At 36.3% G+C, this 72,089-nt stretch overlaps 1 protein-coding gene across 1 annotated transcript; it reads right to left on the reverse strand.

Moving 5' to 3' along the window:
- Positions 1-27,337: 27,337 nt before the first annotated feature.
- Positions 27,338-50,916, reverse strand: LOC131157172 (cytochrome c oxidase subunit 6b-2). Its single transcript, XM_058111129.1, has 4 exons — positions 50,787-50,916; positions 48,683-48,771; positions 48,495-48,576; positions 27,338-27,639 (listed from the first exon to the last, which is right to left on the reverse strand). The coding sequence occupies exons 1-4, from the start codon at positions 50,793-50,795 to the stop codon at positions 27,586-27,588; spliced, it is 234 nt and encodes a 77-aa protein (XP_057967112.1). The 5' UTR covers positions 50,796-50,916; the 3' UTR covers positions 27,338-27,585.
- Between the last annotated feature and the right edge of the window lie 21,173 nt (positions 50,917-72,089).

The raw sequence follows: 72,089 nt of genomic DNA on the forward strand, positions 1-72,089 counted from the left end.
TACACAACCTACGGTCTTTCTAAAATAGACTCAATTTCCCAAGCAAGTATGTATGAAAATATTTAAAGTAATTAAAACATTCACAGCAGTTCAAGTATAACATACATGTGTGGAATTGAAAGTGCGAAAAATAAACAGAGAGTTGACATAAAATATGTTATCAGGATTCGGCCAATACTGCCTACGTCCCTACCTTGGCTCACAAGTACAAGGATTCCACTACTGCTCACTTAATGGGTGGAGTGGCACCGATTACAACACCTTACCAGGATGGTGCACCTAACTTTCCTAATCAACACAAAGTCAATCCGAGAGTTTTCACAGAGCAAGTCTCTCTCTTCAAGTCCACACTTGGAATACAACCAAATTACAATACAAGATGTGTACAAAATATATGCTTCTCAACCAAGCATATTTGTACCAGTATTAATCAATGCATACTAATAATGTAAGAACTATAAGTTCAATGGTGTATGTGTGCAATCAATACTCAAGAAATGTTTATCTCAAATTTAACCATAAGAGTGTATCTACAAGCTATTCTTTGAAACTATGTATAGATAAAAATCTCAATCACAGTTTAGGGTTTCAAAGATTTGTACCAAGAGTAGTAAGAATATCTCAAAAATATTTTCCCAATATCAAAGCACAAAGAGATATTCAAATATGACCTTGAAAAAGGATTTTTGCATACACAAAAATATGAGCTAAGGTGTCTTGCAATATGAATGCTAAGACCCACAAGCTCTAAGTTTTCCCACACAAAAGATTTATTAAATTAAATCTGGGGGGAAAACTAAGCCCAACTCTCAATCAAAAAATGTTTTAGTGACAACCAACAATGAATAAAACACTCACAAAGCTTGATTTCTCAAAGGAATGGTAGTATATAAGTGTATAGCATTTGTATGAGAAAATAGGGCTTAAGAAATTTCAGAGAGTTTTTGCTTAATCAATTTGCTAGTTCTTATCTTGCCTAATTTTTATAACCGTTGGGGATACATAGGGTTTTATTAAATTTGTTTTAAAAATATTTAGGAACATTAACCTTGTTTAACCCCTCTTAACCACAGTAAAAAATTTGGGCAACCCGAGAGGTTCGGTCGACCGTACTTGAGGTTCGGTTTAGCCAATTGCCAGGTTCGGTCGACCGAGACATTTTTGAACTATAGGTTCGGTCAACTAGACTTGAGGCAATTTCGAAACCTTCGAAGTTTGGTCGACCAGGCCAAGTTCGGTTGACCGAAGTTGAACCTTTGGTCGATTGAAGTTGAACGTTCGGTCGACTAGGTCATTTTTCTACTACAAGTTCGATCAACCAGGGCATTGGGATTTCCCTACATGTCAAATCGGTCGACCAGAGCGTTGCTGCTTATTTTGAGGTCGGTCAACTGAAGGGTCAAACCATTGACCCTAGGTAGGTTTGGTCAATCGAAGTGCTCAGAGTGTTGGGGTTCGGTCGACTGAATATGCCAACTTTGTGCATTCCGATCCTATTCTTCTTATGAAGTTGTCCCTATTCACATGATAATTAATTCTAAGATTGTGGAGGACTTTTTTATGCAATATTGTAGGTCCTATGGTCAATCTAAGGCCTTTGAGGTCTGCCTAAAAACCTGGCGTTGGTCGACCACAGTCCTAAAGTCATTTGATTAACCTACGGTCTGTCTATGACATTATTGAGTTTACAGATCCTACATGCATGATGTGCACTAATTTTTACAAACCATTCCTACTTTACTATTACAGACCTGAATTAAACTTAACATATAATACAATAAATGAGTCTTTATTCTTCAAGTCACCTCGTGCCATCATATGGTCTGGCTAATATAAACCTGCACACAAACTTGATAGACACTAAATTTTAGAGTATTTGTTATAATCAAAATAGGGTATGACCTATAAGGTCAACAATTTTCCTCTTTTTTATGATGACAAATACACCATGCAAAAGTGGGTACAACCAAGAAAGGCTCCCCCTGACAATATGCATAATGAGAATGTAAACATTTAAACATTTAATGACTACCCAGTTTTGCCTCCTCCCCCTTTTGGCAACAGCAAAAAGGGTATGTGAAATATAATTGGGTTTTGAAGAATGTAGCAATTAAGCATACAAATAATATAACTGGTTATTCAAATTTAAAATGACATAACAAATATGATTAGACTAGAATTATTCACAAACCATAGCAATTTAAATCATATCATAAGACACGTAAAAGATTTAATTTTAAAACATACAGCATATGATAACAGGTAGAAGGTTTGAGCATAAAACAGTTGAACTAGTTCGTATGCATTTTCATGTGTAGTTATCAAACTAGTTATGCAATATAAAAACATATATATATATATATATATATATATATATATATATATACATATATGTATAAAATAATACATATATATCCCCCTTTGATATTTGCAAAAAGTACTGGGGGTGCTTGCTAAAAAAAAACTTTAATTTAAAACAAGCAAGCAAACATTATTATGGTTTAGCATTTAAGAGACATACAACATATAACCAGAAAGGGACAACCATATAGATCCTAAAATTTTAATCAATTAAATGCAAGATCATATGGCAAAAAAAAAAAAAAAGCGGATGATTGTGGCAAAACTCTAAATTTCAACTTAAGATTTTCAATATAATCATTTTATTTAAGCACATGCCATAGTAATTTTAAAACACATCTAAGCCTAAAATACTAGTGAGCATAATAAGATAAGAGTTCAATTTAAGATCCTCCCCCTTTCAAGTTGAATCCAAGCTTAGACGAAATAAACTGCTCATACTTAATAAGGATTAATTTCATTAAGAATGCCAAGTAGTATAAGCAATCATTTTTTAAGTCTTTTAAAATGAATATACTAGATTAATATTAATTCATTTTACCATTCGACCAGTATAATCATCCCTATAGGACACACATGCATCAAAAAATATATATTAAGGCATGAAATAAAGCACATAACTAAGAACAATCCATATTAAAACATAGAGCTTTAAAAGCGGGATATGATGTTCAGGGTTAGAAGAACCTTAATATTCAAAAATCAAAGCATGATGCATATGAGTTTTTTATGCTCTTTCTCTAGGGATGGAGCTACGCTCCTTAAATACCTAATGATTATGTGAGGATGAAATTTAATTTTCATTTAGTTTTCACTTATCCTTTCAAAAAGATTTTAACGTTTATTTTATCATAATCATCTTTGTACAAGGTTTTACTTTGAGAAAATTTCTGTCAAAATTTCGAAAGCATGCCGTCTGTGAATCGGACATTTTTCCAATTCACCCCCCTTTTAGGATAACACCAATTCCAACATGGAACCCTTCATTTCATTAGTTACAAAAGGTGCAAGGTAAGGCCATTATGTTGCAGAAGCCAATCAGACTTGCTAATGCCAACTTGGAAATGATTCAACAATAACTGGTCATAGAAAGTGTTTGAGCAGTAACTCACACTTTGTTGGAGTATGTGGCTCATCACACTCAACCTGGCACTCTCATTTAGCTCACTTGACAGCTCATCTAGAGATATTTCTCCATCAACATCAGTCCTATGACCACGATAACGATTGCTGGTTCAGGACACTATCAAAACACAATTCTCCTACTTGGAGATTTTTCTTAAAACCTAACCAAACTAATGTTCCAAATACCCTAAAGTTCAAAATCTGCATAGGCTAGTATGGGCAAAACCATCAATTGTTTGTCTAAAACTATCGACGGTTTCAAACAGACACTAAATTCCTACGAGCTCTAAAGGAAATTAAGACTTTGAGGGTTTTTCTAATTCTACCAAGGCTCTGATACCAAGATGATGTAGGATAGGAATGATCAACCTAGTCCTATGCTTCAACCCTCACACAAGCACATACACTTAAAACACATTGGATTAAGAATTTAATTAACCCAAATATAAACACCATAAATTATGCTTCATTTCACATGTTTTTGGATTTTTGAAACAATGTATGATGTTGTCCAGAAAATAAGTCCCTGTGTTGACTTTGGTGCAATCCCAAGAGAGGGGTAAATTGGAGATTTAAAAAGTCCTCCACTAGGTTCAACTAATCTAGCAATAGTATTACACAACCTAGGGTCTTTCTAAAATAGACTCAATTTTTCCAAGCAAGTATGTTTGAAAATATTTAAAGCAATTAAAACATTCACAGCAGTTCAAGTACAACATACATGTGCGGAATTGAAAGTGCGGAAATTAAACAGAGAGCCGACACAAAATATGTTATCAGGGTTCAGCCAATACTGCCTACATCCCCGCCTTGGCTCACAAGTACAAGAATTCTACTATGGCTCACTTAACGGGTGGAGCGGCACCGATTACAACACCTTACCAGGATGGTGCACCTAACTTTTCTAACCAGGTCAAAGCAAATCCGGGACTTTTCACAGAGCAAGTCTTCCTCTTCAAGTCCATGTCTGGAATACAACCATATTACAATACAAGATGTGTACAAAATATATGCTCCTCGACCAAGTAGATTTGTACTAGTATTAATCAATGCATATCAATAATGTAAGAACTATAAGCTCAATGGTGTATGTGTGCAATCAATACTCAGGAAATGTTTATCTCAAATTTAAGCACAATAGTGTATCTACAAGCTAATATTTGAACTATATATAGATAAAAATCTCAATCACAATTTAGGGTTTCAAAGATTTGTACCAAGAGTAGTAAGAATATCTGAAAAATATTTTCTCAATATCAAAGCACAAAGAGATATTCAAATATGACCTTATAAAAGGATTTTTGCATAAACAAAAATATGAGCTAAGGTGTCTTGTAATATGAATGCTAAGACCCAAAAGCTCTAAGTTTTCCCAAACAAAATATTTATTAAATTAAATTTAGGGGGAAAACTAAGCTCAACCCTCAATCAAAAAATCAAATATACAATAAACAAGTGAGGGTTTTAGCAACAACCAACAATGAATAAACACTCACAAAGCTTGATTTCTCAAAGGAATGGTAGTATATGAGTGTATAGGGTTTGTATGAGAAAATAGGGCTTAAGAAATTTCAGAGAGGTTTTGCTTAATCAATTTGCTAATTCTTGTCTAATCAGAGTAAATGAACTCATATTTATAGACTTGCCTAATTTTAAAACTGTTGGGGATACACAAGGTATTATTATATTTGTTTTAAAAATGTTTAGGAACATTAACCTTGTTTAACCCCTCTTAACCACGGTAAAAAATTTGGGCAACTTGAGAGATTTGGTCGACCGTACTTGAGGTTTGGTTGACCCAATTGCCAGGTTCAGTCGACCAAGGCATTTTTGAACTATAGGTTCAGTCAACCAGACTTGAGGTGATTTCAGAACCTCCGAGGTTCAGTCGACCGAGCCAAGTTTGGTTCGTTTGACCGAAGTTGAACGTTCGGAAAACATATGTTCTGTTTATAGTTTTTCTAAAAATTGTCGTTGAATCATGTTTGTTTTTTGAAATCATAAATATTCTGACATATCATTATTTACAGTAAAATTTATACTCATGCCACACATAAGTGAGTACTACACTATGATATATTATCTGGTCAAGAAAACATATTTTACTAACAAAATAATATTAAATCTGTTTTTAATGTTTCCTCAGTTCAACATCAGTATTCCTAAAAACTATGCTAAATCATACATAAATTTTTGAATCAAATACTGTCTATTCAATAATTAATTTTCTAAAAATACCTGACTTAATCTATCCCCTTACCTTTTTCCTAAGAAGCCTATTGAAAAACCCTAAACCACGCCAGTGGCGTTCAAAACTCCAAACCTTGAAATCGCATTATCCCCAATACAATCAACTCAACCCTAATATATTTATCATCTAACACACTTCTTGGGTCCACATATCTCAAATAATCATTTAAACCCTAAAATAACTCACTTACCCTGATTTTGGAGTGGTGCCCAAGGACTCCAAATCAATAATCTGCTTCGGTCAACTTGTAGAGAATTGCCTCTAGATCATCGTGGTAACTTCAGATTGTCGATTCGAGCGAGATTTGGGCCAAAATTGAATAGAGAAGGTAGAGGAAATCAAAAGTTAGAGAGAGAGAGAGAGAGAGAGAGAGAGAGAGAGAGAGAGAGAGAGAGAGAGAGAGAAGAGAATTGAAACCCTTTTTAAAAATTTGATTTGAACCTTTATATAGATGACTATCCACGTGTCCTAAAATAACTCACTTACCCTGATTTTGGAGTGGTTCCCAAGGACTCCAAATCAATAATCTGCTTGGATCAACTTGCAGAGAGTCGCCCCTAGATCATCGTGGTAACTTCTAATCGTCGATTCGAGCGAGAATCGAGCCAAAATTGAAGAGAGAAGGTAGAGGAAATCAAAATTTAGAGAGAGAGAGAGAGAGAGAGAGAGAGAGAGAGTGAAGAGAAACGAAACCCTTGCTAAAAATATGATTTGAACATTTATATAGATGGTTGTCCACATGACCTCGTCGACGAGACATGTGTACTTGTCAACGAGTCATAGAAGGGCGTTCGTTGATGAAGAATGGGTTCGTAGGCAAGTCACAGAAAGTCGTTCATAGACGAAGATAATGGGTTCGTCGACGAACCCTTAGTGACCTAAAATTCTCTGCTCTTGGCATCCTCTCGTCGATGAGACACGTGTACTCATCGAAAAAACCAAGAAGGACGTTTGTTGATGAAAACAATGAGTTCATCTATGAGTCCCTGCTAATGCCCCTTTTAAATTTATTTTCCCTTTATTTTATTTCTCTTTCCTTTCCTTTATTATTTTCATAAATTAAATTTTTTGGGTCTCTACAATAAATATGGTGTGTTTCTTGATTAACATATCACCAAGGGCAACACTAGATGGGAAAGTTGCAGAGGAGGTACGGACAGGTAGCGTGGTAGACTACTCCGATTTGAGGGTGTTTGTAGGAAGAAGAGATCGAAGCTTGATGCAAAGTCTAGATAGTGCATCTTTCTGGGGTATCATAAAGGGATGAAAGGGTTTAAGCTATGGGATCTGAAGGCAAACAAGGTGGTGATTAGTAGAGACGTGATTTTCGATGAGAAATTCCTATTGCAACGTACTCAGGAATAAAAAGAGAAACATGTGCTAGAAAACTGCAGTAACGATGAGCATGTGGTGCAGGTGGAGTTAGAGACTCAAGGTGGAGATGACAATGTGTAAAAATGCAGGGAATTCTAGCACAGGAGACCAGCAGCAACGTTGTATAGCTGTAGATAAATGCAAATGCACTATTAGGCCACTACCTAGGTATGGATTTGATGATCTGGCATCTTATGCACTTATCACTAGTAGCAAAGATCCTACTACTTTTCAAGAAGTGGTGCACAGTCAAGAGAAAAGTATATAGATGGGTGCTATGGTAGAGGAGATGGAATCACTGCATAAGAACCAAATGTGAGAGTTGGTAGAGCTTCCAATAGGGAAGAGGGCGATAGGATGCAAGTGGATGTATAGAAAGAAAGAAACGGTGTCAAAAAATGAATAAGATAAGTTCAAAGCTTGGTTAGTAGCAAAGGGTTACTCATAGAGGAAAGGGGTTGATTATTATAAGATCTTTTTCCCTATGTTTAGACACACTTCCATCAAGGTAGTGTTGGGATTGGTGGTACATTTCGACATGCATTTGGAGCAGATGGACGTATAGACAACGTTTCTCTATGGTGATTTGGAGGAGCTGATTTGCATAGTACATCCAGAAGGGTTCAGTCAGCTTGAACAAGAGCACTTGGTCTATAAAATGAAGAAATTACTTTATGGGCTAAAGCAATCTCTGAGGCAGTGGTACAAACATTTTGACTCCTACATGATCTGGATTGGCTACAGGAGGTGTGAGTATAATTGTTGTGTCTATGTGAAGAGTCTTGAGGACAATTTACTCATTTTTCTATTGCTTTATGTTGATGACATGATGATTGTTGCGAATGATATGACTGAGGTAAATCAGTTGAAGACTCTACTGTGTAAAGAGTTTGATAGGAAAGATTTGGGTGCAACCAAAAAGATTCTTAGGATGGATATTCGTATAGATAAAGCTACAGAAAGATTGTGGTTATCTTAGGGTAGCTATGTGGAAAAGGTGTTTGAGAGTTTTAGAATGATTAATTCAAAACCGGTGAGTATACCGTTAGCGAATCATTTTAGGTTGTCTACTGCCCAGTGCCTAAAGACGGATGTGACATTCATGACATGTTAAAGGTTCCCTATACCAGTGTAGTGGGGTGTTTAATGTATGTTATGGTATGTATGAGACCGAAACTAGCACTAGTTCTCAGTGTGGTGAGCAAGTTCTTTTCGAATCTAGGTTATTGGGATGCAGTCAAGTGGATCTTTAGATACTTTAGGGGTACTATGGACTATGGTATTATGTTCGGCAAACAACAAGGTAATTTTTCGGTGGTAGGATATGTGGATGTTGACTATGCAAGGGACTTGGATGACAAAAGGTCTACCACGGGGTATGTATTTACCCTTATGGGAGGGCCTATTTGTTGAAGGCCCATGGTGCAGCCACTTGTTGCTTTATCTACTACTCAATTAGAGTATATGGTAGTGGCTAGAGCTGCCAATGAAGTGTTGTGGCTTACAAGATTGGTCAAAGAGTTGGGCATTTAGTAAGGCAGAATTTAGCTATGTTGTAATAGTCAGAGTGCCATCTATTTGGCGAAGAATTAAGTGTATCATGCAAGGACCAAACACATAGATGTGCGACTTCACTAGATTAAGGAATTGGTTGCTTCTGGTGAATGTGTAGAGACCTGAAAAAAGTTATTCATGGATAATAATATAATAAAGGAAAGAGTAAGGGGAAGGAAATTTTAAAAAAGGGAGAAAACAAGGCTTCGTCGATGAATCCAGGGTCTTCGTCGATGAATGTCCCATAGATTTTAGTGATGGGGTTCACGTGTCTCGTCAGGAGAGATTACCGAGAGAATTTAGGAAATTTCAGGTTCGTCGATGAAATAGCCTCCTCGTCGACAAAGTTCCTTCATGGGTTCGTCGAAAACCCACTTGAATTCGTTGACGAATTACGGGCTATAAATATTGAAAACCCTCATTCCAGCGAGCATTTTCTCTCTCACACACTTTCTCTCTCTAGACCCACGGTTCCCTCTCATTATATCTTCGTTTGTAGCTTCTTAAAGTCTGGATTGACGATCGGGAATTGCCACGAGATTCCTAGGAAGATTCTCTGCAACTTAGGCAGAGTAAATTTTCAATTTGGAGTCCTAGGGCATTATCCCAAAATCTGGATAAGTAAGAGATTTAAGGGTTTAATGGGTTGTTTAAAGTATTTGAAATCTGGGAAGTATTATACAGAAATTGTTGTGGGAAATGAGTTGACTGATTTGGTAAAAATGTAATTTTTAGGCTTTTGAACTGTGAACGCCGAGGAGCATTAGAGTTAGGGTGTTAGTAGACCTCTTAGTAAGCCAAGTAAGGGGAATAAATTATAACAGTTTATTTCTAAAAATAATAGGTTGAGAAATATGAGAAATGGAATTATGATATTTCACCTGAAATTTATTTATGATATAAATATCAGATGAAATTTGTGTGACATATGATTTATATTGAGATATGTTTTAAATAGGGTTAAATGATTTACCCTGAGAATAAAAGATTATGAAATGTGAATGTGAAATATGATAATGTATTATTGAGAAATGTGAATTACATGAAATGAGATGTGTATATGTATTTATTAGATGAAATGGGTATTGAGCTGATGAAATACCATTGAAATGATGAAATGAGTTGTGAATAATGAAAATGTGAACATTGCAATAATAATACTGCAGTGAGTATATTGACATGTGAATACTGATATGAGAATATGAAATTGAAAATATGAGAAAGTAAGTAATGTAATGTGAATACTACAATACAAATATTGAAATGTGAATATGAGAAATATGAAATATTGCAACGTTAATTCTGCAATATGAATATTGAATTATGAGAATTGAAATGTGAAATTCTGAAATATGAATACAGATATGTAATTGATGAAATGCCAATACCGCATAATGATTGTTGGTATATGGTAGTGATAACCTTGATGGATGGATATGGAAACCCTAATGATGGGTTGTGATATTGAGCATCGTACCGTTACTAGTGGTGTTAGTGCAACCACACGGGCTCGTGGAGCGTGTGGCCTGACAGTCGACTGACTTGTATAGTAGAGTTGTTGTGTCCCCTGAGTCCGGATCAGGGCTATTGTCCGGCCAGTCATACTACAGATATGGGATATATGATGATATTTTGACCTAATCGGGTTGGCCAACCTTGGTTAGGTCCGGCCTTCGGGCAGCACAACCCTATTCATGGAAGGAAGCATGAAGTGGAGAGATATCTTCAGGGCAGTCATGAGTACAGACACGGATGTATCGGTAATGGGGGACACTTATGAGATAGATATGGAAATGGAAATGAAAAGGAAATGATAATGGATGTGAAATGAAAATGGAACGAAATGAGAATGGAAATGAGAAAGAAAATGAGAAATGAAATAGCGTGAGTTAATAATATAAATAATTAAAGTGAAGTAAAACACACCACATGAGGACTTACTAAGTAAGGTGAGTGCTCTAATAAGTATCAGTTGTAGCTGAACCCGAGTTAATCGGGTTAGGATGCAAACGATATCAGGGCAGGGGGAAGCTACTTGTATGGGCAAGTAAGCTTCCCTATTCTTGGGAACTTCGCTGGTAATAAGTTGCGTGTGTATGGTTTTGGAGATGAAAGTAAAAGCTTATGAAAGCTTGTGTTGTATATCTATATGATTATGATTGTGGAAATGGTATATTTTCTCAGAAGAATATATGTTATGATACAATGAATCTCATACTACCACACACAGTAGATAATTTATTCCGTCTTACTGAGATGTGTCTCGCCCAATCATTTAAATATTTCAAGAAACCGAGATAGGCCTAGTGATAGAGCTCTAAGATAGAAGGAAGCAGATACCTTGGGTAAACAGGGTGAGTATTTTGAGCTAGAGAGGTTTGATTCCCCTAGAGGTTTTTGTGGTTGACTTGTATATATGATGGTAGTACTCTGGTATGTGTATTCGCCGTGGTATGTACATATATATATATATATATATATATATATGAAATGACTTCCGCTGTTAGGGTTGTGTATATGAGTATGATTGTATACTCGATACCCACTTTCGGGTCAGGTTATGTATTATGGTATCAGTGGTTGACGTGGCCGATATGTGGTTATATGTGTTGTTTACATATAAAAAAAATGGTATGAAAAATTGAGGCGTCATAGAATGGGTTGGGGGTGTGGTACAAGGGTATTTGAGAAAATTTTCTAATACCTATGTATGGCTAGGGTTAGTATAAATACATATGATGTAACCTTACTTTGATATATTGATATCTAGCTGTCGCTCGCTCATGTGGATGTAGGCATACTGTCGAACCACGTTAAATTCGTGTGTTTTTTTTGCTTTATCTCCATATTTTTTTTGTACTATTCACCATAATTTCCTCATGTTGCACAACAATATTCTACGATCACATAACATTGACACACTCCTCCATTTTACCCAACCCGTGTTAATGCTATGCACTACGTCTTCTTCAATTTCCCCTTCCGCTTGTATAATAGATTCAAGATATCTAAATCTATTAGTACTATTAATGTCTTGATTATCAAGCATAATCTTCTCTCCACTACTTTTCCTTACATTACTAAAATTACATTTCATATATTCTGTTTTATTCTTACTTATCCTAAACTCTTTAGACTCTAATATGACTCTCCAAAGTTCTAACTTAGATTTCTCTATGCTCCTACTATCATCAATCAACATGATATTATTTGCAAACAACATACACCAAGGTATCTCATTTTGAATATTCCTAATAAGTTCATGATTTACTAAAACAAAAAAAAAAAAGATTCAAAGTAGAACCTTGACGTACATCTACTGTGATTGGAAAATCTCTAAATTCCCCTCCTACTATTCTAACGCTAGTCACTACTCTATCATTCGTATCCTTAATGACCTTAATATATCTACTACAAAACCCCTTATTTTCTAAGACCCACAAAAAAAATTTCTAGGTACTCTATCATAAGCTTTTTCTAGGTCATAAAAACAATAAACAAGTACCTTTTCTTTTTCTTAACTTTTCTGTTGACTTTACTCAGTCCAATCCTATTTGATAATGACAAATCACTTGGTATTTGATATGTGCATTAATTTTGTGAATAGGGCCTATATTAAGCATGCAAGGAAAGATAATGAGTCATGGAAGTCATAAAGGAGAGAAGCAAAGCATACACATTTTGGCAAGTTCCATGGAAATCAAAGAGTACAAGAATCAAGATGCAAGCGGCAAAGTTCAAAAACATCTTGGGAATGGGTATTTAGATCTTATGTATTTACATTTTCATATGATTTAATTTGAGGCTCAACATAACTTAGAATAATTTTAAAATTCATACATTTTCATGTATATCATTAGGGGACTTTCATGGACTTAGAAATGCTTTTAAGTCAAGAAAGAAAGTAGAACAAAATTTTAAATTAAAAAAAAGGAAAATTAAGAAAAAAGAGCCTTCAAAAGCTTGAATTCACCCTCAGTAGCCTGAAGAATTTCTTCAGGAGCCTGAAGTTTAAGTTCGGTAGCATGAAGAATTAATGGGAAACACAGCAAGTTGGCTGAGGCTCTTCGGTCGCCAGACCTTGGGACCTCAGGCGCCTGACCTGGCTTCAAGAGCCTGAACTCTTCTCTTTAGGCGCCTGACCCTGCATTCTAAGTTAATTTTTCAAAGGGTCAAGGAACTTCGGTCACCTGGGCATTCAACCTCAGGCGCTTGAACCTGCGGGAAACTTAAAATTTTGATTTTTATTAAACAAACTCGTGAGCTATTTCTTTGATCCAACGGTAGAGATCAATCCTAAGGGTAAGACACTATATATACTAAATATCTAAACCCTAGAACGTAGCTAAGACACACAAGAAAGAGAAGAACGCATCTTGTTGAAAGAATATTGGAAAACTTGCTCCTATTGCTATACAATTACCTACACTTCAATTTCTAATCATCGAGCTTGGGAAAATCAACTTACAATCTCAAAAGGAACTTGTTTACTCATCTGAATTCTCATTCTAGTATTGAGGTTTGATCATTCAAGTTATTATTTTCAAGAACTTCTCTTCTCATTACTTGTTATTGAATATCATTAGAGAAATTATTTTTTTGAGTGTGCACATACATATAAACATTGCTTTTGAAAAGATCATTACTTGAGAAAGTTGTTTAGCTATTGGTTGATTGGTTTTTGATTCAAGAATATATAAATATATATATATATATATATATATTGTTCATGGAGCTTATTATTGCAAAATCTATTTTTTTTATTAAGTATTAAGAGGAAGATCTTGAGCGTGCCTATATATATATATATATTAAATCACTTTAATAAGATTGCCACTTGAAAAGAGCTTTAGCTGTTGTTTAAATATTTTAGGTTCAAGTGAGTTTTTCCACTCAAAGACTTGATATTTTTAATAGTACAAATCCACTTGATTAGATATCCTTGGAGTTCTTAAATACATATATTATTGAAGCATATTTTCCAAAATAGATCACATTGATTTTTGATCTTTGGAATACATATCTATATATATATTTGCACATTGCAAAGGTTGTGTTGTGATTGAATATTTGAAAGAAAACCTTGTGATTTTCATTGATTTAATATTTAAGACAAAGTTTTTTATTAATATGTTCACATCAAATATATTTGGGCATTTGTGCAAAGTGAACTAAGAACCCTAAAATTCTCGAAAGCGTTTTAAATATATCATTACTTGGAAGTTTTGGTTAAAGAAGGATTTGTGTGTTGAAGCATATCATACATAAACGATTGCATCGTTTTCATACATTATGAGCTTCAAGTTATATCATATGTTAATGTGTTAGGAATTTGAATTGTACTCCCAATCTTTTGTTAGAAGCATTTTGAGTGTTGTTTTTTAGATTCTATTGTATACACGGTTCGGTGTGTGAACCGATGATTGAGGAGAGAGTTGTATCTCTTGTAAGCAGTGGAGTAGGAGGGAGTTGTGCTTCTTGTAAGCAGCGGATTGTAAGGGAAGCTCCATCCCAATTTAAGGAGCAGAGATTTAGTGAAATCCTTGAGTGGTTGCTCAAGACAAGGACGTAGGCTAAGTCAATTGAACCTCGTAAAAACTGTGTTTGTCTTCTTTCTTCCCTTTACTCTTTACTTTTAGCACTGCATTTAAATTGTTTATATTGCATGTATAGGTTGGATAGCATTGCACATAAGTAATTGAGTAACAAGAATTCGTTAGTAAATATATAAGAAGGGTTTAAGTGGTAAATAAGTGACAAAGAATTTTTAAATACCCAATTCACCCCCCTCTTGGGATTATACCTGATTCAACAATTGGTATCAGAGCGGGTTTAGATAGACTTGATAGTTAATTTGTAAAACGATCACATAACACACATTGGTGTAACTCCATTTGGTGAGGGACACTCATCCACTAGACCACTCATTTTTTGTGGTATAAACTACACCTATTGGAAACATAGGATGAGCATATATCTACTAAACGTGGATTGGGAGGTTAGGAAAATAGTGACTAAGGGAATCACATTCCCATGACAGTAATCGATAAGATTAATGTGCCTAAAACTGAAGATGAATATACTGAAGAGGATTGTAAGTCAGTACAAATCAATGCCACTGCCATGAACTTACTTTTCTGTGCATTAGATGTCAATGAATTTAATAGGGTAATGATATGTAACTCAGCTAAAGAAATTTGGGAAAAATTAGAAGTTACATATGAAGGCACTAAGGAAGTTTAGGATAGTAGGATAGACATGCTCACTAGTGAATATGAAACATTTAAAATGATGAGTGATGAATCCATACAATCCATGTACACTAGATTCACACACATCATTAACTCTTTAAATGCTCTTAGAAAAACTTACCCTACTTATGAGTTGATCAGGAAAATACTCAGGGGATTACCTCCAGTGTCAGAAGGGAAAGCTACGACAATAGCGGAAGGGAGAAATCTCAAGGAGATGTTGGTGGACGAACTCATTGGATCGTTCATCACCTATGAGCTGGCAATAAATGAGAGGAAAAATGAGCAAAGCAAAGCAAAGAAGGTCACTGCACTTAAGGCATCATCAAGCTACTCAAGTGAAGGAAGTGATTCCGAAATGGATGACGACATGGTCTTGCTAACGAAGAAGTTCTTGAAGAAGAACAAGAAATTCAATAGAAAATTCTGGAACTCTAAATCGGAAAGATGAGAGACTAGCATGATGAAAAAGAAGGAGGATCTACCAACTTGCTACAACTTTCGAGAAGTTGGACACATCAAGCCTGAATGCCCTAAGCTCGTAAAAGCCTCAAAGAAAAAGAAGAAGGCGCTGAAATTCGGCTAGGATACACACAACACTAGCGGTCCAGAATCTGAATCCAGTGATGATGAGGTTGCCAATCTGTGTCTAATGGCATATGATGACCTTGAGGTACAATCATCATTTTCATCATCTTCGTATTATTCAAGTGACTCTGAAAATGAAAATGATATGATTTCTTATGATGAACTGAAACAAGAATACCTGTACATTATTAAAATGCTTGAAAAGAAAACAAAGAAAATTTTTGAGTTGAGAAGTAAAGTCAAAGAACTTTCAAGCTTACTTGAACGTCAAAATAAATCTCATGTATCTTTCATAAGAAATAAAGATTTGAAAATTGAGGAGTTAGAAAAGGATTTGAAAGATAAATCTGAAATTATTTGTAAATTTACTGAAGGACAAAACAATTTTGAAAAGCTCCTAAGATCTCAAAGAAATTCCTTAGAAAAGGAAGGGTTCGATTCTAATGGAAAGGAAAATCTAAAGAATAGACATCTTTACATGGGTTATTTTACAAAAGATTCAAAGTCATATGCTCCAACTAAGAATTATTATAGAAATACTACTTGCTTTAAATGTAGAAGATTGAGTCACATTCAATTCGACTGTCCTTTCAAAAATAAAGATGTAAAAATTAAGAAAGTATAAAAGGTTAAAGGTCAACCTAGCACTAACCCCCCTAGACCCAAGATAATCTGGGTATCAAAGTTAGTTGTTTGATTGTGTCTTACAGATGTGCTTAAGATCAGCATCCTCAAAAGACAAATGGTATAAGGATAGCGGATGCTCACATCACATGACTGGGGATAAAACAAAGTTCACATCCATCATACCCAAGGATGAAGCATTTGTCACCTTTGGAGATAATGCTAAGGGAAAGATCACAGGTGTAGGTAAAGTTGGTAATAATTCTTCATTAATTATTGACAATGTTTTACTGGTGGAAGGTTTAAAGCATAATTTGCTAAGTATAAGCCAACTATGTGATAAAGGCTACAAAGTATCATTTGAACATGACAAGTGCATAGTTGAACACAAAACTGATAATAGGATACTATTCATTGCTAAACATCATGAAAACGTATATACCACAAGCTTTGATAACTTAACCTCACAGAGTGTGACACGCTTCTCTACTACGAATGAAATTAGCTAGATTTGGCATAGGAGACTAGGACACGCAAACATGGATTTAATCTCTAAACTAGTTAAGAAAAAATTAGTTAAGGGATTGCCTAAGACTAAATTTGTGAAAGATAAAATTTGTGATGCATGCCAACTAGGAAAACAAGTAAGAACAAGCTTTAAGAAGAAGAAAAAGATCTCCACTACTAGGCCATTCCAAATGCTACACTTAGACTTATTTGGACCAAACCCAATTCAGAATTTAGGAGGAAAATCATACGCCTTTTGTCATAATTGATGATTTTTCAAGATACACATGGGTACTATTCTTAGGTCACAAAGATGAAGCATGTGAACAATTTATAAACCTGTGCAAGAAAATCCAAAATGAAAAGGGATATATAATTACTAAAATTCGAAGTGATAGGGGTAGAGAATTCAAAAATCAAGGCATGGAAGACTATTGTAACACATTAGGAATTTCCCATAGTTTTTTAGCTCCTAGAACACCGCAATAGAATGGTGTAGTTGAAAGGAAAAATAGGTTTATACAAGAAAAGGCCAAAACTATGCTTAACGAACATAAATTACCTAAGTACTTCTGGGCCGAGGCAGTGAATACTGCCTACTATGTTTTAAACAGAGTATTAATCAAACCATCACTTAATAAGACTCTTTACGAAATATGGAATGGCCATAGACCCAACATATCATATTTTCATGTCTTTGGCTGTAAGTGTTTTGTGCTTAGAGACAATGAGCATTTAGGAAAATTCGATGTAAAATCTGATGAAGGTATCTTCCTAGGGTATACCTTAGATAGTAAAGCCTATAGAGTATATAACAAACGAACATTAACAGTTATAGAATCTATTCATGTAGTGTTTGATGAGTCAAATCCCTTCTCCAAAAGAACTGATGAAGATGGAATTGAATTAAACAAGGAATTTGAAGAATTATCAATTGAGAATGATTCAGAAAATAAAAAGAACTTAAGGAACCATCTATTGAAATTGATCAAACTGAAAATGAATGGAAATACATAAAGAATCATCCCATAGATCAAATAATAGGTGAACCATTATGTGAAGTAGCCACTCGCTCCACTTTTAGGAACATGGTTAGTCATTTTGCATTTCTATCTCAAAAAGAACCTAAGAATGTCAGTGAAGCTATAGAGGATGAATCTTGGGTGTTGTCCATGCAAGAAAAATTAAATCAATTTGAGAGAAACAAAGTATGGACATTAGTTCCCAGACTTGAGGATAAGTCAATCATAGGAACCAAATGGATATATAAGAATAAGAAAGATGAACATGGAATAGTTGTGAGAAATAAGGCTAGATTAGTAGCTCAGGGATATAATCAAGAAGAAGGTACAGATTTTGAGGAAAAATTTGCACCTGTAGCTAGAATGGAAGCCATTCAAATGCTTTTAACATATGCAACTTTTAAGGATTTCAAACTATATCAAATGGACGTCAAAAGCGCATTTTTAAATGGCTATATAAATGAAGAAATGTATGTAGAACAACCCCTAGGTTTTGAAAACCATAAGAATCCAAATCATGTTTATAGACTGACAAAAGTCGTGTACGGTTTAAAGCAAACTCCTAGAGTTTGGTATGAAAGGTTAAGCAGTTTTCTATTTTAAAATGGATTTATAAGAGGAAAGATAGATACAACCTTATTCATTAAGTCTAAGAAAGAGGATACTCTCCTAGTGCAAGTATATGTAGATGACATCATATTTGGCGCTACAAATAAAGAATTGTGTAATGAATTTGCCAATACCATGCAAAATGAATTTGAGATGAGCATGATAGGTCAACTAAATTTCTTCCTAGGACTTCAGATCAAACAAGCAAATCGTGGAATATTTATAAATCAATCAAAGTATATTAGAGATTTACTCAAAAAGTTTAATATGGAAGATGGAAAAATACTAGGTACACCTATGAGCGCTTCATTGAAATTAGACAAAAATGAACAAGGTATACCAATAGATGTCAAGCTATATTTTGGAATGATAGGTAGTTCGTTATACCTGACTGCCAGTAGACCTGATATAATGTTTAGCATATGTTTGTGCGCAAGATTTCAGTCTGCACCAAAAGAGTCTCATTTTCTAGTTGTTAAACGGATACTTAGATATCTGATAGGAACCGTGGACATTAGGTTATGGTATCCTAAGTACACATCCTTTGAGATTATTAGTTATTCAGATGTTGATTTTGCGGGTAGCAAAGTGTATAGGAAGAGCACTAGTTGTACTTTTCATTTCTTAGGACATTCCTTGGTCTCTTGGTTTTCCAAGAAACAAAATTCAGTTGCTCTTTCCACAGTTGAGGCTGAATACATAGCGGCAGGTAGTTGTTGTGCTCAAACGCTCTCCATGAAGCAACAACTGAAGGATTTTGGATTACGTTGTGAAACAATCCCTATAAGATGCAATAATACGAGTGTAATAAATATCTCAAAGAATCCCATATTACATTCACGAACTAAGCATATAGGGATACGACATCACTTTCTTTGTGATCATGTACAAAAAGGGGATGTGACACTAGAGTTGCATGCACGGATGAACAATGGGCAGATATATTCACGAAACCACTTGCGGAGGATAGGTTTATCCAAATTAGGCGTGAATTAGGTCTCATGCATAGTCGACAGGTTGCTTAGAATTATGTTAGATGATATAATTCATGGGGAGCAACGTCACTTACGATATAATCACTTGGTATTGCATTAATCAACAATTGGTATGAAAAATACGACATAACATTTAATTCAACATTTGGTATCCTCATGTAACCTTTGAAATGTATGCATTAGCAAGGGGGATAGTTGATGTCAAAAAGTGTGAAAAGTATTTTTTTTTTTTAATGATTGAACACGTTTAAAACCTTAAAATTTCTAAGGGGAGAAGAACATAATGTTATGTCTTCTCATGTTTTATTATTTTACACCTTTTTGTTGATGTCAAAAGGGGGAGAAAATTGGGAGTAAAAATAATAGAATGGAAGCAAAAGTTAGCAAAAGTTGTTTGTGCGAAAAGGGGAAAAAGTATAATAACAAAAATTGATGAAACATCATGAGCATATTGTCATTTATTGAATATTTGATGCAGTAATTGAGGGGGAGCCTTGTTTGGCATAACCCATTACATATATTTTTGCTAGTGCATTTGTCATCACCAAAAAGGGAGAGATTGTTGACTCTACAAGTCCAACCCTGTTTTGATAATGACAAATCACTTGATATTTGATCTGTGCATTGAGTTTGTGAACATGGCCTATATTAAGCATGCACAGAAAGATAATGAGTCATGGAAGTCATAAAGGAGAGAAGCAAAGCATACACATTTTGGCAAGCTCCATAGAAATCAAAGAGTACAAGAATCAAGATGCAAGCGGCAAAGTTCAAGAACATCTTGGGAATGGGTATTTAGATCTTATGTATTTACATTTTCATATGATTTAATTTGAGAGTCAACATAACTTAGAATGATTTTAGGATTCATGCATTTTCATGTATATCATTAGGGGACTTTCATGGACTTAGAAATGTTTTTAAGCTAAGAAAGAAAGTAAAATAGATTTTTAAATTAAAAAAAAAGGAAAATTGGGAAAAATGGGACTTCAGTAGCCTGAACTCACCCTCAGTAGCCTGAAGAATTTCTTTAGGAGCTTGAAGATTAAGTTTGGTAGCCTGAAGAATGAATGGGAAATATAGCAAGTTGGCCAAGGCTCTTTGATCGCCTGACCTTGGGACCTCAGGTGCCTGACTTGGCTTCAGGAGCTTGAACTCCTCTCTTTAGGCATCTGACCCTGCATTTCAAGTTAATTTTTCAAAGGGTAAAGGAACTTCGGTCGCCTGGGCATTCAACCTCAGGCGCCTGAACCTGCTGGAAACTTAAAATTTTGATTTTTATTAAACAAACTCGCGAGCTATTTCTTTGATCCAACGGTTGAGATCACTCCTAAGGGTAAGACACTATATATACTGAATTTCTAAACCCTAGAACGTAACTAAGACACACAAGAAAGAGAAGAACACATCTTGTTGAAAGAATATTGGAAAACTTGCTCCTATTGCTATACGATTGCCTACACTTCAATTTCTAATCATCGAGCTTGGGAAAATCAACTTAGAATCTCAAAGGGAACTTGTTCACTCATCTGAATTCTCATTCTAGTATTGAGGTTTGATAATTCAAGTTATTATTTTCAAGAACTTCTCATCTCATTACTTGTTATTGAATATCATTATAGAAATTATTTTTTTGAGTGTGCACATACATATAAACACTGTTTTTGAAAAGATCATTACTTGAGAAAGTTGTTTAGTTATTGGTTGATTGGTTTTTGATTCAAGAATATATAATTATATATATATATATATATATATATATATATATATATATATTGTTCATAGAGCTTATTATTGCAAAATCTTTTTTTTATTAAGTATTAAGAGCAAGATCTTGAGCGTGCATATATATATATATATAATCACTTTGATAAGATTACCACTTGAAAAGAGCTTTAGCTATTGTTTAAATATTTTAGGTTCAAGTGAGTTTTTCCACTCAAAGACTTGATATTTTTAATAGTTCAAATCCACTTGATTAGATATCCTTGGAGTTCTTAAATACATATATTGTTGAAGGATATTTTCTGAAATAGATCACATTGATTTTTGATCTTTGGAATACATATCTATATATATATTTGCATATTGCAAAGGTTGTATTGTGATTGAATATTTGAAAGAAAACCTTGTGATTTTGATTGATTTAATATTCAAGACAAAGTTTTTATTAATAAGCTCACATCAAATATATTTGGGCACTTGTGTAAAGTGAACTAAGAGCCCTAAAATTCTTCAAAACGTTTTAAATATATCATTACTTGGGAGTTTTGGTTAAAGAAGGATTTGTGTGTTGAAGCATATCATATATAAACGATTGTATCGTTTTCATACTTTTTGAGCTTCAAGTTATATCATATGTTAATATGTTAGGAATTTGAAATGTACTCACAAGCTTTTGTTAGAAGCATTTTTGAGTGTTGTTTTTCAGATTCTATTGTATACATGGTTTGGTGTGTGAACCGGTGGTTGAAGAGAAAGTTATATCTCTTGTAAGCAACGGAGTAGGAGGGAGTTGTGCCTCTTGTAAGCAGCGGATTGTAAGGGAAGCTCCGTCCCAATTTAAGGAGCGGGAATTTAGTGAAATCCTTGAGTGGTTGCTCAAGGCGAGGACGTAAGCCAAGTCGGCTGAACCTTGTAAAAACCGTGTTTGTCTTTTTTCTTCCCTTTACTCTTTACTTTCAGCACTGCATTTATATTGCATGTATAGGTTGGATAGCATTGCACATAAGTAATTGAGTAATAAGAATTCATTAGTAAATATATAAGAAGGGTTTAAGTGGTAAATAAGTGGCAAAGGATTTTGAAATACCCAATTCACCCCCCCCCCCCTCTTGGGATTACACCTGATTCAACATTTTCCATTAAGTTTCTTAAAAGAAAAATAGCTTCTATTGTTGGTCTCCAAAGCATAATGCCAAATTGATTTTTTGAAATTCTCGTTTCTAGTCTTATTCTATATTCAATTACCCTTTACCATAATTTCATTGTATGACTCATAATCTTAATTCCATGATAATTATTACAGTTTTGAATATTGTCTTTGTTTTTGTATAAAGGTACTAACGTATTTTTCCTTCATTCTTCTACTATTTTCTTGGTTTTTATGATAAGGTTGAATAGATTAGTTAACTGTTGATTTTTTGGGTTTGTCTCCTATTTTGATTATGACAAACCACAGTATCTCATATGTGTGCTAAGTGTATGAATAGGCTTACTTTTGTGAGCACAGATGACATATGAGAAAAGGAAGCCGAGAAGCACTTAAACGGGCACATCTTTTGGCATATTCCATGGAATTGCAAAGGAACAATGCATGAAGATTGACTTCATTTTCAAGTTGTATTATATTTTCTTTTATTCATTTCGGGTCTATAGTAATTATTCAATAGTCTGTAATAATCAATGCATGACATGCATGGTAAGGATTATAAGATCAAAGGCCATAGAATGACCTTAGGGAATGCAGTCGATCGACGCCGGATTTTTGGGTTTAATTTAAAAGCCTAAGCCATAGACTGATCTTAGGTCCCCAAGCACCTCATAATAAATCCCCTATAACTCAAAAGTTATACTTATGTGAGTAGGGGTGACTTCAAATGAAAATCAGGACTTAAATGCACACTTTAAGTGGTTTCGGTCGACTGAACCCAAAGCTATATAAAAGCTTCACCAAACTTACTAGAGTCAACATGTTGACTACTCGATCGACCTGTCTTGAAATGAACTTGCCTTCCACGGTCGACCAAACTAACACGTGGCTGACTCCCAACAACTTGGTCGACCGAACCTTAGAAAATGGTCAACTGAACCTGCCTTGGTTGACCGAACCTCGAACGGTTCAAAATCGCCTTAATAAAGTCGACTATATCTCTAGTTCAAAATGGTCACAGTCGACCGAACTCAACAATACAGTCGACCGAACTTAAAGTATAGTCGATCGAAACTCTCAGGTTGCTATATTTTTAACTAGGGTAACACGGGGTTATTTAGGTTAAATTGGTTTAAAACAAATTTAATAATCCCCTCTGTGTCCCAACAGTTATTTTTTTGGGTGAAGCTATATATATGTGTTCATTTGCAAAGATTAGCACTCCAATTAGCAATTTGATTTAGAAAAATTTCCTCTGAAATTTTGAAAGCATTTTCTTCACATATAAGCCATATACTCTTCCCCCGCTCATCCTACTGCAAAATTTTTTTAAGTGAGAGTATTCTAAGTGATCCTACAAGTCCTACTACAAACTCTCATACTCACAAATTTCTTGTTGATTTTTTATTGAGAGTTAAGCCCAAAAGCATTCCCCCTTGAGTTAATCAATATTCATTTTGTGGTGAAAACTTTTTATTAGCTTGTGAGTCTTTGCATTGTTTATTGCAAGACTCTTAAGTTTGTCTTGTGTTTTGTAGAAAACTTTTTGACAAGATTGCTTTGAAAATATCTCTTGTGCTTAAACTTTGAGAAAATCATTTTGAGATATTTTGGTTATATCTTTGGAAATTTTTGAAACCCTATTTGTGGTTGATATATATTTATATATTGTTTCAAAGATAGATTTGATAATACACTCTCACACTTGATTGATTATTGACATTACCTAGAATGTTATTTCATATACTTGCACTAACACCTTTTGGAAGTGCATTGATTATTGCTTGTGCGTATTGGTACAAATCTGCTTGTATTAGAAGCATTTTTATTTGTACACAATTTTATATTGATTATTGTATTCTAGGCGTGTCCTGAAGTGAGAATTCTCCGCCCCGTAAGAAGAGTGTGTAAAGATTGAGGTCAGCCCTGCTTTAATTTGATATGGTTGTATTTTGGTGTCATTCCACCCATTAAGTGAGCCGTAGTGGAATCCTCAGGCTTGCGAACTGAGGCAGGGACGTAGGCAGTATTTGCTAAACTCCGATAACATATGTGTGCACTTTATTCTACAATTTATTTATTGCACATGTATGTTATTTTCATTAGACTGTAAATGTTGTACATGATTTAATTTTCGTATATTATATTTATCTACGCATTTGGGATTGCATAGACAGGCCCAATGTTGTGTTATACTACTACTGGACATTGAACCTAGGACTAAATTTTTAATACCCAATTCACCCCCCCTTGGCGCGCGCGCCTCTTGGGAATACATCAATTCCAACATTGACCAAATATTTCTTTTATCCCCTAAACATTTCTAAACTTCAATTGGTATTATATTTAGTCCTATAGATTTCTCATGTTTCTTCTTTTTTAGTGTCATGTTAACTTCAAGAACTCAAATTTTGTCAATAAATCTCTTAGTTTTAGTCTTCTCCTCATTTTTCACTTCCAAGTTCAACCTTTCATTTTGATTTTCATTAAACAATTTATCAAAGTATCTATATGAAATTATCTATGTGAAATAAGTTTGCATTAAAGAAAAGAACACTTAAATGTATACTTTGACTGTGTGACACAAATTATCTTTGTACACATAGTTGGACTCAAGCCTAAATAAAGGAGCAAGGTTGTGTTAAGTAGCTAATATATAGCATAAAACTTTGTATGATCTTATTATCATGAATTCTTACCAAATTCACCTAAATCTAGGGAATAGAACGAGTTAGTATAGAAGCGAGAGGGCTAGTAAGTTAGTACAATAAACTAATATTAGATTAACAATAAACTAATATTAGATTAGCAATTTGAACTATAGGAACTCTTATAAGAAAATGTATGGAAGTAGTAAAAATAATGTTTAAAAGGAAAATTAACTTAATCTGCTTTCAAGAGACAAAATGGGTAGAAGAAAAGTTAGAGAAATTAAAAAAATTAGGATTTAAACTTTGGCATATTAGAAAAGAGAAACATATAAACGGGATAGAAATTATTGTAGAAAAAAGGCTTAAAAGATAATATAGTAAATGTTAAAAGATTAGGGAATAGGATCATTAAATCAAGATAGCTCTAACCCTGAAAATATTGAATATCATTAGTGTGTTTTCTTCCTAAATAGGCTTAGCAAAAAATCTTCAAAAAAAAATTGAGAAGATTTGAAAAGTATTTTACAAGGGATACCAACATTTGAAAAGATATTTGTAGGAGCTGATTTGAATGAACACATTGAAAAGGGTAATATACGCTATGAGAGGACACATGGAGGTCATAGATATTGAGATAAAAATGAGGTCGAGATATAATCTTAGATTTTGCCATGTTTTATAATTTAGCTATATTGAATATTTGCTTTATAACAAGAGAAGAAATACTTAATAACTTCCAAGAGCATAGTAAAAATCAAATAGATTTCTTCTTAACCAAGAGCAAGGATCATTTATTTTGTAAGAATTGTGAAGTTGTTGCAGGTGAAAGTTTGGCTACACATCATAAAGTCCTAGTGTGAGATATACAAATTAAAAAATGGAAGAAAAGAGTAACATAAATCAATACAAAAGGATTAGCTGGTAGAGTTTAAAGGAAGATAATATAATAAAATTCAAAAATAAAATGACTAAAGAGTGTGATTGGACCGTAGGAAATAAGGTAGATGCAAATACTATTTAGAGTAAAGTGGTTAATTTTATTGGAAGAATAGTAAAAAAGGTTTTAGGTGAGTTCAAAAGAAAATACTTGGATAATAAAGTTTGTGGTGATATCAAGAAGTTTAAAAAGTCATTAAGACAAAAAAAAAATGGTATAAAATATAGCAAATTTGTAAGAATACAAAAAATATTGAAAATTATAAGAAGGTGAAAAAAATGAAAAAAAACAAAAAACAAAAAACAAAACAAGACAAAACAAAACGCTATAAGTGAAGCTAAACATAGAGCTTATCATACAATACTTTATATACTAGACTATATATATAAATATTTATAAACTTGTTAAAATTAGAAAAAAGAAATGTAAAGATTTAAGTAATGTAAAATATATAAAGGATAATCTCTTAGCTACAAACCAAAAAGAAAAATATAAAAGAAAATTGCAAGATTTTCTCCCACTATTTTATAACATTTTCTGAGTTTCAAATACAATACAAAATTTTAACCTTTTTAGTTTGATACTTCCAGAAATAGATTCAATTTCTTTTTTTGCAAGTTCGCTTTCAGGGATCTCATTAAAGCTGAAGTTGTCGCAAGATTTAGAAGTTCAGGACCAAGTTGTGTTTCACCGCAATACAAAAGCAACCTCTTACCACACTCCAAAAATAACTAAATCACTATATGTTTATTATATTCCATTTTAAAGTACCAAATAGGTTAAAATCTTTTGATGATCTGAATAGAATAACAATATTCGAAAATTTTTTTTTTTGGCATCGCTGCATAGACATGACAAGCCAACAACCGTCACATGGAGGAACAATGTTAAATGCATGATTATAAATTGTAGGTACAATATCCCTGCATATACAGTTTATAATCTTGAATTTTAAATGATGTAAATTTTAACAAAATGCAATAAAATTTTGATACCTTCATGTTTACAAGTTTAAAAATTCATATCTTAATTTTTAAATTGAATAAAATATAATATAAAATTATATAATCATCACGTTTATTTTGCAAAGTAACATGGGTGAACAAAAAGGAATGAATACTTTTTGAAAGGAGTAATTAAAAAAAAAATCAAGTAGTTCAATTCCATTCCTTCCGATTCTATTTGAAACATTGCAGTAAATTTCATTCAAAACTTAAGCAAGTTTGATTTGAAATCCATGATCCAAACAAAACAGTTTCTTTCAAATCTGACACAAAGTCAAATCCAAAACCCCAGATTTGAATTTCTTTCAAGTGCATGCTCCCAAGGATCCCTGAACAGAGTGAGCCGCAGGCACCCATGAGCGGCACCAAGTGTTCGACCCCGGGAGTCCTTTCCCTCTCTCAAGGCTCAGCATGGACTCCACGAGAACCGAAAAAAACGAAATATGTATCTATTTTTTTTATAAAAAAAAAAAATAGTAATCAGTAAGGACCGTATGGGAAAGCAAGAGCAAGACATTCTTCAGGGCAATTTTCATCAAGCCTAATTTTATCGCTGCAACTACTTTTTTATAATTGGGTGGGAGCCCTGAAACTGGAAGTATTAATAAACACTGCCTGCTCAAAACAGATAATAAATTGAATTATCAGAAAGAAGCCAACATGGAGCTGCAAGTTCTTCATACAGAATTATGACATCATAAATGTTGGATAAAACTAAAAAACAAAATAAGAAAAATCAATCCTTTGGTGCCTTATTAACCCATTAGGCTTCAACAGAAACCCGCGTGACTAGCTACGAACAATCAACAGATGCTAAGCAAAGTTCCCCACACCAGAAAATATCCAACAACGACAAATGATCAAAGAGGACCTGGGAAAGTCCCACCCTCCCTTTGCTCATTCCACCTGTCAACCTGCAGGAATTGGTTTGATCAAATGGCATGTCAGCATTAAGAAATTACTTGAATTCGGGTCCGGTTTAGGAATTTCCTTTTCTTCTTCTTTTGGAAGATGGGAAAAAATAGAATATTTACCAGAGAATAAAGAGAGACTAATAAACACAAGCGAAGCTTGTCAGATATGATTGTTCTCAATTTCCTCCATGCACTCTAAATAATCCACTGTGCATACGCAAGGACCGACACAAAGGAATTACAATGTAAGAGCAAATAAAAATTCTGCAAACCTTTCCCCACATCTTTCCTTTCAAACAAGCCCAGAGCAACCCAACCTTTAAAAAGCAAAATATATATATATATAAATATATATATAGCTAAGATATAATCAAAACAGAAATCGCCCCCTCATTCCCCTTGCAATTTTCTGGAAAGGGATTTGGGCAACGAAGGAGAAAAGAAATCGCCCCCTCATTCCCCTTGCAATTTTCTGGTGCATTTGGAAAGAGAGGAATAGGGAGTGTTTAAAAATTCAACCTCAGCAATCCAAAATAGCAAAGAGCACTGGTTTACTGCAGTCAATAGCTGGCATATTGGGACTGTTAATGATTATGAAGTAATATTTGATTTGTGACACCCTTCAGGGTTGTCGACCTTGGGCAGGCATCCCCTTGACGCTTCTTCAATGCAGTTTCCTTTACTTATCAATAATAATAATTATTATTATAATACTATTTATAATTTAAAAAAAAAAAAAGTCAATCCTGCAATGCATGCAAAATCGCAAGATTTTATTTCAAGCTTGGTGTCCATTCTCCCTAAAGAAACATTACCATTTCACTTCTAAACACAAATCAAGTCAGTAATAATAATTATAATAATACTATTTGAAAAAAAAAAAAAAAACACTGTCAATCCTGCAATGCATGCAAAAGCGCAAGATTTTATTTCAACTTGTCATTTTACTTGCATGAACTGTCTTTCAATACAATAACCAATACATCTTGGATGTGTTGATTATTAAAGATGCCCAATGCATTGTATTCATTAATAATTTAATGCATTATTAAAGTTGTCAGTCCAGAATGCCAACTTAAATGCTGGATTGCGCAGAAAATTAGAAGTAACATAAGCTGTAAAATAAGAAGCTTCAGTAGGAATCAAAACACACCACCCCATACTGACTTTAACTAACCCCATCAGAAAAGACAATTGATGGCACCAAGAAATTTATAGTTGAGAGGGAATTGGTGATTCAAAAACAGGAAGAATATGGATATCTACAATATACTGGATGCAACTTAAGGTCTCCCCCTTTTTTTTCAAATAAGCCAAAGTATTGAGAATAACGGTGATGCATGTTTGTCATAATTCCAATCAATCAATCTAGATCAATGAAATGGTTCTCAAAAAATCTAATACCGTTCACTAGTCACCTAGAAAATTCAAACAAATTGATTTGGTTATGTGACCATTGTGTAAAATTACTTTTATCATAATTATTTTAAACCTCATAATGTGCACCAACACATCAATATGCATGGATATGTGATGTAGGACAGGAAAAGGAAATAGAAGAGAGAGGAGGTAAAACACTAGAAGATAGCAGAGGAGAGAATAAAAGGGGATGATAACAATAGAAAGAGAAAAAAAGAGACGAGGAAGAAGAGAGAATGTGAGAATGGGACACAGATTTAGGTGTGTGTGTGTGTGTGTGAGCGAGAGAGAGAGAGAGAGAGAGAAAACTTAATTAAGTATCCAAATTCAATAATCCCTTACATAATAAGCCTATATTATATTTATAAGCAACCAAAAAGCCATCAAGACAAAATATAAAAAGAAACCTCAAAAGTACTAAGTTATAACACCCCCCCCCCCACCCAAAATAATAATAATAATAATTCTGCATAAAAATAGAACCCAAAATAACAAACAATATCCAAAACAACCCAAAAATGAAGTAAATCCTAAAATATCATATATTTTCCAAACAAAGACAAATCCCTAGTTTTAAATCCTTGAGTAGAATATGATCACCAAGAACTATCGGTAGGAACCTAGGAGGTACTCCATCAAACTCCCGTACTTAGAGAAACTCAACCTTGAGTTTTGAAATGGCATGGCAGTAACAACTTGATAGCTTTGAACGACTTCAACCAAGTAGCAAATGAAGAATTAGCATAAATTGTATCACATCCTTAATCACCATAGAGAAGTAGCAAATAGGTCCTTTGACTAAAGACTCATCACTCGAAATCTTCAAATCATCCATATCATGGTTCACATGTAACTATAACAATGTCAACAATGTACGAGCTTGAATTGGAGAAACACTAGCAAATCTAGTGAAGCCACCTACAAGCATAAAAATGCTCCAACATCCTTCATTAAATTAACAAGTCCTCCAAACAAGAAATTAATTTAACATCCAAATCTAATGGCAAATCAGCTGAATACACATTAGCTCCATATTGAAGAATGATAGGAAAAGTATCACTAGAATTGGTTAAAGAATGTGTGGGAAACGAAGTAGGTGATGGACGCATGTATACAATGGATGGAGATGAAATCTCAAGGAGATTCTCAAGAACACAACAACTATAGATCAATATTCTAAAGCAATCGATTGTGGCTCACCCCTCACTCCCTGAATTAGGAGTGGACAATTGTAGTTCAGAAGTTGAGTCATTGACAAGCATTTTAGTCTCAGGTGGCAACAGATCTTGGTGTCCATTGCAAGTCTCATTAACCAAGTCTAGTGACAAGCCAAGGTCCACAACTAGCCTAGAAGGAGCATCAACTGTGTCCATGGTTGCTAAAGACAAGTCTAAGAACTCGTGTGAGAATAAGATTCATAAATCATGTCTGCACTTGCAACATGCAAGTCATTAATGTAATTAGGATACTCAATTATGAAACAATTCACATGAAGACTTGATATAATTGTGTGCTTAATCTTCAACAAGTTGAGGACAAACATTTTTGACAAGATTATTGCTACCAAGTGACCACTTAGAACTTGCTCTTGGTTAATGGAACACCCTAACATGAGAGGTTATGATCCTGTGATTAGAAACTTGGTAAAATTACCCAGCCAAAGCCAAGTGATAAACCTAAGATAAATTTGATAGGGGTCTTTTGATTCGCCAAGGGATTTGGTTCTAAATTTCTTGTCCTAATACTTTATGAACAAGATCACAATCTTCAACCTCTCATCCACATCACATCTAAACATGGATCATTAAATTTGGAAAAATATTCTCAAAACACACTAAAGACAAATTGCTCAAGGCTATATAATTGATCTACTAGTTGTCTCTAACAAGAAATTAGGTCACATTTATCTTTTAAAAGACATTTCATTTAAGACCGTGTTATAGGGGGCTCTCCAAAATATCCCATGCCCTTTACAATCTTCTGCCAGATTTCTTTTGCCTATCCAATATGTCTTGATTTAAAAACGTACCCTCATTGGTGGTTAGAAAAATCAGACAAATTAAAATAGTTTTCTATGCCAACTAACTAATCTAAGAAATAGTGAGGGTTTGAACAACCATAAATCTCAATGGGACACCTATGCGACTTGACAAGTACTTGATGACCAAATTTGTCAAAGTAGCTCATTTTTTTTTTCTTGGAATGGATAGAGAAAAGGATCCAAGGCTGAATGGTTTTACTATGTCATTTTTTCATGACTGGAGTTCTTCAAGGGAGAGTTCAAGTTTTTTTCTCGAATTCTTTGACAATGGAGTGCTAGGAAGGAGTATGAACTCTACTTCTATTACTTGGGGTTAAAATCAAGGACTTTAGACCAACTAGCTTGGTAAGAAGTGTTATAAGATTTTGACTAAGTTGTTATCCAAGAGATTAGTTGCAGTCCTAGAGGACACTCTCTCTTAACCAAACTGCCTTTATATGTGATAGATAAATCCTAGACATTGCCTTGATAGCAAATGACGTGGCTGAAGATGTTCAAAAGAATACGAAGTTTAATGTTGAGATTGGACTTTAAGTTTGTAATGGGGTGAGCATAAGCTTTTTGGACAAGGTTATAGCCAAAAAGGGTTTGACTTGAGGTGGAGGAAATGGACTAGAAGGGGGTTTATCATCTATGGCCTTTTCTGTCTAATTGAGCAATGAAGCTAAGTCTTGGTTTCATGCATCTATGGGTCTAAGAAGAGGAGATCCTCTTTCTCCTTTTCTCTTTACTATTGTGGTTGATGCTGGAGTAGGATGATTGGGAGAGGAGTTGACAAAAATTTGGCGGAGGGGGTTAAGGTTGGGTAGGAAGATTTTATCATATCCCACCTTCAATTCACAGATAATATCATTCTCTTCCTTTCAGAAAATATGGGCTGCTTCTAATGACCATGTTTCATGTGTTTGAGAAAGCGTCTAAGTGGTTTGGTGGGTGTTGGTATTAATGTGGACCCTTTTGTTAAACTAGTTGGCTGTGTAATGTAGGGCGAGAAGCAGCTACTTGGATGGATCATTTCAACCCAATTAGGAGGCCTATGTCAAGAATAGGATGAATGGTTCATTGGGTCCGAAACCCAAACATGCTTAGTTAATTAATTGTTCAAGTATGTGTGCTTAGTTTGCTTGTATTAGAGTTATTTATGTTGGGGTCTGGATTTTAGTAATTGTGTATTCTAGGAGTATGTTTGTAATACAACGTAGTTTTAGGGGTATGTGTGTGATTTCATGTGTTTAGAGGCTTTCTTATAAATAGTGTGTGAAAGCCATGATGCCATGATGTAGGCAGTTAGTGATGAATGTGAATTGGAGTTGAATGTGAATTTCCCCCGGTATCTCCTCTCTCCTCTCTTCCCTTTCCTTCTTCTCTTCTATTTCTTCTAAATTCTCCCATGGCTGCAAAACCTTGATGCTGCCCCTGCACCATTTGGTATCAGAGCCCAACAACAATCTCTTTCTTCCATTTCAATTCCCCCATCTTTACCTTTCAATCTTCTTCTTCTTCCCCCTCTTCTTCTCTTCTTCTCTTCTTCCTCCCCCCACTGTTCTGCAACTTCTATCTCCCTCTACTGCTGCTGCTTCTCCTTCTCTTATTCTTCTTTCCTTCAATCCTTTGCTCTGTAACTTCTCGCTCCCTATCTGCTGCTTCTTCTTCTTTCTTCTCTTCTTGTTCTCCAGCTTTCAGTTCTCTCACTCTCTCCTGTATTAATCCTCCCCTTCTCTCTATTCTGTCTTTTTCTTCTTCTTCCCATTCTCTCCATTAATCCCTCCCTCTTAGTTAGCCTCTCATCCCATCATCTCTGTTCTGAGATTTTAGTATTGAACCAAAAAAAAAAACACCCATCAAAAGGCACTTTCTAAACTTTTTTAAGAAATTCCAGTTGTGCCCCATTTCTTCAAACACCACATTCCAGCCACCATCCTGCACCACCACCCACACCATCAAAGATAGAACACACCGAAACCCTTCCCCTCCAGTTTTCATCGCTGTCCAACCAACGGTGGACACCCCACACGCAGGCCCCTGAAACTTCTCCAGTCATTGACACTTTAAAAACCCTGATTTCCTGTGCTTTTTCTCATCACACCGCCACCACCAATAAACTCCTCATCCCCTTATCTCCCTCGACCAAAGTTTCACCACCGGAGGTGCCTCACTGGTGGCACACGCACCCCATGCACCGGTGATCTGCAACTGGGAAACTTCCACGGTTTTCTGCAATTTCCAGTCTCGTTAAAAATTGCTTCAACCTTGAGATTTTGGATTTTCTCCACGATATTTTGACCTACAAGGAGATATTTTGTTGTGGACGCAACATATTGCAAGAAAGCACAATAAATTTTGGCACGAAACCTTGAAATAGCCACTGCCAGCATCAAAAATCAAGTTTTTTTTTTTGTTGCATTCATAAGTTTTGCCAGTGAATTTCTTTCATTTCTGTGTGATACTCAAGAATAAAGGCGACTTGAAGATTGTTCTTAAATAATTGAAATTGAAGTTTGTGATTTGATTCATATAATTGCATCATGCTGACCAATGTTGAATTGTCTGCAAAGTTGGAGTAGTTATCCAGTAGGGTACAAAATATGGAAAATTCTTTGGAGACTATAACAGGTTTTTGAATGGCCTAACTGAAGTTGCAGCCTTAGGTAAAAGGCCCATGGAATTTCCTACTAAACAAGATGGTGAAATAGCTGCTGTCCCTCATGCTTTTGAGTTGTGTGAAGACCAAAATAATCATTTAAGGGAAAAGTGTTTTGAAAGGCGTTTTTGAGGCGTTTTGGGACAAAAACACCTGAAGTCGTATGTGTAAAGGAGTAAATCCAATAAAGCGTACGCCTCAGCCAAAAAACCACGCTTTTTTACGCTTCATATGCAAGGCGTACGCCTTTTGGTATTCATAAGTCAAGAACCCAAAACACACTGAAACCCTATCCTCCCTCTCTCTCCCGCAAAGCTTCTTCTCCTCTGCTCTATCGCCAAAGCCTGACGAAGCCTTTGCTCTCTCTTCAAAGCCTGGATGAAGCTCGACGAAGCCTTGGCTCTCTCTCAAAGCCTCTGCACTCTCTTTCGAAGACTCGACTAAGCTCGACGAAGCCTCTGCTCTCTCTTTCGAAGCCTGGATGAAGCTCAACGAAGCCTCTACTCTCTCTTGAAGCCTCTGCTCGAAGCTCTCTTGAAGTCTCTCTGACGGGTCTGACTATATTATTTTTACAATCAACCAAGAGTTGACTAAATGAATATTAAAATTATTCTCATTTTCTCATGAAAGTTGGGTTCAAGGCTGGAGAAGTTTCAAGCGTCTCCAAACAGGCCCTTATAGGCTGGAGAAATTTGTAATTTGGCTTTTTCTCTTCTGTTTGAAAACGTATGGCTTATTTTTAATACTTAAGAATTATATTTTTATTTTTTTTCATTATTCTAATATTTTTCTCATTTTTATACTATATATAAATTTTTTATTTATTAATTATTTTAAAAAATGCAATCCCAAAATGCTTACGCCTCGAAGCTTACGCCTCACCTCGCGGATGGTAAAACGCCTCGCCTTACGCCTTCGCCTTTTAAAACACTGAAGGGAATTAAACTAGAAGTCTCAGATTTTAATGGTGATGGTTCTCCTCCTGAATTTGATGATTGGATGTATTCTTTGGAGAAATATTTCCGATGGTATGACATGAATGAGGCTAGAAAGTTTTACTTTTCTGAATCAAAATTGAAAGGAACTGCTCAAATTTGATGGATTAAACAAAAAGAGATCTTTAGAAGAAGGAGATTTGATGAGATCACAACATGGGAGGAGATGAAGAGAGCCGTGCAGGAGCAATTTGTGCCTCCCAATTATCAGCAGCGTGTTCATTTCCAGCTCTATGACTTGAAGCAAGAAGAAAAGACAGTGATGGAGTACACTAGTAGATTCTCATTTGGCTACTCATGCCTGTTAGTAGGATAGACAACAAACTTATCATAAATTGTTCTACATTTATTTAGGAAACAAATCTGTCAAACCTACCATAAATTGTTGTATAGTTATTTAGGAAACAGATCTGTAAATATCTTTCCTGAATTAGGGGTCAATGCTTAATGTTAGGAGATGCTGTAATTAGGAGATATTGTAATTAAGGGATATATTGTAATTAGGGAAAATGACTTCTATATAAGAAAAGGACCACTCAATTGAGGGTCATTGAGCAAATCTGACATGGTATTAGAGCCACTCACTGAATCAACCTTGTCTTTGGTCCAATTTCCGTGGTTCTAGGCTCTGGCTTTCTGGTTTCTTGGGTGCGGGTTCTGGTTTGCAGTTTTTTGGAGATTCTAAATATGGCTAACAACTCCAACTCATAAGTCTTTCAAACTCGGTTTACAAAAAAGAATTATGCTGCCTGGGAGTTTCAGTTTCAACTGTTTGTCATGGGAAGGAGTTGTGGGGTCATGTCGATGGGAGTGATCCAGCGCCTACTGATCCTACGAAGTTGGTTCAATTGAAGGTGAAAGATGCTCGCGTGATGACTTGGATTCTTGGATCTATTGATCCACTGCTTATACTCAATTTAAGGCCTTACAAGACGGCTAAATCGATGTGGGAGTACTTGAAAAAGGTCTATCATCAAGATCATTCCGCCCGACAATTTCAGTTGGAAACTGACCTTGCTGCCTATTCCCAAGGTACACACTCTGTTCAGGAATATTTCTGTGGTTTTCAGAATCTTTGGGCTGAGTTTTCTGACATTGTGTATGCCAACATGTCGGCCAAGTCTCACTCTGCTGTTCAAGCAGTCCATGAAGCTAGCAAAAGAGACCAGTTTTTAATGAAACTAGACCAGTTTTTAATGAAACTTAGGCCAGAATTCGAGTTTATTTGCTCCAACCTGATGCACAGGGATCCTTCACGATCTCTTGACGTGTATTTTGGAGCACTTCTTCAAGAGGAACAACATCTTCTTACTCAATCTTCGCTTCCGCAGGAGAATGCTGTCGCATACGCTGCTCAAGGCAAGGGGAGGGGTTGAGACATGCATACGGTTCAGTGCTACAGTTGCAAAGATTATGGGCAAATTGCTGCCCATTATGCTAAAAAGTTCTGCAGCTACTGTAAACAGAAGGGGTACATAATCAAAGAATGCCCAACACGTCCTGTAAACCGACCCATGAATGCTTATCATGCTACTGCTACTGGCCACACTTCGGATGGGGTAACCAGAACTCCAAATCTCGTTCCAGTGTCACCTTCCACTGCTGCAACACCTGCCCTTACACCAGAAATGGTGCAAAAAATAATTGTATTGGCATTTTCCGCTTTAGGGCTGCAATGTAAGGATGCTATACCCTCTCAATCTTGGCTTGTTGATTCCGCTGCATCCAATCACATGACCAGTTCTCCTGATATGCTTAGCAATGTTTGTAAGTACACTAGATCTTCTAATATTCAAGTTGCCAATGGCCATTTTTTACCGATTACTGGGGTTGGTGATATCACACCATCACTTAAAAATATTTTTGTATCACCTTGGCTTTCTACGAGTCTTATCTCAGTTGGAAAATTAGTGGATGATAATTATAATGTTCAGTTTTCTCGTGTTGGTTGTCATGTGCAGGATCCGGTGTCAGGGAGGACGATAGCGAAGGGGTCTAAAGTTGGGAGACTATTTCCATTATACTTTTCCATTCCTAGTATCATTTCTTTGGCTTGTACTACTATTTCCAATAATTGTGAAGTATGGCACAAACGTTTAGGCCATCCAAACAATGTTGTTATCCCATTTGCTGAATTCTGGTTTGTTGGAAAAAAAAAAGATTCTTCTTTGCCTCATGCTTTGTCTTTTGATTGTTCTACGTGTAAAATCGGAAAAAGTAAGATTCTTCCCTTCCCTTCTTCCAGGAGTAGGGCAAAGAATTGCTTTGACCTAGTTCATAGTGATGTATGGGGCATTACTTCCGTCATTTCTCATGCTCATTATAAATATTTTGTGACATTCATAGATGACTATAGTAGGTATACTTGGGTATATTTTCTGCGCTATAAGTCTGAAGTCTTTGCTGTTTTCAAATCATTTCTAGCATATGTTGAGAATCAATTTACCACTAGCATTAAGACTTTACGATCTGATTCTAGTGGAGAATATATGTCTCATGAATTTCTTGAGTTTCTTCGTTACAAAGGAATTGTTTCTCACCGGTCGTGTCCTTATACGCCTCAACTAGAATGGCGTGGCTAAGCACAAAAATCGACATTTGTTAGATGTTTCTAGGACCTTGTTACTTGCATCTTCTGTTCCTCCTAAATTTTGGGTCGAAGCTTTAGCTACAGCAGTATATTTGATGTTGCCTTCTAAAGTGCTAAATTTTGACTCTCCATACTCTCGTCTGCATAAACAGCACCCTAGCTTTCTTGACTTACACACATTTGGTTGTCTATTTTGTGCATCTACCTCTGCATCAACGTCACAAACTCTCTGCGCAATCTGTGAAATGTGCCTTTATGGGATATAACTTATCTCAAAAAGGATTTGTGTGCTATGATGCTTCTTCCAATATATTTCATATATCTTGTAATGTCATTTTCTTTGAGCATCAATGTTTCTTTCCTAGTTCTCTTACATCATCTCCTGCAGTTTCTGTTCTTCCTCACTTTGATGATTTGATATGCCCTACCTAAATGCTTCAAGCTTGGTTTTGTGTATGAACACCGTTGGCCAACTCTACCCCTTCATGATTCTGATCTGCCACCTAATCCTAATCCCGTTTTGAATCCTCCTCCACGATCTGGCCATGCTTCTCATCCACCAGATAGGTATGGTTTCCCTCATACTTCCTTCACGGCTACCTTATTAACTGTGTTGATTCCTAATTCCTACTCACAAGCTGATAAACATAAGTGTTGGAGAAAGGCTATGCAGGAAGAACTTCAAGCTCTTCAAGAAAATCGGACTTGGGACATGGTCCCTTGTCCCTCTCATATCAAGCTAATTGGGTGTAAGTGGGTTTTTTTCTGTGAAACTTCGGCCTGATGGGTCTGTGGACCATTATAAGGCTCGTTTGGTTGCCCTTGGTAACCGCCAAGAGTATGGGGTTGACTATGAGGAGACCTTTGCTCCTGTCACTAAAATGACCACTGCGCGTACTATTATTGCCATTGCAGCCTCTCAAGGATGGTCCCTTTCCCAAATGGATGTGAAGAACGCATTTCTTCACGGTGACACCTCCTCTTGGCCTCTACTCGTCATCGACATTGAATGTATATAAGCGGAAGCGCTCTCTATATGGTTTTAAACAGGCTCCCCAAGCTTGGTTTGATAAGTTTTGGGCTACCTTACTTCGGTTTTTTTCCATCCAAAGCTAGTATGATTCCTCGTTGTTTCTTCATACAACTTTTGTTGGTATTGTTCTTCTTCTGGTTTATGTCAATGACAACGTCATCACTGGGACTGATTTTGTTGTCATTGATCAGCTCAAGCAACATCTTCTTGATTCCTTCCATATGAAGGATCTTGGTCCTCTCCGGTAATTCCTCTGTTTGGAAGTTTAGTCCAATTCATCCGGGGTTTTCCTATATCAACATAAATACACGGAAGACTTGATTTCCTTGTCTGGTTTGCAGGACTCCTCTACAGTGGATAACCCTTTGGAAGTGAATGTCAAGTATCAACGTGAGGAGGGGGATCTCCTTCCTGATCCCACAATGTTTCAACAGTTAGTTGGTAGTCTCAATTATCTCACTATTGCATGGCTTGACATCCCCTTTGTTGTCCAGCAAGTCAGTCAATTTATGCAGTCTCCTTGTCACCTTCATCTTGCAGCGGTCCGCTAAATTATTCAATATCTCCAGGGTTCCTCTCACTGTAGCTTGTTCTTCTCTAATGGTACTCCTCTTCGTCTTGTGGCTTTTAGTGATGCTGACTGGGCAGAATGTCTTGATACTTGCCGGTCTGTCACCAGGTGGTGTATGCTTCTTGGTGATTCCCTTATCTCTTGGAAGAGTAAGAAACAGGATTGTGTTTCCAAATCTTCGACCGAATCAGAGTACCATGCCATGTCGGCAACCTGCTCGAAGATTGTGTGGCTCCGTGGCTTACTTTCTAAAATAGGTTTTCCTCAGTCTACTCCCACTTCTCTTCATGCTAATAATACGAGTGCTATTCAGATCGCTAAAAATCCCATCTATCACGAGCATACCAAACATGTCGAGATGGACTGCCATTCTATTTGGGAAGCTATCAATACTTGGGTTATCTCTCTTCCACATGTCTCAAGCAACCTTCAGATAGTGAACGTCTTCACCAACGCTATGACACGACTACGTCATTAGTTTCTTGTTGGCAAATTGATGCTTCTTGATCAACCAACATCAATTTGAGGGGGGCTGTTAGAAGGATAGACAACAAACTTACAGGAAACAAATCTGTCAAACCTACCATAAATTGTTGTATAGTTATTTAGGAAACAAATTTGTAAATATCTTTCCTGAATTAGGGGTCAATGCTTAATGTTAGGAGATGCTATAATTAGGAGATATTGAATTAAGGGATATATTGTAATTAGGGAGAATGACTTCTATATAAGAAAAGGACCACTTGATTGAGGGTCATCAAGCAAATCTGACAGTGCCGATATAGAATGGAAATAGGATGTTATGATAGCTTTGTACATAAAAGGGTTGAAGTCATCTATTGCCTCCAAACTTGCTACATGTCGTCTCATCATAGTTGGGGATGCAGCACAAGTTGCCACTCAGATTGAGGAGGACATGCAACTCAATCCTCCTAGAGCTACATCAGCCCTTCAATTTGAGAAGGGTACTAGTAGTGGAGTTGTGCAAGAGAAGACAGTTGAGCAATTGGGTAAAGGTGTTCAGACTACTACCTTTTGGAAGACTCATGAGCATTCTAAAACAACTTCTAAGAGCCAACCATCACTTAAACATCAAGCTGCGCAATGTCCCAAAAAATTCATGGTTGTTGCAGAAAAGGAAGAAGAAAAAGATGATAATACTCAACTAGTTGAAGTTGAAACAGAAATTCCAAGTGACTAAGATGATGATGGAAATTTGAGAACCTGCTTAGTGCTTCGACATATGCTCTCTTCCCACAAGGTTAAAGAGACAAAGGATAGGAGGCAGACCAACATCCTTCAAACTCAAGCGATCTGCCAAAAACAGCTTTGTTCTTTGGTTATTTATCTCGGTAGTTGCACAAATGTAGTTTTTGAAGAAGCTATGAAGAAGTTAAATTTGGAAGTTGAGTCTCATCCTAAACCATACAAAATTGCTTGGTTGAATAACACCAACTCGAAGGTCCATGACCGTTGCTTACTTACCTACAAGATTGGTTCCATTATGGAGACAACACAATGTGATATACTTCCTCTAAAAATTTGTCATATCCTTCTGGGCCAACCATGGTTATTTGATAGGAAGGTGAAGCATGATGGATATGAGAATTCTTATTCCCTCTCCATTGACAACAAGCATAGGTTGATGGCATCACGAATTCTCCACTCACCAAGTTGAAGCATACTGCTGGTTCCTTTCATATGAAATGAGATGACTATATTCATGGTGATGGACTCCTTGGTACTTTCCCCAAAGTACTCGATGGAGTCGAGTTCTTTTCAAAAGAAAGGAATTGATGTAGGACAAGAAGCATCTATTTGGATGGATCATTTCAACCAATTAGGAGGCCTATTTCAAAGAATAGGGTGAATGGTTTATTAGGTTTGAAACCCAAATGTGCTTAGTTAATTAGTTGTTTAAGTATGTGTGTGTAGTTTTCTTGTAGTAGGATTATTTATGTTGGGGACTTGTTTGTAGTAATTGTGTATTCTAGGGGCATGTGATGCAATGTAATTTTAGGGGTATGTGTGTAATTTCATGTGTTTAAAGGCTTTCTTATCAATATTGTGTGAAAGCCATGATGTAGGTAGTTATTAATGGATGTGAATTGGAATTGAATGCAGGTTCCCCCTCTGGTATCTCCTCCCTTCCCTTTCCTTCCTCTCTTCTATTTCTTCTAAATTCTCCCATGGCTACAAAACCTTGATGCTGCCCCTGCGTCGTTGTGCCATTTTAACTTGGCCAATACCTATTTAGGTGTCCCGTTAGGTGGTAATCCCAACATTGACCCTTTCTAAGACCATGTTTTTTAAAGAGTGGCTGTGATATTAGATGGGTGAAAAGGAGCATTCTTCACTTCAAAGGATTGTATTACACTTGTACACGTTTGTCTACCTTCCATCCCTTTGTATTATCTTCCTCTTCTTAGAATTCATGTGAGATTGGCGCAAAGGCTTGAGAAATCAAAGAGGGATTTGTTGTGTTTGAGTAGGGGCAAGGGTATGATAGATCATCTTGTAGGTAAGAGACTAGGTGTATGTCTAAAAAGGAGGCAGGCCTAGATCTTGGTAATTTGGAGTCCAAAAACATTACTTTGATGGGGAAATAGTTATGATGCTTTCCTTTAGAACCTAATTCTACTTGCAATAAGGTAATTCACAGCAAAATTGGTCTAATACAAAATGAGTGGGATGCTAAAGTGGAATTAATATGACATATTCAAGCCCATGTAAGTTTGTGCCTTAGATTTATGATTGTTCCCTTCCTACGGTCTAGCATATGGTGAGTAATAGGGAGCAAATTCGTTTTTGGGAGGAGTATTGGGTGGGGGATATGCCTTTGGCTACTGCATTTCCTTGTCTATCTTGGTTATTTGTTCCTCTTGATACCACAATTCCTCCTTTTCTTTTGCAAGAGGATGGACATTCTTGGAACTTCCATTTTGGGAGAAATCTTAATAAGAGAGAGATTAATGAGTTGGCTTTTTCACCAGTTTGCTCGACTCTTTCCATTTTCATTTGGGGAGTGATAGAGGTTTATGTTCATCTACAAAATAATAGAAGGGTTTGGAGCTTAGATCCTTATGGAATTCTCTTGTAAATATTTTTTCTCCTTTTGACTCATGAGTCTACTATAGATTCTTTTTCCCTGTTTTCTTTGATTTGGAAAGCTAAAGCTCCCAAAAAAAGAAAAGCTTTAATTTCAAGTGTGATACTTGAAAGAACGAACACAAATGATTCGCTTCAAAAGAGAGGGCCTAATAAGGCCCTATCACCTGATGTTTGTGTCCTTCGTTTAAGGAGTGGAGAGACTTGTTCACATCTATTTCTTCATTGCCATCTCACTTTGGCTGATTGGAATACATTATTTGGTTTATTTGATGAAAATTGGTGTTGTTCCTCCACATAAAAGGCTTTTTGTACTATTATGTAAGGGTTTTAGCAAGCGAAAGGATGCGAATGCTTCATAGCAATGTGTCACGGTCCAACTATTTTCACACCCTTGTGAAGGGCCGTGCGGCGCTAGCTAAAGCACTCTTGTTTAACTAGCCAGCCTATCGTTTACCAACATTCATCCACGAAGCACTTTCATTAACATTCATTCAGATAGCAGCGGAAACAGTAATCAATTCATGAAAGTCGTGGTAAGCAAGCAGTAAACATTGAAGCAAACATAATTCATTAACAAATCGTCTGTTGACATGGTGTACTTAGCGAGGGAGGCAAGTAGGCTAAGTACGTTGACAATTGCTAGTGAGTTTTACAATGATTGGTGAACACTCACCCTCCCTTAAAGAGGTTTTTATGTAATTATCATCCTAACACTAGGAAACATCAAAGTGACCGAGGAGTCATACTGTCTTATTTGGCTTACAAGGACTCTACTAGTAGAATATAACCCTACACTAGTATTTACATGATAGAAACCCATCCTCAGCACACGAGATAAGCGGTCACAAGCAAGCATAATGCCTTGAACAAGCTTAGCTCGTGACATTCTCCCCCACTTATGCGGTCGACATCCTCGTAGACTTTTGGCGGTAGGTACACGTCAACTTTGTCCACGAATGGCTTCAAATCTTCCATAAAAATCCAGCTGATTTCTTTGTCATCAAGGCACTTCCACTTCACTAGGAACTTCTGCCGCTTCTTCCTTGAGGATATGTCTATCTGCAAGGATCTCTTCAACTTCATGTCTGTCAAGTTGCACTGTCTTCAACTCTGCGCTGTTTGACCGACTTCTGCTCAGGTCGTTGGTGTTGGCATTGAATGGCTTGAGGCAGTTGACATGAAACTACAGTCTTCTCTCCTGATCTACCCACTTCTTCATCTGCTTAGAAGCCTTTTCCAGATAGGCTTGGGCAAACTCTGCATTCTGTCTCCCTTCATTGGTGAAGATGTACGCCCTGAGACTCTTTCGTCTGTACGGCTCGCCCACTGTGTGAGGTAACAGCGGCAGCTGGCCTGTAACAAGCTCAAAAGGGCTCTTGTTGGTTGTTGAGCGCCTTTGGGCATTGCCACAGAACGGAGCCACATCAAGTAATTGCACGCCATTCTTCTGGTTGTCATTGACAAAGTCGCACAAGTACTCATCTAGCAGCTCTCTGAATCTCTTCATCTATCCATCTGTCTGTCGGTAATAACTCGAAGAGATGTCAAGATGTGACTTGAATATCCTGAAAAAACTCTGTCAAGAAGTTGTCAGTGAACATTAAATATTGGTCACAAATAATAACTTGGGGAACACCCCAATGTTTCACAACAGTCACAAGGAACAATTGTGTCGTCTCCTCTGCCAAACAGTACTTTGGTGCGGCCATGAAAGTACCATACTTCTTCCGCTCCCCTTTGTCTTGTTGGCAAGTGAGACAAGTTTTGGTATAATCAACCACATCATCCCGAGTGTGCGGCCAATAATACCTCCCCAGTAGTCCTGTCATTGGAGTCATTCTCCGCGAATACCCCCCAACGAACTTCCTGCAGTATCTAGTAAGGCTAAGAAAGGAACGCAACTCCTTCACTGTCGTGGGGATCTTCCGTTTTTGAATCATCCTTACCTTCTCCATACCCCTCCGGATACGACCTTGTTCAACCACGTGACCAAGGAATTTGTTGCTCTGCCGAGCGAAAGAGAAATTCTCCTTCTTCACATTCAGACTGTTTCCCTTCAGCCTGTCGAACACCTTCCGTAGATGCTCTTCATGTTTCCTCTGAAACAACACCGATCCTCCCAACAGTGTTTTGGAAGGGCGAACACATCCCGCTTCCAATTCATCAAGTTGTTTCCCCAACTCTACTATCTCAAGAGACGGAATCCAACATTGCCCTTTAGCAGGTGGTTTCACTCCTGATAACAACTCGATCTTATGCTCCACAGTCCGTCGTAAAGGCAAATTGTGAGGCAGCTTATCCGGCAACACCTCCTTATACTCATCCAACACCGCTTGGATGGTTGTAGGCTCCAGCTCTTGGCCTACTTCTTTGTCTACCACCACCGTGGCTAGACGTGTCTGCTCACCTTGACCCAATCCCTCATTGAGTTGTATGGCTGAAAGGGACTTCCTGTCGTCTCTATTCGCTGCAACGACTTGCACCATGCACGAGTGATCTCCCATCAGACACAGGGAACCAGCCGAAGGCATCAGCACTGCCCTTGTCCCCCTTAGGAACTCCATTCTTAGAATGACTGGAAAGTCATCCAATGGCACCACTGTGAAATTTGCATGACCTTCCCACTGTCCAAGCTTTATAGTCACTTGTTTGGCTACTCCCAAAGTAGGCTGGGCTACAGAGTTAACTGTTTTCATGCGTCCTGTATCCTTCTTTAAGGATAAGTTGAGTCTCCATGCTTCCAACTACGAAACAAAATTATAAGTAGCCCTTGTATCCACCATAGCGCGAGTGCTCTTCCCATTTATCCTCAAGTCCACAAACATTAACCCTTTTGCTCGTGTAACTTTCAGTGTTTTTGCCTGCTTTTTCAAAGCGTTCACCAGCCGCACTGAACCCACCCTCGGGGCATCATCCTCTTCCTCACCGTCTTCTACTGCCTGCTCTGCAATGGAAGCCTGTAAAGCATTAAGTGATGTTTTGTGAGGGCACTCAAAAACTCTATAAGGTCCACTACACAAGTAGCACAAAATTTTACTCTTTCCCTTTCCATTGGGGGTGTGTTGAACCCTTGAGATGACGAAACTTCCTTTGAGATTGATGATTTAGAGTCGGCTCCCCCACTCTTGGGTTTGCCATTCTTGAAAGACTTTCCACTGTTTCCCTCTCCGCCAAACCGTTTGGACAAAGCGGTATCATCACCAGCGTAGTCAGTCAAGCATTCTGCAGCCGCTTGTGCAGTTGACAAGTCTTGAACCCTTTGCCTATGAAGTTCAGTTCTTGCCCACGGTTTCATTCCTTCTAGAAAATAGAACAACTTGTCCTTCTCCGACATATCCTGAATATCCAACATCAAAGCAGAAAATTGTTTCACATATTCGTTGATCGACCCCGTATGCTTGAGATCTCTGAGTTTTCTCTTTGCATTATACTCAACATTCTCAGGGAAGAATTGGGACTTGAGCTCTCTCTTCAAGTTTACCCAACTATCAATTACACAGCTTCCATTTTCAATTTCTCTGTACTTGGTACGCCACCACAGTTTGGCATCACCAATCAAGTACATGGTTGAAGTATCCCCCTTTGCCTGTTCTGAGGCCATCCTCACAATGCGAAAGTACTGCTCCACATCAAACAAGAAGTTCTCTAACTCCTTTGCATCTTGGGCACTCCCATACGTCCTAGGTTCTGGCACCTTGGTCTTGCTAACTCCCGGAGCGTTGGAGTTCCCTATAGCAAGAACCATCACATTCATCTTTGCATCCAGATCTGCCATCCGGGCCTGCAAAGTTTCAACTGTGTGACGAAAGTCCTCTGACAAGTCGCCTATCAAACCTGCTTAATGTTTTTGTGATCCCATCACCTCATCAACAAGTTCTCTCATTTGGGCCACCTCCGCAGCCATAGTGTTGGTTGTTGTCTCAACCTGTGCTTCCAGCACGCTAATCCTCTCAGCAGTGTTTGGTGCCATGGTCACTTACCAAAACTTCCCAAATCCAATAACGAAGGCAATTGAATTCACGTAGCAACTCAACCTTGGGCTCTCACCAAGTGTCACCGACTTGGCTCTGATACCAAATGTCACGGTCCGACTATTTTCACACCCTTGTGAAGGACCGTGCGGCACTAGCAAAAGCACTCTTATTTAACTAGTTAGCCTATCGTTTACCAACATTTATCCACGGAGTACTTTCATTAACATTCATTTAGATAGCAGCGGAAACAGTAATCAATTCATGAAAGTCGTGGTAAGCAAGCAGTAAACATTGAAGCAAACGTAATTCATTAACAAATCCTCTGTTGACATGGTGTACTTAGCGAGGGAGGCAAGTAGGCTAAGTACATTGACAATTGCTAGTGAGTTTTACAATGATTGACGAACACCCACCCTCCCCTAAAGAGATTTTTATGTAATTATCATCCTAACACTAGGAAACATCAAAGTGACCGAGGAGTCATGCTGCCTTATTTGGCTTACAAGGACTTTACTAGCAGAAAATAACCCTACACTAGTATTTACATGATGGAAACCCATCATCAGCACATGAGATAAGCGGTCACAGGCAAGCATAATACCCTGAACAAGCTTAACTCGTGACACAATGCATAGTTATGATTATTATTTGGTGTGTTTGGTAGGAGAAAAATGCTAGAATTTTCAAAGGTGTGGTTAGTACTAACTATTTGTTTTGGAGTAGAGTGGTTTATGTTGTGCATTGTGGGTGTCGACAAATGGCTTTTTTCATTATGTTTCTATGGAAGATTTACAGCGAGATTGGTCGGCTTTGCTTCATTAAGTTGTTTTTAGTTTTTGGTGTGAGTTTTGTAGCTAGTTTCTTCTCAATAAAGGGAGGATTTCTAATTCTCCTAGTTTTTCTCTTTTGCTCCTTATCTTTTTCTAATGTACATTTTTCTTTATCCTCATACAATTCTTCATTTATCAAAAGAGAAAAATAATAATAATAATAAAGAAGAAGGAAGAGAAGACAATAGAATGAGAAAGTAGAGGAGGAAGAAGAAAGAGGAAGGAATGTGCGAATGACTAATAGAGATTCAAGTGTAAGGGAGAGAGCGAGAGAAAGATGCAGTTGTACAGAGAAAGAGAGAGAGTTGTGAGAGTAAAGGCGAGACTCAATTCAAATCAATATCCAAATTGAGTAATCCTTTACGTCACAATCCCATGCGCAACCAAAAAAAAAAATCTTATAAAAGAAACAATTAAAAATTACAACTACCCCAAACGCCAAAGCAATAAAAAAATTATAAAACAACCACAAAATAAATATCAAAACAGAACCCAAAATAACTAATATCTAAAACCACCCTAAATTAACTAAAATTCCTTAAGTATTATATTTTGTCAAAGAAAGACAAACCCCTAATTTCTAAATCTCTAAGTAGAATATGATTGCTAGAATCATCCATTGGCAATTCTCCATAAATATGCAACACACTATGAAATGCATAAAATAGTAAATAACTAAATAAATAACATTGAAGTACATGTAAAAAACATCATCAACGCATTATTGATTAACGAGTAATAAGACCGAGGGGTCAAGATCCTCTATTGATCCTTATGCACAAAATTTGTGATTTCTTTATTTTTATTTTTTTAACTAAAAATAAGACATTCTGTTGGCAAATGTACACACCATGGATTTCTTTTTTAAGGAATGAGATATAACAACATATGATAGTGGAGGTACAAGAGAGGACCCTAATACTAAGATCATGAGGGAGTGTAATAATAATTGTTCCTGAGCATATTCTCAAGATGTCTTCACATTCATGGAAAATAGGGTAAAAAAAAAAAATCCTTTTTTAAAAACAATTCGTCAAAACAACACATTATATAAGAACTATAATATGCATTCATGTGCTTAGAAGCAATGGTGGACATGAGGGTTTTGTTTGAGAGGCCAGGGGGTCCACATTCCCAGTCTTCTTGAATGTTGACTACTGTGACTCGGTTTTCCATCTTTACTGCACTTTTTTAGAGGATGTACTCGTGTAGCAGCATTGAGATTGAGGATGCATTGGGTTATTTCTTTAACAATGAATTGAATGAGAACTTTATATATGAATATATTATTAGTAACTTGGATTTTTCTGCATATAAATATAATATTTTTATTTGTGCTGTTAATTTTTTATTGAAATTTTTAACCTCGCATATACTTCGCTGCCTGAACCACCCATTAGCATCAATTTGTTTTCAGGCAAAAGCAAACCAATAATATAGCAATAACAAATTCAAAAGCAAACAGGAAAGGTGGGTTTTTAAGGATATTTGCATTCAAGTCATAAATTCTGCGATAAAACAGCATTTCTCAAAATTAAGCTGACCCAAAACGGCCATAAAGAAACTGTTGAATGTCCTAGAAAATTAAACAAAATGTCCACAAAGACTGAAAATTCTACAATAATTCTTTGTAACAATAATGTAACTCACCCATTCACCAGGGCAGAGGGAGCGATAGTATCTAGCAAATTTTTCACATTCACTTGACTCATCCCCCTTTGCCGCTAAACACCTGCAATTTATATTTAAAGAATTAAAAATCAGTTATCTGGATTCATGAAATCAAATCCCAGCGCAGTTACAATCAAATTCAGTTACCAAATACTAGGAAAGAATACCTATGAAACTCTATGTATCGTGTGAAACAGTGTCTGGTTTGGTTTGTTGTAGGGAATCGGAAATCAGCTGGTGCTGTTTTGAGTTCAACCTGTAAGATAATACCATAAAAACAATGTTAAAAAAAATGAAGTTAAACCAAGACAGGTATGAGTAACTTTACACAGTTGTTACTCATGGTAGCATAAGCCATAAGGAATATAAAAATATAAAATACATAAGAGATCCCCTGAGTTCACTATCATCAAGAATGACATTAAATATCTCATGGCCGTTTGCATATATGATATCATTAAAATGAGTGCATAAAAAATAATCATAATTATCACTTCATTTTAAAAAACTAATAATGTATAGTTCTATACAAATATTCAATTATAGATGCAAATCACCCTATACACTTAACAGAAACTTTTCTCAGTCGCTAAACATATTTTTGCAAGCATTTCAAATTGCCATATTAACAAGTAAATCAGTATTATATTGAGTTCCATATTCTATTGGAAATTCAAAAATCACTCTTAGAAGCAAGTTGGTTGAAATCCGAACCATCACATAGAGATTATGCAGAGAAACTCTTGAAGCAGAAACATTGTAATACAATACATCACTTGCTTATTCTTTCATATTTGTTGTAAGAATGAAAAAATTACAATTCTCTTGTCCATCAAACTTTATCCTGGTCAAGCTAAAATGGCGTTCTTCCAAATAAATCCTCACTCACCCAGTTTGGAAAGTGCATTCCACATTCACAAACTCAAATCAACTGTGCCTCCACTAAAATTCTAATGGCAGTAGGAAATAGGACAGAATATTCAGTGATTTTGAACCTACATAATACCAAATACAGCAATTTCCATGATATTAAGACATGAAATTACAGTCACGGGTGGGTTCTTTTCAGTATTTTTTTTTCTGTTGGAGGATGAGGTGGAGGGGGAATGGGGGAGGATGGGGCGGCATTTATTTGGCACAAGCAGAATGCCCAATGCACAGGGTTCAATAGTTTTAATCTCAACATAACATATACGAGCATCAAGGAACTGTGGCAATAGTGGCAGATGCAGCACCTACATTTAAGTGAGTGCTAAAGCTCTCATGCATAATGCATTTTTAATTATTTTTATTTATTTTATACATTTAAGTTCTTACAATTAGTCATTCATAATCATAAACTATTATATTATTTAGGCATAGCATTGGAGTATTAATCAAAAGAAACAAAAAGAAAAAAGAAAAAAAAAATCAACTTTTCACTACAATCATTTCAAACAAAAAAGTTTTACCTTATAATTGCACTCAACAAGTTTTCATGTTTTCTAATCATTCCATAATCAACTTAATCGCAATGCCGTTGAAAAAATCTCTCAATATAAGCAACCAAACAAACCCAACATTTAATTTAGGGTTTAATATGGGAAAAATAACAATTTAGGGCTCACCTCAAACTAAGACTCATAATAAATAACTCCATATTCTAAAATATTTTATGAAAATTTCAAAAAAATATCGATAGAAATCGAGGAATATAATCTTGCTTATTAGAAGTAGCCCCAAATATAAAAAAATAAAAATTGCCCCAAAGCCTTGATTATTTGGATTTAGACCTCATATGAAGTGGGTGCGATCACCAAAAATCCTTCCGCTCTACGCCTATTACATATATATTATAAGTAATTTTTTGGTATATTGAGTGGAGGTTATAGCCAACACTCGGATTAATGCTGATCCCTCCTTGGTGGCACTATTGATCATTCTCGCAATGGCACGAACACAATCGACAATGTTCACGTTTTCGAATCAAAAACAGCAACTGCAAATCAATAAGTAGGAGACGAACAAAAGAAGCAAAAAGAAGCAAATAAAGAATCACAAATAAATCATATAAAAACGGTCACATGAAATCCCTAATTAAGATCCAGTAAAAGATTGCGTAACGGAAATAGAACTTTTCAATCATTATCACAAAATTAACATAGAAAATCATAACGATTAAACCCCGTATAAGAAAAAGCGAGCAAGAGAGCGAGGCTCGGGAGAAGAGAGATAAGAAGAAGAAAAAAGAAGAAGAAGAAGAAGAAGAAGAAGAAGAGAAGCGGTTTTCACCTCGGCCATTGGGAATCGGGTAGAGGAGCTTCCAAACAGCGAGAACAGAGGGAAATGGAGAAAAAAAAAAAAGACTTCCGATTTTGACAGGTCGCCCAGATTACTCCCACAAAATGTATAGGCTTTATTGTGTTACTCATTGGCCCTCCGGACGGGTAACAAGTGACTCATTGCCACATGGCTCCTTGGTGCTGTTTGGTTTTTTGATCATCTCAAGAAAATGGGATTTTGACAAACAAAAATATTTTTATTTAATCTTTCTTGTAAAAATTCTTGATATTCTCCGCAAGGTGTTGCATTTGATTTTGCATAAAAAACAAATGCATAGCGGAATAATTCAAGGATATAACGCAGCACTCAATGATGAAATATAGAACATTTATAACACAATCACGTATATTATATGAAAGTAATAACAAAAGACACAAATGATTACGTGATTCGGCACTGCCTACATCCATGGGAGCAATCGGTAGTATTTTTTACTATCTTGTGTCAAAAGACATCTTCTCTGTTACAAATACATCATATACCATGTATATATAAAGTTTCCGGAGGTTTTCCCTCCAAACCTCAACCAACTTAACGTCCCTATTCAAAATTTAAAAATCTACTCTGGGTTCCCGAGCCAAACCGTCGACGATTATAGGGCTACCGTCGACTGCTTCCCCTGAGGACACCAGCATTCTTGATTTTCACCATGTTTTCTCTATGTGCATGTCTTTCACTCAGAATATTAGCCACACATATTGAAACAATCTCCACATTGGCGAATATACACCTTTTAGGAGAAACTGAAAACATAAACCATGCTGCGTCGGCTTCTGCCATGAACCCTAACTCAGTTGTAGATGTTACAACCACATACTACACCTTGGCCAACAAGGCCTTCCTACAACAGTAAACACATACCCCATTGTAGACCTCCTGTCTTCAAAGTCCCCTGCATAGTTTGCATACACAAATCTCGCAACTGATGGACCACTATGTTACCTATTGAAACACCACATTGCACCAGCATAGGAGACCTTTGATATATCCAAAACATCACCACCCGTCCTTGGGTATTGAGTGGTAGATAAATTACATTGATTCTCCACAAAGCTACCTTGAGATGACAAACAAAATCTCCTTGCAATTCTGTCCACAAAGCCACCCTGAGATAACCTCAATCGCCCTACAACTTTGTCCTTGCGAATCTCCAAACCAAGACTATTATTGGTCATACCCACAACCTTCATATCAAAACATTTCAACAGAGTTCCCAACTGATTATTCTTAATCAAAGCCTTCCCAGCAAATAACATGTCATCTATAAACAATTGAAACATCACCCTCTTGCATCTTGTCACCCTCTTTCCCAGTGGAAGCTCCACCAACTCCCACATTTGATTCTTATACAGTAACTTCATCTCCTCCACCATAACACTTATACATATATTATTCCCTTTTCTATGCACTGCAACTTGAAAAATAGTAGAAACTTTGCTAGTAGTGATAAATGCATAATACACCAAAACATCAAATTTATACCTAATTGGTGGCCTAATGGTGCATTTGGACTTGTTGTTTTCTTATCGGACACTCTATACACGAACTAAAACTACTCTACTCCTACTCTAACTTGGCTCTTAATGACTTCTTAGGTTTATCAATAACCTAAGAGAAGCCAAAGAGTAACCCAGAGCTTGTGTTCGTAGTGAATACTTATAGGCTTTAGGGTTTACAAGGGTTGTTTTACAAGTTAGGAAAGTTTGCAACAAATCTCGCGCAGTAGATTGTCGTCGTTGACAAAGTCGCCCTTCTATCATTCTTGTGCGTGCTCTAGCAGGATCTTGCGGGAAGTTAGGGATTCAAATCTTCAATATCTTCAACTTCATTGTGCCTCAGGGTCTTGATGGTTGAGCTGATGGTCGAGACTTGCAGTATCTCGATCTTCAGGAAATCTCAGTATCTCGACATGGTCGCCCCTGAAGGTCTCTTGGTCGAATACTTCGTCGAGACTCTCGGTATTTCTTAATTTCAATTCTGTATTAGTAACTCGATGTGGCTACCCCGGCGGGTCACTTGGTCGAACCTTGCAACATTTCGATCTCAGTCTGAACCTTGGAGTCCGCAGTGGAAGACTAAGTCGCCCTTATGTGACACTGGTCGCGCCATATGGTTGAGCGTCATCTTCCTGTCTATTTATGATTTGAAGCTTCTGGAGCTTGGCTAAACATCTAAATTCAAGCTTTAAATCCTCCAAATCCTCTTTGGCTTCTTGTAATGCCTAACTCTATGGTTTTAACCTGTTTTTCCTAAAAAGACAAACAAACCTTGTATAGCTCTAAACAATGATAACTTTGGGTAAATACATAGTAAAATGAGAGTAATTAAATATAAATGAAGGTCTAAAATCATGTTTTTTTGGGACTCATCACAACCCCTAATTTACACTTTGCTAGTCCTCGAGTAACGCAAAATCTAAGAAAACTACCAAATCTTACCTATATCCTCTTTCGCGGGAAATACAATTGCATTTATCATATGCAACAAGGCTTTCAACCCCCAGGTTGATCCTAGTGGATGAGTTCTAATCTCATGAGGGTTTCCAAGGCAATACCCACAAATACCAGTTTAAAAGATGGAAATGTATGCAACACAATCATACCATTTTACATACAAAGATATAACTTTATTACATACAGATTCCTTCATACACAACTCCATTATATACACACTCTGCAGCATTTTAATTATGCAAACCTCAACATAACACAGCCTTTTCAAGATGCTACTCACATAGGATTAACCTATGATTATAATTCAAAGTTAATATTAACATGTAAATCCAAGTATGAATAGTCCACTTAATAGGGCATGTGTAAAGGATATGATTTGTCTCACTCAGAATGTTTGGAGGCACCTATACAACGGTCGTCTTGACTTAGCCTCACTAGTTTATCCCCTCAAAATTCATTTAAGAAAATGGGTTCACTCTCATATGTGAGGAAGAGTGTCATGATCAAACGTCCCACATATTTGAAGAATTAATGTTAGAAGTGTGGAGTGGACTAGTCTTATAGGAAAGGGATCTAGCCCTTATTGAGGTGTCAGGTCCTTTAGCCTAACATCTTCTCACTCACTCGCCACATTTAATCAAGACCATCCTAGAGGAACTTATTCCCAAACTTGTGTGAATTCAGCAAATGCATTGGTTGGAAGATCTTTCATACGTGCAGATTCGTAGTGTGTGTCCTTAGCTTGACCTTTTTATCTTTTCTCAGAGCAGGTGTATATTTTTTTTTTTTTTCATTTTTCTCTACTCAAGTTTCTCTTTCTTTTTCATTTTTTTTTTACATGGTCAGCTAAGAAAATCATCACATTCTTATCTTGTCTTCATGTTTTTAATATGAATGTAGCTTGAATAGGAATCTATGGAAAAAGTCAGTCTCTAAGGGTGGCTTGACCTTTATGTCTTGAGTAAGTTACAAGACCTAGGTTTATATCTCCACACTTGATGTCATCTCTAGGCTAGCAAATATAAGAGCAAAGACTAGTTGACAAAGGAAATCCACCAAACAAAGGAAAGTTGAGTTTTGCAAACTCAAAGTTTGATATTGAAAACTTGAGAAATGAACGGATGACTCAACAATACCTCACAATGTGTCATAATCACCACGGTTGTTCTCTCAATGCTCTCAAAGAACCCTAAGTGTTACAAATCACGTGTAAGTGTGTTTTTAGCCCCGTGAAGTACCATGTAAATACTGGAGTTTACATTGCAGTATTAACCCGAACAAACCACTAGTCAACGACCTAGAGTAGTATTAAAGTTTCGACCATGTCATGTGATCTTTACATGACTAATTTACTACACTGTTAGTGAGTATAATGAAATCATCTAACTAAAAAGCTTATGCATGTAACAGTAAGTTATATGGGTGTATATAGAGGGTATAAAATATGTTAGCATAGTTCATTGGAATTTATTTTCAAAAAAAAATTATTTTCAAGAAGTTAAAATTGTGTCATTTGTATGCATGAATGTGCCATGTAGTGTGCCACCCCCTTACCCCCAACTTAGAACTTTAGTATGCTCACTGAAGTATTGAAAGAAAAATAGGACTCGAGCAAGGGATAGGACAGTGCATTCGGCTAGTAAAAACAAACAATGTACCTACAAAATATAATACCAGAATAGTATGCATACAGAGATACACTGTAGTACAAAAGAAAAATATCAGCCAAAAGCACCATGTATATGTCATTAGTATCAACAAGCTTACCTACTTTAATTGCATACCTCCAACTTATCCTATGACCTACTCTAGGGACTCTGACTTCTAATTAGTCTCCTCTAACTACCCTAAGGACTCAAAAAGAAAATAAAAACTATCGAGTTGCCTCCTAAAAGAGCTAAGTTTACCATCTTCAGCTAGATGCATTAAAGCTTAATTTGGACTCATCCTGGTTTCCAAGTAGCATTGGCTTCTCTCTTTTATTCCTCACACCTGAAGTTGCATACCCCCAACTTATGTTCAAAATTGGGAACCCACTCATGTTTTATTATAAATTGCTCAAAAGGGTCCCCAAATTCAGTAGTGGTAGGGTTGTCAAGTTGAAGTGTATACTCCCAAGGGTGTTCCCATAGCATTGAAGGAGTTGCTTCCCTAACAATTTTGTCAATCATGTCTTCGTCCACAGCTTGGGCGGCGTTCAGAGGATGTTAGAAAGCATTAAATATATTCAACCTACATTACTTATGGCCTCATGAGATGTCCATAATTCCTGTCCTACATTGAATGCAGGTGAGAGCCGTGGTTAGGAATGGTCGTCCCAAAAGGACAGGGATCGGGTTTGTGGAAGTCTCCATGTCCAAAATGATGAAATCAATAGGGTAATGGAAATCTCCCACCTTGACTACCACGTCTTCTACCACACCCTGGGGTTTCTTAAGAGATCAATCAGCAAGGCATAAAGAAACCGAGGTGGGTCGCAACACTCCTGGGTTAAGTTTTTGATAGGGCGAGTATGAAAGGATGTTCACACTTGCTCCTAAATCTATAAGGGCCCCATCAATGGTGTAATCGCCAATTACACACAAAATAGTAGGTGAGCTGGGGTCTTTTTGTTTAGGAATAAGGTGCTTTAGTATTATGAAACTCATATGCTTGGTTTGCTTAACCAAACCATCCATGCACACCCTTGATTCTATCCCCTGCGTTGACAAGTCCCTAAGGAATTTATTAAATGCAGGTGATTGCTTAATATCATCAAGGAGAGACTTATCCACTCTCACTTGTTTAAACATGTCTCAGATAGATTCAGTGGAAGCCTATTTCCTAAATATAGAGGGTGCAAGTGGGGTTGCCGGATGTGTCACTGAGTAGCCGTGAAAAACCCTATGGGGGGTGAAGTGAGGTGTGGTTCTTCTAGTGGTGGGTATGAGACTCAATGATCTATGTACCCTACTAAGGGAAGAAAGAGTGCATGAATCAGCGTTGGGTGCTTCCATTTTTATATCTTGGGTCTCCCCCGTGCTCAGCTGCTCCTTACCTTATTCAGCTTTCAGCCTGCCATTTTGAAATGTGGTTACCGCCTGGGCCTGCTCAGAATATGATGAGGGGTTAGTGTCCGGTTCATATTTTACCTCATATTGTCCCTTAAGATTTACTATAGGCTGACTTGGCAACTTGCCTTCTTCTCTCTGACTCAAGGTGGCAGCTAGTTGTCCCAAAGTGGCTTCTAGCTTCACAATGGATTGGGAGTGAGAGTGAAGGAGTTGCCGATCCGCTTGGTGATCAGCTTCAATATTCTTAAGGGACCTCAACACCGTATTTTGAAATGTGTCGTACTTGGGTTTGCAAAGAGGGAGACGGCTTCTAGGCGGTTGAAAATTTGGGGGTTGAATCAAGATGACTTTGGAGATTTTGGTATGGTCATGGAGGCAAAACATTCGGGGCTTGTGGAGGTCTTTGGGCTTGAAAACCCAGAGCATGCTGCTGTTTCCACCCAGGGTTGTATGTGTGTGAATATGGGTCGTTAGAGGGTTTATCATACCAATTATGGGTGGCCTTTACTTCCTTATGCCCAAACTCAGGTGGGGAATGTGCGCGTGGGCAATTATAACATGTATGGGAAGGGTCGGAGCAGATTGCATGTATCTCTGCACACGTCGTTGTTTGCGGTCCTAGGGATAGGCATTGATCCAGATTTTTGGATATGGCATGTAGAGTAGGAGTTAAGTCCTAGCTCATGGCTAACTCGTAAACTCCCTTAGGTTTAGAAGTTGATGGATTAGGCAGTCTACGGGTGGCAGCCATGTGCTGCTGTGAGTTTTCAACCAAAATTTTAAAGAGAATCCAGACCTTATTCTCGTGCTTAGTGATGAAAGTACCTCCACACGATGCATCAACCATGGACCTATCTCTCTCAGCCAACCCTTCGTAGAAAGTTTGGACTAATTTCCACTTGGGGACTTGGTGATGTGGGAATTTACAGAGTAGGTCCCTAAAGCGCTCCAAAGTCTCGAAAAAGAGTTTCCTATCCATTTATGAGAAACTTGTCATGGCTTTTCGAAGCTGGTTAGTTTTTCCAATTAGAAAGTACTTTTTAAGAAATTCATGTTGCATAGTAGCCCAGTTGGTCACCGAGTTCGGTTCTAAGGACGTTAACCAATATTTGGCCTCATCCTTCAGATAGAATGGGAAAAACCTAATATGGAGAGCATCATCACTAAAATTAGGGAAGTGGATGGTGGAACAAATTTCCAAGAACTCGTCTAGATGCTGATAAGGATTTTTTTCTCGAGTTCCCATGAAAGTTGGGCAGCATCACGATGATTAAAGTCTTTATCTCAAATTGTGCTGCCTAAACATCCGAGAAGTGGATGTAGGATGGCAAGGTGCATGAAGTAGGTACAAAGTAGTCCCTAAGGGGCTGAAGGTGTTGCTCTCCTCCCACAAATAGGTGGGGAGCGTGGGTTTCTGGGATTTATTCAGCAGGAACCGGGGGGTTATCTTCGGCTATTGCTTTCAGTTCAGACGACTCAACCTTCACTGGATTAGAGATAGGTTTCCTAAGGGACCTACCATATTTTTCAATCTCTAAGATCTATGGGAATTATCTCGGGTCCCAAAGAATGCAAACCAAACATACACACGTGTAAGCATACAAATTCAGTAGCCGACTATTTCCCTCTGACTGATACGTAGCAGTGCTTATCCTTATCTGCAATCTTTCATCAAACACACAACAAGTAAATGGAAAGCACCAAATTGAAAGCAATAAATGAAAGTATAAGTAAAAAGATCATCCCTTTATCATTCAAAATGTCTATCACTAATGCCATAAGTACAAGAGGAGATCCTAATATACATGACTGTTGTATGAACGCCACCAGTTGTCACAGGCTGTCAGACACTCCATACACGAACCGAAACTACTCTACTCCTACTCTAACTTGGCTCTCAATGATTTTCTAGGTTTGTCGCTAACCTAAGAGAAGCCAAAAAGGAACCCAGAGCTTGTGTTCATAGCGAATACTTATAGGCTCTAAGGTTTACAAGGGTTGTTTTACAAGTTAGGAAAGTTTGTAGCAAATCTCGCACAGTAGATCGTCGCTATCGACCAAGTTGCACTTTTGTCATTCTTGTGCATGCCCTAGGTGGATCTTGCGGGAAGTCAGGGATTCAAATCTTCAATATCTTCAACTTCATCGTGCCTCAGGGTCTTGATGGTCAAGTTGATGGTTAAGACTTGCAGTATCTCGATTTTCAAGAAATCTCAGTATCTCGACATGATCGCCCCTGAAGGTCTCTTGGTCGAACACTTCGTCAAGACTCTTGGTATTTCTGAATTTTAGTTCTTTCTCAGTGTCTTGACGTGGTCACCCTGGTGGGTCACTTGGTCGAGCACTTGGTCAAACCTTGCAGCATTCTGATCTCAGTCTGAACCTTGGAATCCGTAGTGGAAGACTAAGTCGCCCTTAGGTGACACTGGTTGTGCCACATAGCCGAGCATCATCTTCTTGCCTATTTATGATCTAAAGCTTCTGGAGCTTGGCTGAATGTTTGAATTTGAGCTTTGAATCCTCCAAATCCTCCTTGGCTCTTATAATGCTTAACTCCAAGGTTTTAACCTGTTTTTCCTTAAAAGACAAAAAAAAAAAAAAAACCTTGCATAGCTCTTAAAAATAATTACTCTGGGTAAATACATAATAAAATGAGGATAAACAAAGATAAAATGAGGGTCTAAAATCATGTATTTTAGGGACTCATCAACTACTTATAATTTCATGCATCCATTATGGGTTGAGATTACCTATAGAATTACATTACTTAAAACTTAAAGGAGGCAACAAAAAGAACTTTCAAAATAACTTGACCACCTAACTACATACACTAATCATTACATGGATTAGAACTTTTACTTTGATCTTCAAATGAATTAGTTACTTTTGTAAACTAATTGGAGCCATTTGATCCACTACACCTCTAAACGTATGGTATAGAACCTGAGTTGATTTACTAGATTGTGAAAAATGGGATCCAATACCATTAATTGATCATGTACCACATGATAATGATATATAGCTTCTCTTTGGTATCTCTCTTAAAAGCTTAGAGTGTTGCACATTAATCTTCACTCTGTCAAATAACTTGTTCCAACTCCTCCATGTAAGCTTGTACATTGTGCACTGATTTCTTATTGTTGTTGTTGTTGTTGCTGTTGTTGTTTATAGGCTTAGTTTGGTCATTCCAAAGTCTTATCCCCATTCCTAGTTCATAACTAGCAATATTTCAGTCTAATTTTCTAATTATTCTACTTGCAATGCTTTCTTAGTTAACTTAGCTATTTCACTTTCCAACTCTTTCTTTTTTCCCTTGAATGCTTGGTTTTCCTTAATCAACCCATTGACTTATGATTGTAATCTCTTCTTGGTTGTCTTGTATTCTTACTTCAACTTTTCTATTGTTTACCATCCTTTCTCTAAGCCTAAATTTATCATAACCAATCTATGAATCCTACTCTTCAACTTCTATCCCTCTTTAACCTCTTCTTTTAGCTCTTTAACAATATTTCATTCTTTTCTTTCAGGTTTTATACCTTCTCTAGCCACTCTTAATGATAGACTTGTTATTGATCAAATTTGCTATAGTGTTGGTATTACTATTGTGAATCTATCTTAAAAACACTACCTTAGTATCGAAATTAGAATATAAAACATATTCTTAACTTCAAATTAACTATCCTTTAAATAAAAATTGCCCTGATTTGAAATAGGGTTTTTCTATCATTTTGTTTCAAGCTAATCACTTTTTTCTTTGTCTTCCCTTTTTTCTTTTTTCTCCATTTTTTTAATCTTTTGTGCCTATGTTCCCCACTTGACGATGTAATTTTTGGTTTTAGGGCAAGGGCTGGCTTTGCATGTATATCGGCTTTGTAGGTTTTCATCATATATGCAAAACCTGATGCCTTGTACTACTTGAAGACTACTTAGATATTGCAAGTTTATCTTCTTTTGGAGTTCGATAAAACTATAGATTGTTTTTGTATGACCTTTAAATTGAGACTCTTGAGTAAGTGTCCTTAAGTACGATGCTAAACCTGTGATAATAGGGTGGACTTAATGATAGAAGACGAAATGTAGGTCGGGTTAGGGGTGACAAAAATGGTAGGAAACTAGGCTCAAAACCCAATGTTAAACCCAAGACCCTAGTACAAATGATACAAGGTAATAACTACCTTTTCAAAAATTAATTGAACTTACTTTCTTCAGCAAGTTGCCTATGTACCTAGTGTGGCATCAAGTCCATACATCATTCAGATGAACAAGGTACTTTGCTAAGGATTAGATGAATGACTCAATCTTAGAGGACTTTCTCTTTGGTTCTAATGAGGTTGGGGTGTTGGGGTAAGAAATAAATGAATTTATTAGGCTAAAAATTCATTATGCTTTGGTGCAAAAATAGTTTGGATCACCTTTAGTTTCCTTGCTTGTGCCTCTTTTCCGTTTCTTTTCTTTCCTCTTTCAGTCTCCTTTCCCTTCTTATTTTCATTTCTTTTTCTATATTGATTTTTTTTTCTTCTTTCACTCTTCTACTTTCTTTCGTAAAAAAAAAAAAAAAAAAGCTGCCCCTGTTTAAGGGTTAAATAATTTATAATTTGTCTTAATATGGGGGTGATCCTTTGATGGGACTAGAAGAACAAACTTTAGGTTTAAAAAAAAGGTGACAATGGGTACATCATATGTGAAAGGATGTGTTGACTTTATAGGTCATATCCCATTTTGATTATAACAAATACTTTGGCATTTAATGGTTGATGAGTTTGTGTGCATGATCAATTAGGAGTTTCATATGGTGCATGCACACGGACTTGAAAGAAACTGAAGACCCAAAGTGCTTATTTTGTAATTTATATTTCATATTATTCAGAGTCTATAATATTAATTATAGTCTGTAATAATTAATGCATTGCATACATGATAGGATAGATAAGCTCAAAGACCTTAGACTGACCTTAGGTCCAAATATATTGCTTGAAAAAGCCCCCATATATCTTAGAAGTAATAGTCATATGAGTAGAGGTGGTTTGAACTCAAATACACAATTTTCATATGTTCTGTCGATCGAACCTGAACACACATAGCACTTCGGTCGACCGAACCTCCTTAGAGTCAAAAGATTGACCATTTGGTTGACCATCCTTAAAATGTATATCAACGCTCTGGTCGACCAAACTGGCACGTGGGAAAATGCCACCGCCCTAGTCGACCGAACATGAAGTAGAAAAATGGTCCAGTCGACCGAACATCCAAATTCAGTCAACCAAACTTAGCCTGGTCGACTGAACCTCGGAGGTTCAAAATCGCCTCAAGTCTGGTCAATCAAAACCTTAATTCAAAAACACCTTGGTTGACCGAATTGAGTAACCCAGTCGATCGAACTTAGCCTGGTCGACTGAATCTCGGAAGTTCAAAATCGCCTCAAGTTTGGTCAACCAAAACCTTAATTCAAAAACACCCTAATTGACTGAACTGAGTAACCCAGTTGAACGAACCTCTTGGGTTGCTCAAATTTTACTAAAGTTAAAACGTGATTAATTTTTATTAACCCTATTTAAACTTTCTCAAAAATACCAGATAGGTCTTGAACGGTTATAATTTTTGGGATGTCTATATATACCCCCTCATTTAGATGGATTAGGACCTCATTAGCAAATATCATTTGCAAATTCTCTATGAAATTCAAAAACTCTATTTCTCACATTCAAGCTCTCCACTTCCATTCTTACTCATTCCCATTGCAAAAATCGTTTAGTAAAAGTGCTCTTGTGATTATCCTATAAGGCTTACACTCTTATCTGCTCTATTTGATTGAGATTTATTTTTTACTTGAGAGTAAGCTTAGAGTTTTTCTTAGAGACTTTGTTAATAAGTATTCCTTGGGAAAACTCCTTAGAGCTTGTGAGTTTTGTATTATCATTGCAATACTCAAGAGCTTGTATTGTACTTTGTTTGTGAAATAATTTTTTACAAACCAATCTTAAATATTTCTTTTGCTTATTTTTGAGAAAAATATTTTTGAGATATTTGCTCGTATGCTAAAGATCTTTGTTGCTAAATCTTGTGATTGATATTATTATCTTGACACAAATATCCTAACACAAGACACTCTCATATTCTGATTGATATACTAGCATTATTTTTTAGAGTAGACAGAGAGACTACATTGAGCTTATCATAGACTATCATATTGTAGTGTGTTGATTATATTGGTACAAATCTACTTGTTTGAGAAGTATACACTTTGTACACAAATTGTATTGTGAATCTATTGTATTCCAAGTGTGGCCTAAAAGGGGTGATAATCTAGTTCGAAATGATTTTTTATATTGAGGTCAGCCCTGTCAATTGACGTGATTGTATTAGGTGTCACTCCACCCGTTAAGTGAGCTGTAGTGGAATCCTTGTACTTGTGAGCCAAGGCGGCGACGTAGGCCGATTTGCCAAATCTCGATAACATATTTGGTTGTCCTACTTGATTTACTGTGTGTGCTTGAGTAATTTATTTACGCAATTTAATTTCAGCTACATTGATTGATTCATTTAATTATTTGCTTTAGATTGACCCTAGAGTTGTGTAATACTGGTGCTGGATATCTAACCTAGGAGAGAAAAATTTTAAAATACCAATTCACCCCCTTACTTGGGATTACAATAAAACCAACAATTGGTATCAAAGCCTATTAGCTTAGACTTAACCATTTTTCTACAAAAGATCTAGATGGTTCATAACAATGTAACCCCTTTCCCTGAGGGACCCTCTTCCACGCGTCCTCCTATTTTCAGCGGTATCAATTACACCTTTTGGAAACAAAGGATATGTATTTACCTTCGAAACATTGATTGGAAGGTGTGGAGAGTTGTTTCTAATGGAAGCTATGTTCCTATGAAAACTGAAGGTGAAACTAGAGTTCCTAAAACTGAAGAGGAATATATTGATGATGATATGAAAGCTTTTAGTATAAATGCTACTGCCATGAATAATCTCTATTGCGGTCTTGATGTTAATGAATTTAATAGAGTTATGGCATGCTCTTCTGCTAAAGAAATATGGGATGAGTTAGAAGTCCCCTATAAGGGTACTATAGATGTGAAGGATAGTAGGATTGATATGATAACCAGTGAGTATGAAGCATTTAGAATGAACATTGGTGAGTCCATTCAGAGCATGTACACTAGATTCACACACATTATTAGTTCACTTCATGCGTAAGGTAAGACATATCCCACGTATGAAATTACCAGAAAAATCCTTAGGGGTTTGCCTCTTGTTTGGGAAGCAAAAGTTACGACCATATTTGAGGGTAGAGACCTTAAGTCTATGTCATTAGATGAACTGATAGGTTCACTTATCACCTATGAGTTAGCTATTAATGAGAGACTAAATGAGCACAATAGAATGAAGAAAGTGACTGCCTTAAAAATGTCTACTAATACTTCTAGTGAGTGCAGTGAACCTGAATCTGGAGATGACATGACTATGCTTACTAGGAAGTTCAGTTGGTTCTTTAAAAAGAACAGTAGGCCATATAGAAAGTTCAGAGATTCAGTATCAGAGAAGGGAGAATATGTCGTAACAATTGTAACAAGGTCGTGCATATCAAACCCGACTGCCCGTTGCTGAAGAAGGAGTTTAGGAAAAAGAAGAAAGTCATGAAAGCAGGCACCTCATGGGATAAACAAAGTAGTAGTGATTCAGATTCAGACTGCAATGATTCAAAGGTTGCTAATATGTGCTTGATGGCACACGTTGATGAGGTATTGTCTTTTTACTCCATATCTTCATATTATTCCGATGATGATGATTGTGATTATGATAGTATGCCTACTTATAAAGAATTGCAATATGGATATATTCGTGTGTCAAAATTTCTAGATAAAATGACTAAGGAAAATGATTTTTTGAAAAAGAAATGTGAAAATTATTCAAAACTTGTTGAAATGGGAAAAATTGTTCATTCTGCTTGGCAAGAAGAAAACAATGTGAAAATGGCTAAACTTGAAAGAAAATTGGAGGATAACTCCAAAATTATTTATAAATTCACTGAGGACCAATACAATTTTGAAAAACTCCTTGGGGCCCAAAGAAACTCTCTTAGTAAAGAAGGTCTCGGATTTAATGGTATTGAAAATGTGAGACGACCTAATCTTTACTTGGGATATTTTACTTGAAAATCAAATTTCCAAATTCCTCCTAAAGATCCTCAATGTCGATTGATATGTTTTAAATGTAAACATATTGGTCACATTCAATTTGATTGTCCATTTAAAAACAAGCATGTAAAAATTAAAAAGGTGTGGAGAGTCAAAGGTGAATCAAGAACTAACCCCTTTGGACTCAACAAAATTTTACTTAAATATTTTTGTAGGTATGCTTAAGGTCGTCATCTTCCAAGGAAAAATGGTACTTTGATAGCGGCTGCTCATAGCACATGACCAGAGACAAGGCCAAGTTTGCATCCATCACTCCCAAGGAAGGAGGATTCGTGACATTTGGGGACAACACAAAAGGGAAAATCATCGACATAGGTAAGGTTGGTAATGAACCTTCTCTCGTTATTGATAATGTATTGCTTGTTGATGGCTTGAAACATAATTTGTTAAGTATTAGCCAATTGTGTGATAAAGGGTATAAAGTTTCTTTTGCAAATGATAAATGCATTGTTGAGAGTAAATATGATAATAAAGTACTTTTTGCTGTTGAATGTTATGAAAATGTATACACCACTAGTTTTGATAATTTAGCTTCTCAACAAGTTACATGCTTTTCTGTAATAAATGAAACTAGTTGGTTGTGGCATAGACGTTTAGGACATGCTAGTATGGACCTTTTGTCAAAACTTGTGAAAAAGGATTTAATCAAAGGCTTGCCAAAAACACATTTTGTAAAATATAAAATTTGTGATGCATGTCAAATGGGTAAGCAAACTAAATGAAGTTTTAAGAAAAAGAAATTCATATCCACCACTAGACCATTTTGAAATGCTACACTTAGATTTATTTGGTCCTAATCAAGTTCAAAATCTAGGTGGAAAATTATATACTTTTGTTATTGTGGATGATTATTCTAGATTCACATGGGTGTTATTTCTTTCTCATAAAGATGAATCCTGTGATCAATTCATTACACTGTGTAGAAGAATTCAGAATGAAAAAGGCTTAGTGGTTTCCTCCTAGATAATGGTTTTACTAGGGGCAGAATTGACACTACACTTTTCATCAAATCTAAAAATGATGATATGCTCCTTGTTCAAATTTATGTTGATGATATTATTTTTGGAGCAACTAATGATGATTTGTGTAATGAGTTTGCCAAATGCATGCAAAGTGAATTCGAAATGAGCATAATGGGTGAATTGAGCTTCTTCTTAGGACTCCAAATCAAGCAAGCTAAACATGGAACTTTTTATATGCCAATCTAAATATATTAGGGACTTGCTAAAGAAATTTAATATGAAAGACAGTAAAATTCTTGGCACCCTTATGAATTTTTCCCTCAAACTTGATAAAGATGAGCAAGGTATCCCTGTTGATGTAAAAGTATATCATGGCATGATTTGTAGTCTCCTATACCTCACAGTTAGTCGACCTGATATCATGTTTAGTGTGTGTATGTGTAGTAGGTTTCAGGCTACTCTTAAGGAGTCTCATCTATTGGCAGTCAAAAGAATTCTTAGGTACCTAGTTGGAACTGTTGAATTAGGCTTATGGTACCTTAAGCATACGCCATTTGAGATTGTTAGCTACATTGATGTTGACTTTGCCGGTAGTAAGGTTGATAGGAAGAGTACTAGCGGCACCAATCATTATTTAGGACAATCTCTAGTTTCTTGGTTTTCCAAGAAACACCACTTAGTTGCCTTATCCACGGCCGAAGCTGAATATATTGTGGCTGGAAGTTGTTGTGCTCAAACGCTTTACATGAAGAAACAACTCATGGATTTTAGATTGCATTACGACACTGTTCCAAATAAATGTGATAATACTAGCACAATTAATATCTCTAAAAATCCTATCTCAGATTCATGAGCCAAACACATTGAGATTAGACATCATTTCATTCGTGATCATGTGCAGAAAGGAGATGTGGTACTTGAGTTTTTGTGTACTAGTGAGCAGTGGGCTGATATTTTCACCAAACCTCTTCAGGAAGATAGGTTCATATAGATAAGATGCGAGCTAGGTCTAATGCATAGTAGAGAGGCCACATAGATTTTTGATTGAGTGTATTTGGGGGAGCTACTCCCTAGAAACATTAGGCTCTGAAAACTTTAAATCTATCATTGCTTTATACTTTATGAATATGTTTGTGGTATGCAATGCATGGCTATCACATCTCTTGCATGTTGATAGTTATATTTATGTTTTATGTTGATTCATACTGGACTACTTGGGTTAATTGTTGTGGATATATTGCAAATTTGAACTTAATCAAGTCATTTCTATATAGATATTTTTGGGAAATGCTCTATTTTCAAACGACATGCTGCTGAAATTTCTAAAATCTTCCCAACCATATCTTGTATTTAAATGATTCATACTCAATGCCTTTCCTATATACTTGAAATTTATCATGGCCCTTTTTACTGTTGCCAAAAGGGAGAGAAGTTAGGCAAAATTGGGTACCTTAGGATACCTTAGGAAAACGTATGCATAGTTTTAGGGGGACCTTTCTTGGCTGTACCCACTTTTGCATAAGGTATTTGTTATCATCAAAAAGGGGGAGAATGTTGACCTTATAGGTCATTTCCTATTTTGATTATGACAAATACTCTGGTATTTAATGGTTGATGAGTTTGTGTGCATGATCAATTGAAAGTTTCATATGGTGCACACACACGGACTTGAAAGAAACTAAAGACTCAAAGTGTTTATTTTGTAATTTATATTTCATATTACTCAGGATTTGTAATATTAATTATGGTCTGTAATGATTTATGCATTGCATGCATGATAGGACAGATAAGCTGAAAGACCTTAGACTGACCTTAGGTCCAAATATATTGCATGAAAAAGCCCCTATATATCTTAGAAGTAATAATCATATGTGTAGGGGTGACTTCAAAAGGAAGTTAGAACTCAAATGCACAATTTTCATGTGTTGGGTCGACCGAACCTCCCCAGAGTCAAAAGTTTGACCATTTAGTTGACCGTCTTTAAAATGTACATCAACGCCCTGGTCAACCGAATTGGCATGTGGGAAAATCCCAATGCCCTCGTCGACCAAACTTGAAGTAGAAAAATGGCCCGGTCAATCGAACATCCAAATTTGGTCAACCGAACTTAGCTTGGTTGACCGAACCTCGAAGGTTCAAAATCGCCTCAAGTCTGGTTGACCAACACCTTAGTTCAAAAACACTCTGATCGATCGAACCTTAAAAATGGTCGACCGAACCTCTCAGGTTGCTTAAATTTTACCGAGGTTAAAACGTGGTTAACTTTTATTAACCCTATTTAAACTTTCTCAAAAATACCAGATAGGTCTTGAACGGTTATAATTTTTGGGGTGTCTATACATACCGCCTTCATTTGGATGGATTAGGACCTCATTAGTAAATTCTCAATGAAATTCAAAAACCCTATTTTACATATTGAAGCTCTCTGTTGACTCTTTGAGTCCAATCCTGTTTTGATAATGAAAAATCACTTGATATTTGACTTGTGCATTGAGATTGTGAGTAGGAACATTATTTAACATGCACAGAAGGTGAGGAAGTCATGGAAGTCACAAGGATTAAAGTATATACAACCTGGCACAATCTAAGGAACTAAAACAGTAGAAGAATGAAGATGCAAACGTTAAATTCAAGATCGTCATGGGAATGGGTATTTAGAATTGATTGTATTAGCATATTTTATATGATATAGCTAAAAGCTTAAAATATACCCTAAACTGACCTTAGGACACATGCATCTCATGAAAATCTTCTAGGATTAAACATAGACTTAGAGACCTTATTTTAAAACCCGGAAAATGTTTTATAAGATATCAAAAGCAAAAGAGCAAAAAAGATTTTGAAAACCAAAATGAAAATTCTGAAGTTGGTTTGCCCAGACGACTGAGGTGTACCCTCAAAAGTCTAAAGATGCAAGCTCAGATGACTGAAGTTTTACTTCAGATGTCTAAAGTATTTCTTCAAAAGACCAAAGAATTAGTTTAGTTTACTAAAGATTTATTTGTTGAAACACATAACAGGCAGAACACCCTCACAAGACTGAACCTTCAGTTCAACCGTCTGAGCTGGGACTTCAGAAGATTAAACCAACAATTCAGTCATCTGACCCTGTGTTTAAACTATAATTTTCAGTGCTTTTAGGAACATTAGAAGACTGAACTCGACAGCTCAGTCAACAAACCCTGTAGAGATTTTAAAATTTTCAAATTTAAATGTTATAAGAACGTAGGGGATATTTCAAGTATCTAGGGCAACAAGGAAATTCACTCTAAGAAAACTTTATAAACAAAAGCCCTAAACCCTAGAGCCTCACTTTTTGATTGATATTAAGAGCGTTAAATGAAAATACACTTCTTGCCTGCACTCCAACTTATACACGTCAAGTTTTGGGCATTCTCATTCTAGATCTTCAAGATTCAAGAGCATTCAATCATATCTTATTGCAACGTATCATTCATCTTGAGGTTTGAGGTTTGGTAAAATTATTTTACGTATTTAAATCTTATTTTTGTTTTCCCATACTCATTAGATTTTATATATATTTCTTGGGAACAAAAATAATAATCTAAATATTTTTATTCACTGATTGAATATACATACTTGAGAAAAATTTGTTTAAACTAAAATCTTTGAGATATTTTTGAATATATTTTCGTTCAAATATTTATTACTACAATAACTATTTGATTGCAAACTTTGAGAGTGTTTCAATATATATTTGTGAGAAATATTGTTTTAAAAAATATATTTTAAATCTTTGCAATATTTCAAGTCATATTTTTATTCAAAGATTTAATCTTACAAATTACTTGATAGCTAGAACCTAGATATGAGTGTTATTAAAGATTATTTATACAAGGATCGTATCTTGATATTCTTGCATCAAGTGGATTGTTTTAAAACCCTAAAATCTCCAAAACATTTATTTATAAGAAATTATTTTTTCAGAGATATTAACTTGAAGGTAAATTTTGTGAAGCATATCTTTCATATAACGATTACATCGTTACATACATACTGACCTTCGAGTTTTATCATATGAATATGTGTTAGGATTTTCTATTGTACTCGCTAGTTTGGTTAGAAGCAATATTAAGTTTTGTAGAATTGTAATTCTATATTGTAATCACAGTTCGGGCTGTGAAACAGGTTTGAGGAGAAAGTTGTATCACTTGTATGCAGGGGAGTGGGAGGAAGTTATACCTCTTGTAAGCAGCGGATTGTAAGGGAAGCTCCGTCTTGGTTAAAGGAGCAGGGATTTAGTAGAAACCTTGAGTGGATTCCTCAAGGCAAGGACCTAGGTCGGGTTGGCTGAATCTCGTAAAATTGTGTTTGCATCTCTCTTACCTTTAACTTCTTTTTAATTTCCACATTGTATTTAAATTACTTGTGCATTGTGTATGTGTTGAACATTTGTTACATCTGTGAGTAATTGGGTAAAAGTGTATGCTTGACAAAGACACATATTAGACTGATTAATTGTGAAACTTTAAACTCGTTGTTAGGTAACTTGAAAGTTTGTAATTGAAGGTTTTTTGAAATTAGATCTTAAAGATCATAATCTTTTAAAAATACCCAATTCACACACATCTTGGGATAACACTGTAAATCAAATTTGGTATCAGAGACAGGTTACATAGACTTAATAGTTATTTTTATAAAAAGATCACATGACACACATCGGTGTAACCCCTTTCGTTGAGGGACACTCATCCACTAGACCACCTATTTTTTGCGGTTTAAATTACACCTGCTAGAAAAGAAGAATGAGTATATATCTTTTAAATGTTGATTGGAAAGTGTGGAAAATTGTATCTAAAGGAAATCATGTTCCTATGAAAGTAGTTGACAAGGTAAATGTTCCTAAGACTGAAGATGAGTATATAAAGGAAGACTGGAAATCTGTGCAAATAAATGCTACTGCAATGAACTTACTATTCTATGCACTAGATTTAAATGAGTTTAATAGGGTGATGGCCTGTAACACTGCTAAAGAGATTTGGGAAAAAATAGAAGCCACATATGAAGATTCTAAGAAGTAAAAGATAGTAGGATAGACATGCTTACTAGTGAATATGAGGCATTTAAAATGACTGCTGATGAATATATTCAATCCATGTACACTAGATTCACACACATCACAAATTCTTTAAATGCTCTTGGTAAGTCTTACCCTATTTATGAGTTTATTAGAAAAATACTTGGGGGCTTACCACTAGTTTGGGAAGCTAAGGCTACTGCAATAGTAGAAGGAAGGAATCTGAAGGAGATGTCGGTTGATGAACTGATTGAATCACTCATTACTTATGAACTAGCAATAAATGAAAGGAAGAATAAGCATAATAAAACCAAGAAAGTTACAGCACTTAAGGCATCATCTAACAGCTCCAGTGAAGGAAGTGATTTAGAATCGGATGATAACATGACTCTTCTCACTAAAAAATTTGGAAAGTTCATAAGAAAAAAAATAAGAAATACACTAGAAAATTCAAGGGCTCAAAAACAGAAAAGGGAGAGTCAAGAAGAAGGAAGCAAAAGGATGATCTTCCTATGTGCTATAACTGTAGAGAAGTTAGGCATATCAAGCCAGATTGTCCCCAGCTGAAGAAAGCATCTAAGAAGAAAAGAAAGGCACTAAAGGTTGGTTGGGATACTCACAGTATCGGTAGTTCAGAATCTGAATCCAGTGATGACTGTTGACCTTATGGGTCACACCTGGTTTTGATAATGACAAATACTTGTTGTATTTGATGGATTTTTGATGATATGCACAGGTATATAATTGACAACTCAAAATGATGGCACAAGAAGTAGAAGTTGGAGGCCCTGAAGATCCTACTTATGTTGTATTTAATTTCTATATTCATTATGGGTCTGTAATAGTAAATAGGATATGTGTTGTAATAATCATATGCATCACCTGCATGATTTGATAGGTAAGATCAAAACGAAAAAGGCCTAGAATGACCCTAGGACACTTATACATGCACATATATATGTGGTCATATGGAAAGGGTGATCACATAATTAAATAGAACCGAAATGCACTTAAAATGCATGTTCGGTCGACCGTACTTCACAAGTACAATATCTCTCGGTCGACCGAACGGTCACTGGGTCAACTGTTTGACCACTACCCAGTCAACCGAACACGGCCTAGTTCATTCTACTCGGTCGACCGAACTCCCTCCGAGTCAACCATTTGACCATATGGTCAACTGAGCCAAAATCATAAGCTAACAACCTGGTCGACCATACCCACACATGGGAGAATCCAATGCTCCGGTCAACCGAACTACTTAGTTCAAAACCTCCTGGTCGGCTGAACTGCGCAAAAAAGAAAAATCGCCTTTGGGACACTATGTTTGGTCGATCGAACTTTTAGTTCAAATCATGCCCGGTCGACCAAACTTGAACACTCGGTCAACTGAACCTTGCCTTTGGTCGACCGGTGCTCTCGGGTTGCCCTATTATTTTTACTATGGTTAAAATATTTAAACAGGGTTAATTGTGTTGAGATGTTTTAAAACATTTATAATTATGTGTCCTGAATGATTATATTTTTGGGAAACT

This window comes from Malania oleifera, chromosome 6, assembly GCF_029873635.1.
Source record: "Malania oleifera isolate guangnan ecotype guangnan chromosome 6, ASM2987363v1, whole genome shotgun sequence".
NCBI classification, from domain to species: domain Eukaryota; kingdom Viridiplantae; phylum Streptophyta; class Magnoliopsida; order Santalales; family Ximeniaceae; genus Malania; species Malania oleifera.

Bases quoted from the DNA above. Each gene is read 5' to 3' on its own strand.
- LOC131157172 (XM_058111129.1), bottom strand. The intron at 48,577-48,682 runs GTATTCTTTCCT...TATAAATTGCAG, and splicing joins CGATACATAGAGTTTCATAG to GTGTTTAGCGGCAAAGGGGG. The intron at 27,640-48,494 runs GTGAGTTACATT...CAATTCCTGCAG, and splicing joins CCCTCTGCCCTGGTGAATGG to GTTGACAGGTGGAATGAGCA.